This window comes from Bos javanicus, chromosome 7 (genome assembly GCF_032452875.1).
Source record: "Bos javanicus breed banteng chromosome 7, ARS-OSU_banteng_1.0, whole genome shotgun sequence".
Classification (NCBI taxonomy): Eukaryota; Metazoa; Chordata; class Mammalia; order Artiodactyla; family Bovidae; genus Bos; species Bos javanicus.
This window is the reverse complement of record NC_083874.1, coordinates 307214-379302: the sequence shown is the minus strand read 5'-3', so window position 1 is coordinate 379302 and position 72089 is coordinate 307214. Positions and strand designations below refer to the sequence as shown.

The 72089-nt window shown below is 38.9% G+C and overlaps 1 protein-coding gene and 2 pseudogenes across 1 annotated transcript; all 3 read left to right on the top strand.

The window, feature by feature from the left end:
• Positions 1-15152: 15152 nt before the first annotated feature.
• LOC133251769 (olfactory receptor 5I1-like) lies at positions 15153-24621 on the top strand (annotated as a pseudogene).
• A 16632-nt stretch (positions 24622-41253) lies between these two features.
• Positions 41254-42229, top strand: LOC133251927 (olfactory receptor 5W2-like; the record flags this gene model as incomplete). The annotated part of the gene is made up of 1 exon (XM_061424704.1): positions 41254-42229. A coding segment is annotated over exon 1 (909 nt), but the record flags the coding sequence as incomplete, so codon positions are not given.
• A 12758-nt stretch (positions 42230-54987) lies between these two features.
• Positions 54988-56701, top strand: LOC133251768 (olfactory receptor 5W2-like; annotated as a pseudogene).
• The last annotated feature ends 15388 nt before the right edge of the window (positions 56702-72089 follow it).

The following is a 72089-nucleotide window of genomic DNA, read 5'->3' as shown; positions in this document are numbered from 1 at the left end:
ACTACAGTCATCAAGACAGTAGGGTACTGGCACAAAAGCAGAAATATAGACCAATGGAACAAGATAGAAAGCCCAGAAATAAACCCATGTACCTACAGGTACTTTATTTTTGACAAAGGAGGCAAGAATATGGGGCAAAGATAGCCTCTTCAATAAATGGTGCTGGCAAAACTGGACAGCTCCATTTAAAAGAATGAAATCAGAATGCTTTATAACACCATACACAAAGATAAACTCAAAATGGATTAAAGACCTAAATGTAAGACCAGAAGCTATAAAACTCTTAGAGGAAAACATAGGCAGAAGACTCGAAGACATAAATCAAAGCAAGATCCTTTATGACTCACCACCCAGAGTAACGGAAATAAAAACAAAAGCAAACAAGTGGGACCTGGATAAACTTTAAAACTTTTGCACAGCAAAGTAAACTATAAACAAGGTGAAAAGACAACCCTCAGAATGGGAGAAAATAATAGAAAATGAAACAACTGACAAGGATTAATTTCTAAAATATACAAGCAGTTCATAGAACTCAATACCAGAAAAACAAACCAAACAAAAAGTGGGAAAAAGATCTAAACAGACATTTCTCCAAAGAAGACATATAGATGGGTAACAAACACATGAAAAGATGCTCAACATTGGTCATTATTAGAGAAATGCAAATCAAAACTACAATGAGATACCACCTCACACCAGTCAGAATAGTCATCATCAAAAATCTATAAACAATAAATGCTGGAGAGGGTATGGAGGAAAGGGAACACTCTTGCACTCTTTATGGCAGAAAGTGAAGAAGAACTAAAGAGCCTCTTAATGAAAGTGAAAGAGGAGAGTGAAAAAGCTGGCTTAAAGCTAAGACCATGGCATCTGGCCCCACTACTTCATGGCAAATAGATGGGGAAACAGTGTCAGACTTTATTTTTGGGGCTCCAAAATCACTGCAGAAGGTGACTGCAGCCATGAAATTAAAAGACACTTACTCCTCGGAAGGAAAGTTATGACCAACTTAGCATATTAAAAAGGGGAGACACTACTCTGCCAACAAAGGTCCATCTAGTCAAGGCTATGGTTTTTCTAGTAGTCATATATGGATGTGAGAGTTGGACTATAAAGAAAGCTGAGCGCTGAAGAACTGATGCTTTTGAACTGTGGTGTTGGAGAAGACTCTTGAGAGTCCTTTGGACTGCAAGGAGATCCAACCAGTCCATTCTAAAGGAAATCAGTCCTGGATATTCATTGGAAGGACTGATGTTGAGGCTGAAACTCCAAGACTTTGGTCACCTGATGTGAAGAACTGACTCATTGGAAAAGGCCCTAATGCTGGGAAAGATTGAAGGCAGGAGGAGAAGGGGATGACAGAGGATGAGATGGTTGGATGGCACCACCGACTCAATGGACATGAGCTTGAGTAAACTCCAGGAGTTGGTGATGGACAGGGCAGCCTGGTGTGCTGCAGTCCATGGGGTTGCAAAGAGTCAGGCATAACTGGGCAACTGAACTGAACTGAACTGAACTTGCACTCTTGCTGGGAATGTAAATTGATACAGTTACTATGGAAGTTGGTATGGAGATCCCTTAAAAATCTAGGAATAAAACCAGCATATGACCCAGCAATTCCACTCTTAGACATATACCCTGAGGAATCCAAAATTGAAAGAGACACATGTATCCCATTGTTCATTGCAGCACTATTTACAATAGCTTGAACATGGAAGCAACCTAGATGTCCATTGACTGATGAATGCATAAATAAGTAGTGGTACATACACACAACGGAATATTGCTCAGCCATGAAAAGGAGAGCATTTGAGTCCGTTCTAATGAGGTGGATGAACCTCGAACCTATTATACAGTTAATGAAGTCAGAGAGATAAAGATAAATATCATATTCTAACGCATATATACAGAATTTAGAAAAATGTTACTAAAAATTTATTTACAGTCTAATAATGGAGAAACAGACATAGATAATAGACTTATGGACATGGGGAGATGGGAGGAGAGGGTGAGATGCATGAAAAGAGTAGCATTGAAACTTACATTATCATATGTAAAATAGACAGCCAATGAGAGTTTGCTGTATGGCTCAGAAAACTCAAACAAGGGCTCTGTATCAACCTAGAGGGATGGAATGGGGACGGAGATGGGAGGGAGGTTCAAAAGGAAGCAGATATATGTATATCAATTTCTGATTGATGTTGAAATTTGACAGAAAACATACAATTCTTCAAGAAATTATCCTTCAATAAAAAATAAATTAATTTTAAAAAAAAGTAAAAGAAAAAAAAGATATTTGAAATAACCCAAATATTTTCAAGTCTGGTGTGACATTTACCGAGAAAAATCTTTGACTTATTCATTGAAAGCCTGAATAAAGTTAAAGACTGAAAAAACACAGAGAGTGATTGCAGAGAAGAAAGTATTTAAATGAGAAATTAATATCAAAATGAGAATTTAGTATCAAAGATTCTTTAAAAGGCACATGTATTTGGAAAATTAATGTCTATTTTAAAATGATGGGTATATCTAAGAAGCCATACCAAGGGAAATTCAAATATGTTTGTAACAGAATAAAAATGAAAAGAGAATTTACCAGAATTTGTTGCATGCAGCTGAAGCTGCTCAAAGAAACTAAATACAACAAAGAATCTTGACTAAGGTATGAAAATGAACATGGACTCTAGCATAAAATTTTGTGAAATTTGAACCAAATCTGTACTTTAGTTAATAATATTGTACTGCATGTTAATTTTCCTATTTTTTCTACAATAGTATTTCTTTATATTCTCAGACTTTGATTATGGAATTTAGAAAGATGGCAATGATAACCCTGTATGTGAGACTGCAAAAGAGACACAGATGTATAGAACAGTCTTTTGGACTCTGTGGGAGAGGGAGGGGGAGATGATTTGGGAGAATGGCATTAAAACATGTATAATATCATATAAGAAACGAATCGCCAGTCCAGGTTCAATGCAGGATACAGGAAGCTTGGGGCTGGTGCACTGGGATGACCCAGAGGGATGGTATGGGGAGGGAGGTGGGAGGGGGGTTCAGGATGGGGAACACGTGTACACCCGCGGCAGATGCATGTTGATGTATGGCAAAACCAATACAATATTGTAAAGTAAAAATAATAATAATAATAATAATAAAAAAGAAGTTTCAATTCTCACTCATTTTTTTAACATCACTAAAATAATAATTTTTCTAGTCTTTTAGCCGTATTTAGATGCCAAAATACATAGAACTATATCAAAGTTTTCAGTGAATATAAATTAAAAGCTAGCATTCTATCCATACTAAGTCGAACAAGTGGAATCAACATGTCATAATTTTTTAGCTAGGCAAAAATTCATAGGTTTCCTAAAATTTATGTATTATATTATACTTACTATATGTGTGTGTATGTACAAAAGTTTTTTTTTTAAACTATGCTTGATAGTAGCTGAAGTTGAACGGTTCTATGAAGACCTACAAGACCTTTTAGAACTAACATCCAAAAAAGATGTCCTTTTCATTATAGGGGACTGGAATGCAAAAGTAGGAAGTCAAGAAACACCTGGAGTAACAGGCAAATTAGGCCTTGGAATACGGAATGAAGCAGGGCAAAGACTAATAGAGTTTTGTCAAGAAAATGCACTGGTCATAACAAACACCCTCTTCCAACAACACAAGAGAAGACTCTATACATGGACATCACCAGATGGTCAACACCGAAATCAGATTGATTATATTCTTTGCAGCCAAAGATGGAGAAGCTCTATACAGTCAGCAAAAACAAGACCAGGAGCTGACAGGGGCTCAGACCATGAACTCCTCATTGCCAAAATCAGACTGAAATTGAAGAAAGTAGGGAAAACCACTAGACCATTCAGTTATGACCTAAATCAAATCCCTTATGATTATACAGTGGAACTGAGAAATAGATTTAAGGGCCTAGATCTGATAGACAGAGTGCCTGATGAACTATGGAATGAGGTTCATGACATTGTACAGGAGACAGGGATCAAGACCATTCCCATGGAAAAGAAATCCAAAAAAAGCAAAATGGCTGTCGGGAGAGGCCTTACAAATAGCTGTGAAAAGAAGAGAAGAGAAAAGCAAAGGAGAAAAGGAAAGATATAAGCATCTGAATGCAGAGTTCCAAAGAATAGCAAGAAGAGATAAGAAAGCCTTCTTCAGCGATCAATGCAAAGAAATAGAGGAAAACAACAGAATGGGAAAGACTAGGGATCTCTTCAAGAAAATCAGAGATACCAAGGGAACATTTCATGCAAAGATGAGTTCTATAAAAGACAGAAATGGTATGGACCTAACAGAAGCAGAAGATATTAAGAAGAGATGGCAAGAATACACAGAAGAACTGTACAAAACAGATCTTCACGACCCAGATAGTCACGATGGTGTGATCCCTGACCTAGAGCCAGACATCCTGGAATGTGAAGTCAAGTGGGCCTTAGGAAGCATCACTATGAACAAAGCTAGTGGAGGTGATGGAATTTCAGTTGAGCTATTCCAAATCCTGAAAAATGATGCTGTGAAAGTGCTGCACTCAATATGCCAGCAAATTTGGAGAACTCAGCAGTGGCCACAGGACTGGAAAAGGTCGGTTTTCATTCCAATCCCAAAGAAAGGCAATGCCAAAGAATGCTCCAACTACCGCACAGTTGCACTGATCTCACACGCTAGTAAAGTAATGCTCAAAATTCTCCAAGCCAGGCTTCAGCAATATGTGAACTGTGAACTTCCTGATGTTCAAACTGGTTTTAGAAAAGGCAGAGGAAGCAGAGATCAAATTGCCAACATATGCTGGATCATGGAAAAAGCAAGAGAGTTCCAGAAAAACATCTATTTCTGCTTTATTGACTATGCCAAAGCCTTTGACTGTGTGGATCACAATAAACTGTGGAAAATTCTGAAAGAGATGGGAATACCAGACCACCTGATCTACCTCTTGAGAAATTTGTATGCAGGTCAGGAAGCAACAGTTAGAACTGGACATGGAACTACAGACTGTTCCAAACAGGAAAAGAAGTTCGTCAAGGCTGTATATTGTCACCCTGCTTATTTAACTTATATGCAGAGTACATCATGAGAAACGCTGGACTGGAAGAAACACAAGCTGGAATCAAGATTGCCGGGAGAAATATCACCAACCTCAGATATGCAGATGATACCACCCTTATGGCAGAAAGTGAAGAGGAACTCAAAAGCCTCTTGATGAAAATGAAAGTGGAGAGTGAAAAAGTTGGCTTAAAGCTCAACATTCAGAACACGAAGATCATGGCATCCGGTCCCATCACTTCATGGGAAATAGATGGGGAAACAGTGGAAACAGTGTCCGACTTTATTTTTCTGGGCTCCAAAATCACTGTAGATGGTGACTGCAGCCATGAAATTAAAAGACGTTTACTCCTTGGAAGGAAAGTTATGACTAACCTAGATAGCATATACAAAAGCAGAGACATTACTTTGCCAACAAAGGTCCATCTAGACAAGGCTATGGTTTTGCCAGTGGTCATGTATGGATGTGAGAGTTGGACTGTGAAGAAGGCTGAGCACCGAAGAATTGATGCTTTTGAACTGTGGTGTTGGAGAAGACTCTTGAGAGTCCCTTGGACTGCAAGGAGATCCAACCAGTCCATTCTGAAGGAGATCAGCCCTGGGATTTCTTTGGAAAGAATGATGCTATAGCTGAAACTCCAGTACTTTGGCCACCTCATGCGAAGAGTTGACTCATTGGAAAAGACTCTGATGCTGGGGGGGATTGGGGGCAGGAGGAGAAGGGGACGACAGAGGATGAGATGGCTGGATGGCATCAGTGACTCGATGGACGTGAGTCTGAGTGAACTCCAGGAGTTGGTGATGGACAGGGAGGCTTGGCGTGCTGGGATTCATGGGGTTGCAAAGAGTCGGACACAACTGAGTGACTGATCTGATCTGATGTTTGATAAAGAATAAGGAACAAAAAAGATATGGATAAATTCATAAACATAAACTAAATGAAATGGGAGCCCTGTATGTGAAATAGAAATCGTGAAACAATCTAGATAAAGGTGAAAAATCATCATATAGTCCAGTCATTTTTAAACATATATGCCCATTAGAAAAACAGATGGAGCTTTGGAGAAGAAAAAGCCATACCTGGATATTTGCATTTTTCAAAAAATTCCAAGATAATTCAGATGTGCATCTCGATTTTTAAAAAGTGATTACAAGGTTTTCTCTTAAAAAGGTAAATTTTGTGATATAGGGGCTTCTCTGATCGCTGAGTTGGTAAAGAATCCACCTGCAATGCAGGAGACACTGATTCGATTCCTGGGTCGGAAAGACCTACTGGAGAACGATAGGCTACCCACTCCAGTTTCCTTGAGCTTCCCCTATGGCTCAGATGGTAAAGAATCCGCCTGCAATGCGGGAGACCTAGGTTTGATCACTGGGTTGGGAAGAACCCTTGGAGATGTGAAAGGCTACCCACTCCAATATTCTGGCCTGGAGAATTCCTTGGACTATATAGTTCATGGGGTCACAAAGAGTTGTACACGACTGAGTGACTTTGACTTTGTGATATAGAATCCTATTATTTTCTGTTGAACAATCATGATACAATAGTATTGAATTCAATGGTATTTAGTGAATAGTAGTTATATAATCACAATAGTAAAAGATGTTTATGTTTTCACAATCAATAACCAGACAAAAAATAAAAGATAATTACAATAATAAGCCATAATGAAACATGATTAATCTAACAATATAGAATAACTGCATGCTACTTCAGGGGTTAAGTAGAGTGATGTGGCAAGTGGAAGTCCATACATGCACACATTTCCATCCATCCGTCCAGTCTATGTCTTTTGTTTGGCACATTTAATCCATATATATTTAAAGTAATTATCCCTATGTATGATCCTATTACTATTTTCTTAATTATTTTTGATTCACTTTGTGTAGGTCTTTTCCTTCTCCAGTGTTTCCTGCCTAGATAAATTCCTTTAGTATTTGTTGTAAAGCTGGTTTGGTGGTGCTGAATTCTCTTAACTTTTGTTTGTCTGGAAAGCTTTTGATTTTTCCATCAAATCTGAATGAGATTCTTGTAGGGTAAGGTATTCTTGCTTGAAAGTTCTTCACTTTCATTCCTTTAAATATATTGTGCCTTTCGCTTCTGGCTTGTAGAGTTTCTGCTGAGAAATCAGCTGAGTTCCTTTGTATGTTATTTGTCATTTTTCCCTTGTTGCTTTTAATATTTTACCTTTGTATTTATTTTTCATCAGTTTGATTACTGTATCTTCTTGTCTTGACTATTTCCTTTCCCATGTTAGGAAAATTTTCAGCTATTATCTCCTCAAATATTTTTTTGGGGGTCCTTTCTCTCTCTCTTCTTCTGGGACTCCTATAATGTGAATATTGGTGTGTTTAGTGTCCCAGAGGTCTCTTTGGGCTTCCCTTGTGGCTCAGATGGTAAAGAATCTGCCTACAATGCAGGAGACTGGGTTCAATCCCTGGGTCTGGAAGATCCCCTAGAGAAGGGAATGGCTACCCAGTTCAGTATTCTTGCCTGGAGAATACTATGGACAGAGGAGCCTGGAAGGCTACAGTCCACAGGATTGCAAAGAGTCAAATATGACTGAGCAACTAACACTTTCACAGAAATCTCTTAGGTTGTCTTTGTTTTTTTTTTCCATTAATTTTTCTATATTCTGTTCTGTGGCAATTATTTCTACCATTCTATCTTCCAGGTCACTTATCCCTTCTTCTGTCTCAGTCATTCTGTTATTGATTCCTTCTAGTGCATTGTTAATCTCTTTGTGTTTCTTCTTTATTTCTTCTAGGTCTTAGGTAAACATCTCCTGCATCTTCTCCATTGTTTTTCTGAGATCCTGGATCATCTTTATTATCACTATTCTGATTTCTTTTTCTGGAAAACCTACCACTTCATTTAGTAATTTTTCTGGGGTTTTATCTTGTGCCTTCATCTGAAACATAATCCCCTGCTTTGTCATTCTGATTAACTTTCTGTGTTGTGATTTTTGTTCTAGTTGCTGTGAGATTGTGGTTCTTCTTGCTTCTTCTGTCTGCCCTCTGGTGGATGAAGCTAAGAGGCTTGTTGTAAGCTTCCTGATGGGAGGGACTGGCAGTGGGAAAACTGGGTCTTGCTCTAGTGGGTAGGGCCATACTCAATAAAACTTTAATCCAATTATTTGCTGATGGGTGAGGTTGTACTCCCTCCCTATTAGTTGCTTTTCCTAAGGGGACCCATTCCCCTAGGTTCTATGGTGGGGTTAATGACAACATCCAAAAAGGCTTTTGCAAAAAGCCTCTTCCATGAGTCCTGCTGCCAGTGCCCCTCTCCCTGTGGTGAGCCACTGCTCACCAATACCTCCACAGGAGACCCTGGAACACTAGCTAGTAGGTCCAGTTCAGTCTCCTGTAGGGTCACTGCTCCTTTCTTCTGCGTCTTGGTGTGCACACGATTTTGTCTGTGCCACGAGTGGAGTCTCTATTTCCCTCAGTCCTGTGGAAGTCCTGTAATCAAATCCTGTTGGCATTCAAAGTCATATTCCCTGGGAATTTCCAGTTCCTTCACAGATTCTCCAGGCTGGGAAGCCTGACATCCAGTCTCAGAACCTTCGCAACAGTAGAAAAACTCCTTTGGTATTATTGTTATCCAGTTTGTGGGTTGCCCACCCAGCAGGTATGGGATTTGATTTTATCGTGATTGTGTCCCTCCTACCTTCTCATTGCAACTTCTTTGTCTTTGGATGTAGGGTGTCTTTTGTTGTTGTTGAGTTCTAGCATCCTCTTGTTGACATTTGTTCAACAGCTAGTTGTGATTTTGGTGTTCTCACAGGAGGAGATGAGGATACGTCCTACTCTGCCGTTTTGAATCAATTCCAATAAAAAACATTGCTTAATTTTTTAATAAAGTGGTTGTTGTTGTTTAGTCACTTCGTTATGTCCTCCTTTTTTGTGACTCCATGGACTATAGCCGACTAGGCTACTCTGTCCATGGCATTTCCCAAGCAAGAATACTGGAGTGGGTTGCCATTTCCTTCTCCAAGGAATCTTCCCAACCCAGGGACCAAACCTGTGTCTCCTGCACTGGCAGTGGGTTCTTGCCACTGAGTCACCAGGGAACCCTTTTTATAAAGTGGCAGGTAGTAAACGTCCTCAGTATCACAGGGCACGTGGTCTCTGTGGCATCGACTCACGTCTGCTGTTAGAAAACAATCATCAGTCATAAACACATAAATTAATGATCATGGCTGTGTTTCAGTTACATTTCATTTATAAAAATAGATAGTTTGCTTACTCCTCTTGGACATGTCCTATTATTTTTTATAGCTAACTCTCATGTACTAGTACAAAATCCTAATACAATCAGAGTAATTCTTATTCACATTTATTTCCCCAGGTACCCATTCCCTCTTTATGGAGAAGAAAACTGCCCCTGGCCTCTCTCTCTACCCTTCCAGAAACATCCTTGGCAACCCCAAGATGTGTGTTTTATTGTGGGTTTCTAGTTCCTGTGTTCCTCTATTTCTCTCTTGTTATAATCATTTATTTGATGCTACAAATCCTTCGGTAAGTTCATGAGCAAGGGAAATCTCTTTATAATTGGCTTCAGTTCAGTTCAGTTCAGTTGCTCAGTCGTGTCCGACTCTTTGCGACCCCATGAATCCCAGCACGCCAGGCCTCCCTGTCCATCAGCAACTCCCGGAGTTCACTCAGACTCACATCCATCGAGTCAGTGATGCCATCCAGCCATCTCATCCTCTGTCGTCCCCTTCTCCTCTTGCCCCCAATCCCTCCCAGCATCAGAGTCTTTTCCAATGAGTCAACTCTTCGCATGAGGTGGCCAAAGTACTGGAGTTTCAGCTTCAGCATCATTCCCTCCAAGGAAATTCCAGGGCTGATCTCCTTCAGAATGGACTGGTTGGATCTCCTTGCAGTCCAAGGGACTCTCAAGAGTCTTCTCCAACACCACAGTTCAAAAGCATCAATTCTTTGGCGCTCAGCCTTCTTCACAGTCCAACTCTCACATCCATACATGACCACTGGAAAAGCCATAGCCTTGACTAGACAGACCTTTGTTGGCAAAGTAATGTCTCTGCTTTTCAGTATGCTATCTAGGTTGGTCATAACTTTCCTTCCAAGGAGTAAGCATCTTTTAATTTCATGGCTGCAGTCACCATCTACAGTGATTTTGGAGCCCAAACAAAATAAAGTCGGACACTGTTTCCACTGTTTCTCCATCTATTTCCCATGAAGTGATGGGACCGGATGCCATGATCTTCGTGTTCTGAATGTTGAGCTTTAAGCCAACTTTTCCACTCTCCACTTTCACTTTCATCAAGAGGCTTTTGAGTTCCTCTTCACTTTCTGCCATAAGGGTGGTATCATCTGCATATCTGAAGTTATTGATATTTCTCCCAGCAATCTTAATTCCAACTTGTGCTTCTTCCAGCCCAGCGTTTCTCATGATGTACTCTACATATAAGTTAAATAAGCAGGGTGACAATATACAGCCTTGACGTACTCCTTTTCCTATTTGGAACCAGTCTGTTGTTCCATGTCCAGTTCTAACTGTTGCTTCCTGACCTGCATATAGGTTTCTCATGGGTGACTTTAATTTTAATAAGGGATTATTTTCACTACATTAAATTCTCAAAGCCTTTAAGGTGAGAACTGTTTTTATATTATGTGATGAGAAATTCTCTGTACCAGTTAATTGTGTCAAATATCTCTAAATTAATTCTAATTACTCCTACTTAAGGGCTTCCCCCGTGGCTCGGTGGTAAACAATCTGCCTGTAATGCAAGAGACTCAAGTCTGTTCCCTTGGTCGGGAAGGTCCCCTGGAGGAGGGCCTGGCAGCCCACTCCAGTGTTCTTGCCTGGAGAACCCCATGGACTGAGGAGCCTGGTTGGTTACAGTCCATAGCGCTGCAGAGAGTGGGACATGACTGAGTGACTGAGCATGCATGCACTCCTGTTTAAAATAGGTTTCAACACACAACAACCTCCTTAAAGTTTCTATCTGAATGATTTGAAAAATTTAGACTTAGTTTCTGCCAACTATATTTTATTGGATAAATATCTGTATTGGATTCCTACTGCTGCTATAAGAAATTAACACAATAGTGGCTTAAAACACACACACACACACACACACACACACACAACAACAACAACAACTTTCTGTCTTAAACATATAGAAATCAGAAGCCTGAAATCTGGAGGGCTTAGATCTTTCAGGATGTTCCAGGTGAGAACTGAATTCCCTTTTCTATTGCAGTTTCCAGGGGCAACTTGCATTCTTTGGAGCATGGTGTTTCCTCCTTCTACAGTGCCAGTAGCACAGTCTTTAAATGACTCTCTGACTCCAAGTCTTCTTCCTCTCTCTTCCACACCCAGAGAATCATTGTGATCATATTAGTCCAAGGTGGATAATTCAGGCAAAATTGTTATCTGAAATAGATGTATAGTAACTTTATTCCAACTACTATCTTTATCCTGCTATGGAAACAATATATTCCAAAGTTCTTCCATTTAGCATAAGCCATCTTTTAGACTCCCTTAATCTGCCTACCACAAAGTTTTTTATTTTATTTTATCTTTATATTTTATTTGATGTGACAGAAGAGCTATTATATTTAAAATATCTGGACACATAATTTACCACCATCTATAAAGAGAGGCAGGTCAGGTGGTCTGCTATTCCCATCTCTTTCAAAATTTTCCACAGTTTATTGTGATTCACACAGTGAAAGGCTTTGGCATAGTCAATAAAGCAGAAATAGATGTTTTTCTGGAACTCTCTTGCTTTTTCCATGATCCAGCAGATGTTGGCAATTTGATTTCTGATTCCTCTGTCTTTTCTAAAACCAGCTTGAACATCTGGAAGTTCAAGGTTCATGTATTGCTGAAGCCTGGCTTGGAGAATTTTGAGCATTACTTTACTAGCGTGTGAGATGAGTGCAACTGTGTGGTAGTTTGAGCATTCTTTGGCATTGCCTTTCTTTGGGATTGGAATGAAAACTGACCTTTTCCAGTCCTGTGGCCACTGCTGAGTTTTCCAAATTTGCTGGCATATTGAGTGCAGCACTTTCACAGCATTATCTTTCAGGATTTGAAATAGCTCAACTGGAATTCCATCACCTCCACTAGCTTTGCTTGTAGTGATGCTTTCTAAGGCCCACTTGACTTCACATTCCAGGATGTCTGGCTCTAGGTCAGGGATCACACCATCGTGATTATCTGGGTCATAAAGATCTTTTTTGTACAGTTCTTCTGTGTATTCTTGCCATCTCTTCTTAATATCTTCTGCTTCTGTTAGGTCCATACCATTTCTGTCCTTTATCTAGCCCATTTTTGCATGAAATGTTCCTTTGGTGTCTCTGATTTTCTTGAAGAGATCCCTAGTCTTTCCCATTCTGTTGTTTTCCTCTATTTCTTTGCATTGATCGCTGAAGAAGGCTTTCTTATCTCTTCTTGCTATTCTTTGGAACTCTGCATTCAGATGTTTATATCTTTCTTTTTCTCCTTTGCTTTTCACTTCTCTTCTTTTCAAAGCTATTTGTAAGGCCTCTCCAGACAGCCATTTTGCTTTTTTGCATTTCTTTTTTTCCTTTTTTTGCTTTTTTGCATTTCTTTTTCATGGGAATGGTCTTGATCCCTGTCTCCTGTACAATGTCACGAACCTCATTCCATAGTTCATCAGGCACTCTATCTATCAGATCTATGCATGTATTATTCAAACAACTATGACATAACAAACATGTTTTATTTTAACATTAAATTTTACTGTCATCATCTTTGTGTCCCTATCTACAAACTGTATCAATTGGGTGTATGAGAGCGTCTGACAAACAAGTGACTCAGGAACGACAAAGACCTCCTGCCAGCATCTAACTGAGATTATTTCTAAAACCCACAGGCTGACCATGGCAGTCTAGTTGTCAAAGGTAATTGATTGTTAAATAAGGATAAAAGGTCCTCTTTAGACTGGTTCAAGGAAATAGCCATGTATAATACCGTAGAGATGTTTTCATTAATTGATAGCATTTAAAAATATATTCTATAATATTTTAAATTTGCATGCAAATTAAAATGCACTTTTTTTGTTGTAAACTTTTTGAGAAGTCTGACAAATTCACAGAGTTATGTTACCAAAAACATGATCAAAATACAGAACAGCTTGATAACTCTCCAAAATTCTCAGTTTTTTGTCTATCTAGTTAATACCCTACCAATTTACTACCAGCTGACCAGTCCTCTGTCCATATGCCTTTTTCAAAGTGTCATATAAATGGAATCATAAAGCCTTTTAAGTCTGAATTTTAACTTTGCATAAATAATTTAGCATATTGCTGCCTGCATCAATATAGTTTGCATATTTATATTTCTTAGTAGTGTCTCGCACTATGTAATATACCAGAGTTTGTTTACTCATTCCTTGGGTGAAGAACATGTTGCTGTTTTCAGAATTTCACTGTTATAGCTGCCCTGAATGTTTGGTAATGGATTTTTGTGTAAATACAAGTTTTCATTTCTCTATAAATTGGGATTTCTGGATAAATGTGTTTTGTAAGTGTGCAATTACCTTTATAATGAACCACCAACCTTCAGAGAAGCTGTCTCAATTTTATTCTTTTTTAAAAAATTTATTTATTTTAATTGGAGGTTAATTACTTTACAATATTGTATTGGTTTTGCCATACATCAGCATGAATCTGCCGCAGGTATACTCATGTTCCCCATCCCGAAACCCCCTCCCCCCTCCCTCCCCATACCATCCCTCTGGGTCGTCCCAGTGCATCAGCCCCAAGCATCCAGTATCATGCATCGAACTTGGACTGACTATTCATTTCATATATGATATTATACATGTTTCAATGCCATTCTCCCAAATCATCCCACCCTCTCCCTCTCCCACAGAGTCCAAAAGACTGTTCTATACATCTGTCTCTTTTGCTGTCTTGCACACAGGGTTATCATTACCATCTTTCTAAATTCCATATATATGCGTTAGTACACTGTATTGGTATTTTTCTTTCTGGCTTACTTCACTCTGTGTAATAGGCTCCAGTTTCATCCACCTCATTAGAACTGATTCAAATGAATTCTTTTTAATGGCTGAGTAATACTCCATTGTGTATATGTACCACAGCTTTCTTATCCATTCATCTGCTGATGGACATCTAGGTTGCTTCCATGTCTTGGCTATTATAAACAGTGCTGCGATGAATATTGGGGCACACATGTCTCTTTCCCTTCTGGTTTCCTCAGTGTGTATGCCCAGCAGTGGGATTGCTGGGTCATAAAGCAGTTCTATTTCCAGTTTTTAAAGGAATCTCCACACTGTTCTCCATAGTGGCTGTACTAGTTTGCATTCCCACCAACAGTGTAAGAGAGTTCCCTTTTCTCCACACCCTCTCCAGCATTTATTGCTTGTAGACTTTTGGATAGCAGCCATTCTGACTGGCGTGAAATGGTACCTCATTGTGGTTTTGATTTGCATTTCTCTGATAATGAGTGATGTTGAGCATCTTTTCATGTGTTTGTTAGCCATCTGTATGTCTTCTTTGGAGAAATGTCTGTTTAGTTCTTTGGCCCACTTTTTGATTGGGTCGTTTATTTTTCTGGAATTCAGCTGGGAGTTGGTGATGGGCAGGGAGGCCTGGCGTGTTGCAATTCATGGGGTCACAAAGAGTTGGACACGACTGAGTGACTGAACTGAACTGATCTGAACTGAGGGCCAGAAAGCACCTTCCTTTTCTCGTCTTCCCCGTCCTTCTGTGCCTGCCCAGACTGCTGCAGCCCGTTCTTGGGGAGCAGACTCTTCGGGCTGACACTGGCAGCTTGCGGCTGGTTGGGCTGTGTAAAGAGTGAGGCCTGGTGAGCCTGTGCAAACCTGTCTGTCCGCAGGCTCCCTGAATGCCCCTTCCTGGGGGCTGGCCTTGCACAGCCCTAGGTTCAGGCTGGGGTTCACCTGGGAGAGAATGGCCGTAAGCTGGACCTTCCTGTAGTTGGAGATGATTGGGGCCCCAGCAGCCCTGGCCTCCCCAGGAAGGCAGGAGGACTTTTGCTTTGCCTCTGGTCAGGCCGTCTGGGCTCAGAGAGTACAGGCTGGCCCAGAGGCAGCATGTTCCCAGTCCCGGGGTACAAGCTGCAGGGAACAGAGACGAAGGACTCCATCCCCCCACCCGGCACCGAGGAGCCGCACAATGCCCTGGGGCCCTTGGTTTGTGTTCTTGCCTTGTCTTCCACCTTCATCCATCCCCTTTCTCCAGATCAAGTTGATTCAGGAAGGGGGTGGGGTGCGTGGGGAGGTGCATGGAGGAGGTGGGGAGGGGGCGTTGGGATTAGCTCCCAACACTTCTCCATTTTACAACCCAGTTAGGCTGGTCCATAAAATGGAAATAATGAATGACACCATATGATCACAACCTTAACGCTGTAGCCCCAGCAATGAAGGCTCCATAGGCAATAACAATGAAATTACTGACTTCATTCATTAGCAAGTATCAAGTATTTTGCAGCTATAGATTTAGCTAATATATTCTGTTCAGTGCCTATTTCGAATGCCTCTCAGAGGAAGTTTGCTTTCACCTCTAAAGGGACACAAGATACTTTACTTGACTACTCATAGGGTATCTCAGTAGCTTGGCCATCTCATACAATTTTTTCAAGATATTAACTGCATTCAACTCCTTCTGGAAATATGGATATGACATTGTGTATAAACGGATTCAGGCTTCCCCAATGGCTCAGTGGTAAAGAGTCTGCCTGTTGAGCTGCAGGTTCAGTCCCTGGGTCAGGAAGATACCCTGGGGGAGAGTATGGCAATCCACTCCACAGAGGAGTCTGGTGAGCTGCAGTCCAGAGGGTCACAAAGAGTCGGACACGACTGAAGCAACTTAGGACTTATGCACACAAAGAGATTCGTTTGACAGATTCATTTAGGACCATGGGAGGAGGTCATCTGGAGAAGGTGACATCTGGTTGACTGGCAAACTGGACCTGTGTACTCCTCACCCTCTCCTTTGTCTTTAGAATGTACATTCTGTCCATCATTCCTTCAGTGAGAAATATTTTCAAAGACCACACAAACAGTCTTGAGAGAGCAACTTGTTCAGACCATCTGAACGGTATACATGCTTGAAGCTGGTTAAGACCTCTATATAAATATTTGAAATTATGACTGGTGGGTATTGAGATATACTTGTCTCACAGCCTCCCATGAAGAGCCCTATATGTGAGATTATAAACAATAATTTGATGCTTATTCTAGAACATGAATTCAACTTTAATTCAATTGTATTTTACTGACCTGCCATAAAATTAATTCAACTTATTGGGATATCAGGGCTTCCCCAGTGGTTCAGTGATAAAGAATCCACCTACAGTGCAGGAGACCCAGGTTTGATCACTCGGTCAGCAAGATCCCCTGGAGGAGGAAATGGCAACCCACTCCGGTATTCTTGCCTATGAAATTCTATGGAAAGAAGAGCCTGGTGGGTTACAGTCCATGGGGTTGCAAAGAGTCAGACATGACTTAGAGACTAAACAACAAGAATATCTGGATATTGATACCAAGGATGAGAAGAATCAGGAATTTTTGTTTGATGATGGTTTACTGGAATCTGAAAGTCACAGTTTCCTGCACAGAGAGGAGTGTTACAAATTTACTGAGTAATGGGAGAATTTTTAAAAGAAAATTTAAATTTCTTAAAAAAACCCATATATACATGGTGAGAAACAGAGTACTAACATAATTGGAAATCTTAATTGCACAAAAATCTTTAAGAATACTGAAAGTTTACTTTTTCAGACTGACTTAGAGGCATACTAACTAGATTGCACTCATCTCACACGCTAGTAAAGTAATGCTCAAAATTCTCCAAGCCAGGCTTCAGCAATACATGAACTGTGAACTTCCAGATGTTCAAGCTGGTTTTAGAAAAGGCAGAGGAACCAGAGATCAAATTGCCAACATCTGCTGGCTCATTGAAAAAGCAAGAGCGTTCCAGAAAAACATCTATTTCTGCTTTATTGAGTATGCCAAAACCTTCGACTGTGTGAATCACAATAAACTGTGGAAGATTCTTCAAGAGATGGGAATGCCAGACCACCTGACCTGCCTCTTGAGAAACCTATATGCAAGCCAGGAAGCAACAGTTAGAACTGGACATGAAACAGCAGACTGGTTCCAAATAGGAAAAGGAGTACGTCAAGGCTGTATATTGTCACCTTGCTTATTTAACTTATATGCAGAGTACATCATGAGAAACGCTGGAGTGGAAGAAGCACAAGCTGGAATCAAGATTGCTGGGAGAAATATCAATAACCTCAGATATGCAGATGACACCACCCTTATGGCAGAAAGTGAAGAGGATCTAAAAAGCCTCTTGATGAAAGTGAAAGTGGAGAGTGAAAAAGTTGGCTTAAAGCTCAACATTCAGAAAATGAAGATCATGGCATCCGGTCCCATCACTTCATGGGAAATAGATGGGTAAACAGTGGAAACAGTGTCAGACTTTTTTTGGGGGGGCTCCAGAATTACTGCAGATGGTGATGGCAGCCATGGAATTAAAAGATGCTTACTCCTTGGAAGGAAAGTTATGACCAACCTAGATAGCATATTCAAAAGCAGAGACATTACTTTGCCAACAAAGGTCTGTCTAGTCAAGGCTATGGTTTTTCCAGTGATCATGTATGCATGTGAGAGTTGGACTGTGAAGAAAGCTGAGTGCTGAAAAATCGATGCTTTTGAACTGTGGTGTTGGAGAAGACTCTTGAGAGTCCCTTGGACTGCAAGGAGATCCAACCAGTCCATTCTGAAGGAGATCAGCCCTGGGATTTCTTTGGAAGGAATGATGCTAAAGCTGAAACTCCAATGCTTTGGCCACCTCATGTGAAGAGTTGACTCACTGGAAAATACTCTGATGCTAGGAGGGATTGTGGGCAGGAGGAGAAAGGGACGACAGAGGATGACATGGCTCGATGGCATCACTGACTCGATAGATGTGAGTTTGAGTGAACTCTGGGAGTTGGTGATGGACAGGGAGGCCTGGAATGCTGCAATTCATGGGATCGCAAAGAATTGGAAACGACTGAGCAACTGAACTGAACTGAACTGAGCTAGATTATATAGCTGTCTCTGGTGCCATCTATTGTCTGAAAGATGCAAGAATTCTAGCTTCTTGGGTATATGGAAAACACTTTTTAAGTTCATTCCTCTCAAGCAATGCCAATGTGCATTTGCTAGGAAAGTCTGTTTTCTTAAGGCTTATTTATGGTAAGCATTTAAGTATTTGAGTGGAAGTAGCATATATTTTCTTGATGACCCCCTTTACCACATTATTTGCAAGTTTCAAACCAAAGATACTTCATACAAACCCTTTTGACCTTGTCACTTTTCATCCAATTCTTTGCTTTTCAAAATTCAATGTATCAATAAATCCACTCAATAAGTTGTTAATTTAGATGTATTTTTCAGTTCTATTTTATTTTCTAAGGTTTCCAATCATTTGTGGAATGTCTCCCAACTTTTGTCATTTTCAATTTTTTTTTGGACAATTTTCTTTAGGATGTTTTTAGAATTATTTTTAAACTCTTGCTTGCCAACTCCAATTTTGGTTCAATGTGTATTTGCTTTTGGCATTTTCCCTCTTGTATGGGCATAAAATCTTTCCTGTTATCATGCTTAGTAATTTGTTTATTACATGCCATACAGACTACAAAGATGTTCTACAGAATTTCTCAAATCAATGAAGCTTCAACTATTTTTCTGATGCAATTAAGAGTGACAAGCTCCATTCAATAGAAAACTGATTCTTTTGGTTTTGGCAACATGCACTGTGTCTCCAGTTCACCCCTCTTACTAGGACATAATGACCTAAGACTTTCACATAAGTACTTAAGCTTTCTTGGAGTCTCTTCAGCACGAAAGTAATATAGAATTGTCTACTCTTGTATTTCAGAGGTTTTTGACATATCTTTAACCCCCCACTCCAAGCAATTTAAAATTTGGCAAATGCTGTGAAGGGAAGACAGCTCTGTGTTTGTAGCCATGCAAATTTCCAGTTTGGGTACTCTAGTACTGTGCAATTACCAAAAGTTCTGCAATTGTTTCTGAGAGCAGCTGAAATATCATTGTTTAGTGAAACTGTCCAGAGAAGGAAATGGCAACCACTCCAGTACTCTTGCCTGGAAACTCCCATGGATGGAGGAGCCTGGGTGGGCTGCAGTCCATGGGGTCGCTGAGGGTTGGACACGACTGAGCGACTTCATTTTCACTTTTCACTCTCATGCATTGGAGAAGGAAATGGCAACCCACTCCAGTGTTCTTGCCTGGAGAATCCCAGGTACGGGGGAGCCTGGTGGGCTACCATCTATGGGGTTGCACAGAGTCAGACATGACTGAAGCGATTTAGCAGTAGCAGCAGCAGTGAAACTGTCATACAAAATGCACATAAGAACAATCAAGTTGAAAATGGAAAACTGTATTTGCTAACTGGGATGGTTTTATCTTCTTTTGATGCTCTCAGGCATAAGACTCTTATTTTAAAGTCCTTCTGGGACTTTCCTGGTGGTCCAGTGGTTAAGAGTCTACCTGCCCCTGCAGAGGACATGGGATCAATCCCTGGTCCAGGGAGATAACCACAAGCCAAAGGGCATCTAAGCCATGCACCCCAACTGTTGAGCCTGTGATAAAAAACTTAAACTTGTTTGCTCAGTCGTGTCTGACTCTTTGCAACCCCATGGACTGTACCTGCCGGGCTCCACTGTACATGGGATTCTCCAGGCAAGAATACTGGAGTGGGTTGCCATTTCCTTCTCCAGGGGATCTTCCCAACCCAGGGATCGAACCTGGGTCTCCTGCATTGCAGGCAGATGCTTTATCCTCTGAGCCAATATTAGAGCCCAAATTCTAGAGCCCATGGTCTGCAACAGAAAGTACCCCCACTCTCTGCAACTAGAGAAAGCCCATGCACAGCAAGGAAGACCCTGCACAGCCAAAAGTAAACAGACAGGTAGATAGATAATTTTAAAAAATAAAGTCCTTTCATCTTCTCAGAAAGCACCTATGATAACAGGTTCTATAGTAGCCTCCGCTGGTCTCACCCTTCAGTGCAACAAAATATATTACATTTCAGTGCTGAGGGTATCAAGTAACATTTTTAGGAACTTCCATGTGGTTTTGAAATAATTTAAATGAGAGCTACATTTTAAAATATATGAACTATTTAAAAGAACCTTTACAGTATCAGAGTATAGGACTCTAGTGGGATTTCAAGTGTCAGGAAAAAAACAACCACAATATTACTGAGAGTAAAAATTGCCTCTTCAAACTAATGCTAACAGAATTGCTATTATAATTACGAAGTTGTTTCAAAATAATAATTCACAATAACCTACTAATTATTCCCTAGGAATCTCTTGGAAATGAACATGTTTGGAACCTTCGGTTATTAGGTCCCTAACTACCTGCGAATGTATATAAAAGTCCTTGGTTCTATTGGTGAAATTATTTATCTAGGTAATAGGAAAATGTCTCCTCCTTTGTAAGTAGCTTATGTGTTTACCAGATTGGCTTTATTGATGCAAAAATAGACTTTTATGGATCTGAGATCACTGACATGTGTCAAAATAGTTACAAAATCATATGTATTAGCATATTACCCACAAATAAATCTACCTGTGCCATTCTTCTGTAGCTTCTACAGGTATCTGAGACACTTACCTTTTTAAAATATTTTCTTTTTTGTTAACAGAAATAAACTGAAACATGATAGTTTCAATTAATTTATTTTCTATTCTAACATTGTTTTGCTATATATTTATGAAAAAATTAGCAAATCACTTCAGTTTGATTGAATCTTTTTGGTCATTCCCATTGAAAAGCAAGAATCCAAGATTCACTCTCATCTCTGACTTTTCCCTTCGTGCTTCTCTCCTCACTCACGTTTCTCTACGTGGATGGTGGTGGTGGTGGTAGAGTTGATTTAGTTACTAAGTCGTGTTCCACTCTTTGCAACTGAGGCCCTGCCAAGCTCCTCTGTCCATTGGATTTCCCACGTAGGAATACTAGAATGGACTGCCATTTCTTTCACCAGGGAATGTTCCTGACCAGGGATCAAACCCAGGTCTCCTGAATCATAGGCATTCTCCTGCATTGTAGGCAGATTCTTTAAGGGTTGAGCCACCAGGGAAACCCTTCTTAGTCTATTGGACGGGATGCTCGCTGTGAGTCCCCGAGAGTAATGGACTGTGTTTTCAGGAAATAACTTGAGTCATTCTGCGCTGCCTTCAGCAAGTCTGCACCACAGCCTGTCTCATGGAGGCCACACTGTTAATTCTCTAACCACCTTCATGGTTGTCGTTGTGAGCTTTGACTTCACACATATCTGAATTTGAATTATACCTGTCAACTACTTGCGGACTGACTTGGAACATTAAGCTTCAATGTCCCCATGTAACATACGGAATCAATAATGAGAATCTAGCTTACACAGCCCATCTGTCTTGAAGTTTTGGAGGCAGGAGCCTGGGCTTCAATCCTATTTTCATCACATCTCCAGCTCTCTGTGCTTTAGCTCCCTCAACTGTAAGAGAAATACTACAGTGACAGCAACTGCTGTGAAACTTTGTTAGTATACTTTTGTATGACAAGTAAATAAATTATATGTAAAGTGTTTAGAATATTGCATTTCACATCACAATCATTATATAAATGATAACTATTATTTTAAAAAATCTAGTGACATAGTTCTAATTATTAGCTAGGGATAAGTGAGAGCAGTGGGGTTGTTTCTGTTGTTGTTTAGTCGTTAAGCTGTGTCCGACTCTTTGTGACCCCATGGAACTGTAGCCCATCAGGCCTCTCTGTCCATGAAATTCTCCAGGCAAGGATACTGGAGTGGGTTCCCATTTTCTTCTCTAGAAGATCTTCCCAGATCAGGGATTGAACCCACATCTCCTGCTTTGGCAAATGGATTCTTTACTGCTGAGCAGAGAGCAGTGGAGTAATTGAAACTAATCTTCACTCTTTACCTATTATTTGCCAATCTATCTAAAGTAAAACAGCAAGAAAGTATAGATAGATAGTTTTCCTCATTTAACCTGGCAGAGAAACCACGTGAAATACTGTTGTCATTATTATAGTAAAATTTTAAATATATATGTTATATATAATAATATACATATAGTATATGTATTAAGTATAACAGATTCTCTCTCTCTCTCTCTCTATATATATATATATACACACATATACACACACACACACACATAATTGTGCAAGGTCATACAGTCCACATGGCTAATATGAGATTCTAACCAAATGCTTATTAACTCTAAATTTGGGTCATATCATTTCTGAACACTCTGATTACGTTGAAAACAGGCAAAATAAGAATAAATTAACTACTATCCTAACAAGTTACTGCATCTCATTCACACTCTTTGAGGTAATAACATAAGACAGTATCCTAACCCTTCTAATTCTCTTAGACTTTTCTGTGCCTATGTTATAGCATACTTTTAGTGATTAGATGATATTACAACAATGAAGTTCTTAGCTCTGTACTGTCTCAATAATTTTATATAAGTGAGAGAATGACCCCAACCATTTGTTCTAGCCAACTGTGGCAGTAGTAACAAAGCTCATTGGAGGTTTCACTTGCTTGTTTTATAGATTTCCAAGTCATCCTTCAAGGCTACAATAAAAAGTCTTATATTTCAAAGTCATGTTCAAATTATCCTTGCTTCCAGAAAATTTCTGAGATTACAGAAACAGAAGTTGACAAAATTCTTAGACTCAACATCCTGAATTATACTAGGATAAAAATTAAATGCAGCTATTTGTGTTTGCTCACATATATAATTAGTGAGGAGGCTATATAGAGTAATTTTTAAAAATGAGAAGTTAATACTAATTTTTTTGCCCACTTTACTCAGTCATCTTATATTTATGCTGTGCTTACTAGAAGCCAAGAAGATAAAGAATGCCAAAGAGAAAAGCAGTTAATTACTTTAATCTCCTTAACTTAGTATCTTGACAGGATTTAAGGATTTGCCTTAAACTTGTCACTTTCTAAAACATGCTCTCAGCTGATGTTTACTGACATTTGCTTTAATTTCACTAATCACTTTTGCTTTTATTTTTTTTAAATAGCTGAAGTATATTTCATTGCATCATTCTAATCACAATCAAGAGTACAACACACTGCTATTTATTAAATACTGGACAGAAGGAGTACATTGTTCTAGAGTTATCATTGCAAGATGTACTCAAGTTAACATACTTTTAATAACAGATATATTTTCTCTCTTATCATCATCTCATTTATTACTTCATTATTCATTTACTTCTCTGTAGTAGCTATAGGTCTATACTTGAGAATTAAAAAGTAAGAAATATGAGATGTTATCTGCACATGTCTGTCCAGTGGAAGAACTAGCTATTAATCAAACAAAATAAAACTATCAACCATGAGATAAAGCTACTAAATTCTGAAATATGTTTCTCAGGATTTATATTTGGAAGGATATTTGGTCTGGGACTCTTGATTGCTTGTTTGTTTGTTGAAACAACAAAATAACCTTATAATTATATCTAATTTTTTTCTCTATCAACATAGCATCTTAGGATGTTAGAATTCTCATAAGAAGAAAACAGCACAGAATATGACTTTTAAGATGGAAACTATACCTTGGTGACTGAATTTATTCTGTTAGGGTTTCCAACTTGCCCTGAACTGCACATTGTCCAGTATCTCCTGTTTCCGACTTTGTACTCTATGATTTTAATGGGGAACGTTGGATTGATGATGTTAATCAGGGTTGATCTGCATCTTCAAATGCCCATGCATTTTTTTCCTTAGTAATCTATCCTTTGTAGACCTTTGCTATTCTTCAGTCATCATTCCCAAAATACTTGTCAACTTCCTCTCTCAGAACAAGTCAATTTCCTATCACAGCTGTGCCCTGTAGTTTTATTTCTTTTGTACTTTCGCAGATACGGAATCCTTTATCTTGGCTGCCATGGCGTGTGACCGCTATGTTGCCATATCCCTTTACTGTACACGGTTGTGATGTCTTGGGGCATCTGCATATGGTTGATCGTCTTGTCATACTTTGGAGGCAATATGAGTTCCCTGGTGCACACATCCTTTGCGTTTACTCTGAAATACTCTGATAAAAATGTCATTAATCATTTTTTCTGTGGCCTTAAGTTATTGTGCACAGACACGTCACTTAATGAGTGGCTTCTCTCCCCATAGGGCAGCTCAGTGGAAATTATCTTCTTCATCGTTTTCATCATCTCCTACTTTAACAGTCTGCTCTCAGTCTTAAAGATCCATTCTTCCAGCAGGAGGAAGAAGACCTTCTCTACCTGTGCTTCTCACCTGACATCCGTGGCCACCTACCAGGGAACTCTGCTCTTCATTTACTCACGACCCAGCTACCTGTATTCTCCAAACACTAATAAAATCATCTCAGTGTTCTACACCATCATCATCCCAATGCTGAATCCTTTGATTTATAGTTTGAGAAACAAAGACGCTGCTAAAAATGTCTTAAAACCAAAGATAAATCCCTCCTGAGATATAAGGTTCCAGGATTCATCTAAATCCCTGATTACAAACTCCAGCTTGTATGTGTGTATGCTCGGTCATGTCCAACTCTTTGCAACCCTATGGACTATAACCTGTCAGGCTCTTTTGTCCTTGAAATTATCCAGACAAGAATACTGGAGTGGATTGCTATTTCCTCCTCCAGGGAATCTTCCCCACCCAGGGATGGAACCTGTATCTCTTGCTTATCCTGCATTTACAGGTGGATGCTTTATCCCTGCAGTGCCTGGGACAAACTGTAGCTAAGAACCTGCCACAACCTTGCCAGCACATACACAACTTCTCACACAAACATTTTATCAAACACTTGTTTTTTTATTTTTAAATTTTATTTTATTTTTAAACTTTACAATATTGTATTAGTTTTGCCAAATATCGAAATGAATCCGCCACAGGTATACCTGTGTTCCCCATCCTGAACCCTCCTCCCTCCTCCCTCCCCATACCCTCCCTCTGGGTCGTCCCAGTGCACCAGCCCCAAGCATCCAGTATCGTGCATCAATCCTGGACTGGCGACTCATTTCATACATGATATTATACATGTTTCAATGCCATTCTCCTAAATCTCCCCACCCTCTCCCTCTCCCACAGAGTCCATAAGACTGATCTATACATCAGTGTCTCTTTTGCTGTCTCGTACACAGGGTTTTTGTTACCATCTTTCTTTTTTTTTTTTAAATTAATTTTATTTTATTTTTAAACTTTACATAATTGTATTAGTTTTGCCAAATATCAAAATGAATCCACCACAGGTATACATGTGTTCCCCATCCTGAACCCTCCTCCCTCCTCCCTCCCCATACCCTCCCTCTGGGTCGTCCCAGTGCACCAGCCCCAAGCATCCAGTATCATGCATTGAACCTGGACTGGCATCTCGTTTCATACATGATATTTTACATGTTTCAATGCCATTCTCCCAAATCTTCCCACCCTCTCCCACAGAGTCCATAAGACTGTTCTATACATCAGTGTCTCTTTTGCTGTCTCGTATACAGGTTTATCGTTACCATCTTTCTAAATTCCATATATATGCGTTAGTATACTGTATTGGTGTTTTTCTTTCTGGCTTACTTCACTCTGTATAATAGGTTCCAGTTTCATCCACCTCATTAGAACTGATTCAAGTGTATTCTTTTTAATGGCTGAGTAATACTCCATTGTGTATATGTACCACAGCTTTCTTATCCATTCATCTGCTGATGGGCATCTAGGTTGCTTCCATGTCTTGGCTATTATAAACAGGGCTGTGATGAACATTGGGGTACACGTGTCTCTTTCCCTTCTGGTTTCCTCAGTGTGTATGCCCAGCAGTGGGATTGCTGGGTCATAAGGCAGTTCTATTTCCAGTTTTTAAAGGAATCTCCACACTGTTCTCCATAGTGGCTCTACTAGTTTGCATTCCCACCAACAGTGTAAGAGGGTTCCCTTTTCTCCACACCCTCTCCAGCATTTATTGCTTGTAGACTTTTGGATTGCAGCCATTCTGACTCGCATGAAATGGTACCTCATTGTGGTTTTGATTTGCATTTCTCTGATAATGAGTGATGTTGAGCATCTTTTCATGTGTTTGTTAGCCATCTGTATGTCTTCTTTGGAGAAATGTCTATTTAGTTCTTTGGCCCATTTTTTGATTGGGTCATTTATTTTTCTGGAGTTGAGCTGTAGGAGATGCTTGTATATTTTTGAGATTAGTTATTTGTCAGTTGCTTCATTTGCCATTATTTTCTCCCATTCTGAAGGCTGCCTTTTCACCTTGCTAATAGTTTCCTTTGTTGTGCAGAAGCTTTTAAGTTTAATTAGGTCACATTTGTTTATTTTTGCTTTTATTTCCAATATTCTGGGAGATGGGTCATAGAGGATCCTGCTGTGATGTAAGTCGGAGAGTGTTTTGCCTATGTTCTCCTCTGGGAGTTTTATAGTTTCTGGTCTTACATTGAGATCTTTAATCCATTTTGAGTTTATTTTTGTGTATGGTGTTAGAAACTGCTCTAGTTTCATTCTTTTACAAGTGGTTGACCAGTTTTCTCAGCACCACTTGTTAAAGAGATTGTCTTTTCTCCATTGTATATTCTTGCCTCCTTTGTCAAAGATAAGGTGTCCATAGGTGTGTGGATTTATCTCTGGGCTTTCTATTTTGTTCCATTGATCAATCTTTCTGTCTTTGTGCCAGTACCATACTGTCTTGATAACTGTGGCTTTGTAATAGAGCCTGAAGTCAGGTAGCTTGATTCCTCCAGTTCCATTCTTCTTTCTCAAGATAGCTTTAGCTATTCGAGGTTTTTTGTATTTCTATACAAATTGTGAAATGATTTTTTCTGGCTCTATGAAGAATACCGTTGGTAGCTTGATAGGGATTGCATTGAATCTATAAATTGCTTTGGGTAGTATACTCATTTTCACTATATTGATTCTTCGAATCCATGAACATGGTATATTTCTCCATCTATTAGTGTCCTCTTTGATTTCTTTCACCAGTGTTTTATAGTTTTCTATATATAGGTCTTTAGTTTCTTTAGGTAGATATATTCCTAAGTATTTTATTCTTTCCATTGCAATGGTGAATGGAATTGTTTCCTTAATTTCTCTTTCTGTTTTCTCATTATTAGTGTATAGGAATGCAAGGGATTTCTGTGTGTTGATTTTATATCCTGCAACTTTACTATAGTCATTGATTATTTCTAGTAATTTTCTGGTGGAATCTTTAGGGTTTTCTATGTAGAGGATCATGTCATCTGCAAATAGTGAGAGTTTTACTTCTTCTTTTCCAATTTGGATTCCTTTTATTTCTTTTTCTGCTCTGATTGCTGTGGCCAAAACTTCCAAAACTATGTTGAATAGTAATGGTGAAAGTGGGCACCCTTGTCTTGTTCCTGACTTTAGAGGAAATGCTTTCAATTTTTCACCATTGAGGATAATCTTTGCTGTGGGTTTGTCATATATAGCTTTTATTATGTTGAGGTATGTTCCTTCTATTCCTGCTTTCTGGAGAGTTCTTATCATAAATGGATGTTGAATTTTATCAAAGGCTTTCTCTGCATCTATTGAGATAATCATATGGTTTTTATTTTTCAATTGTTAATGTGGTGTATTACATTGATTGATTTGCGGATATTGAAGAATCCTTGCATCCCTGGGATAAAGCCCACTTGGTCATGGTGGTATGATCTTTTTAATGTGTTGTTGGATTCTGATTGCTAGAATTTTGTTAAGGATTTTTGCATCTATGTTCATCAGGGATATTGGCCTGTAGTTTTCTTTTTTTGTGGGGTCTTTGTCAGGTTTTGGTATTAGGGTGATGGTGGCCTCATAGAATGAGTTTGGAAGTTTACCTTCCTCTGCAATTTTCTGGAAGAGTTTGAGCAGGATAGGTGTTAGCTCTTCTCTAAATTTTTGGTAGAATTCAGCTTTGAAGCCGTCTGGACCTGGACTTTTGTTTGCTGGAAGATTTTTGATTACAGTTTCAATTTCCGTGCTTGTGATGGGTCTGTTAAGATTTTCTATTTCTTCCTGGTCGAGTTTTGGAAAGTTGTACTTTTCTAAGAATTTGTCCATTTCTTCCACGTTGTCCATTTTATTGGCATATAATTGTTGATAGTAGTCTCTTATGATCCTTTGTATTTCTGTGTTGTCTGTTGTGATCTCTCCATTTTCATTTCTAATTTTATTGATTTGATTTTTCTCCCTTTGTTTCTTGATAAGTCTGGTTAATGGTTTGTCAATTTTATTTATCCTTTCAAAGAACCAGCTTTTGGCTTTGTTGATTTTTGCTATGATCTCTTTTATTTCTTTTGCATGTATTTCTGCCCTAATTTTTAAGATTTCTTTCCTTCTACTAACCCTGGGGTTCTTCATTTCTTCCTTTTCTAGTTGCTTTAGGTGTAGGGTTGGGTTATTTATTTGACTTTTTTCTTGTTTCTTGAGGTATGCCTGTATTGCTATGAAGTTTCCCCTTAGGACTACTTTTACAGTGTCCCATAGGTTTTGGGTTGTTGTGTTTTCATTTTCATTAGTTTCTATGCAAATTTTTATTTCTTTTTTGATTTCTTCTGTGATTTGTTGGTTATTCAGCAGCGTGTTGTTCAGCCTCCATATGTTGGAATTTTTAATAGTTTTTCTCCTGTAATTGAGATCTAATCTTACTGCATTGTGGTCAGAAAAGATGCTTGGAATGATTTCTATTTTTTTGAATTTACCAAGGCTAGATTTATGGCCCAGGATGTGATCTATCCTGGAGAAGGTTCCGTGTGCACTTGAGAAAAAGGTGAAATTCATTGTTTTGGGATGAAATGTCCTATAGACATCAATTAGGTCTAACTGGTCTATTGTATCATTTAAAGTTTGTGTTTCCTTGTTAATTTTCTGTTTAGTTGATCTATCCATAGGTGTGAGTGGGGTATTAAAGTCTCCCACTATTATTGTGTTATTGTTAATTTCTCCTTTCATACTTGTTAGCATTTGCCTTACATATTGTGGTGCTCCCGTGTTGGGTGCACATATATTTATAATTGTTATGTCTTCTTCTTGGATTGATCCTTTGATCATTATGTAGTGACCATCTTTATCTCTTTTCACAGCCTTTGTTTTAAAGTCTATTTTATCTGATATAAGTATTGCTACTCCTGCTTTCTTTTGGTCCCTATTTGCATGGAAAATCTTTTTCCAGCCCTTCACTTTCAGTCTGTATGTGTCCCCTGTTTTGAGGTGGGTCTCTTGTAGACAACATATGTAGGGGTCTTGTTTTTGTATCCATTCAGCCAGTCTTTGTCTTTTGGTTGGGGCATTCAACCCATTTACGTTTAAGGTAATTACTGATAAGTATGATCCCATTGCCATTTACTTTATTGTTTTGGGTTTGAGTTTATACACCGTTTTTGTGTTTCCTGTCTAGAGAATATCCTTTAGTATTTGTTGGAGAGCTGGTTTGGTGGTGCTGAATTCTCTCAGCTTTTGGTTGTCTGTGAAGCTTTTGATTTCTCCTTCATATTTGAATGAGATCCTTGCTGGGTACAATAATCTGGGCTGTAGGTTATTTTCTTTCATCACTGTAAGTATGTCTTGCCATTCCCTCCTGGCTTGAAGAGTTTGTGTTGAAAGATCAGCTGTTATCCTTATGGGAATTCCCTTGTGTGTTATTTGTTGTTTTTCCCTTGCTGCTTTTAATATTTGTTCTTTGTGTTTGATCTTTGTTAATTTGATTAATATGTGTCTTGGGGTGTTTCGCCTTGGGTTTATCCTGTTTGGGACTCTCTGGCTTTCTTGGACTTGGGTGATTATTTCCTTCCCCATTTTAGGGAAGTTTTCAACTATTATCTCTTCAAGTATTTTCTCATGGTCTTTCTTTTTGTCTTCTTCTTCTGGGACCCCTATGATTCGAATGTTGTAGCATTTAATATTGTCCTGGAGGTCTCTGAGATTATCCTCATTTCTTTTAATTCGTTTTTCTTTTATCCTCTCTGATTCATTTATTTCTACCATTCTACCTTCTAATTCACTAATCCTATCTTCTGCCTCTGTTATTCTACTATTTGTTGCCTCCAGAGTGTTTTTAATTTCATTTATTGCATTATTCATTATATATTGACTCTTTTTTATTTCTTCTAGGTCCTTGTTAAACCTTTCTTGCATCTTCTCAATCTTTGTCTCCAGGCTATTTATCTGTGATTCCATTTTGATTTCAAGATTTTGGATTAATTTCACTATCATTATTCGGAATTCTTTATCAGGTAGATTCCCTATCTCTTCCTCTTTTGTTTGGTTTGGTGGGCATTTATCCTGTTCCTTCATCTGCTGGGTATTCCTCTGTCTCTTCATCTTGTTTAAATTGCTGAGTTTAGGGTGTCCTTTCTGTATTCTGGCAGTTTGTGTAGTTCTCTTTATTGTGGCATTTCTTCACTCTGTGTGGGTTTGTACAGGTGGCTTGTCAAGGTTTCTTGGTTAGGGAAGCTTGTGTCGGTGTTCTGGTGAGTGGAGCTGTATTTCTTCTCTCTTCTTCTGAAGACTTGGGTTGCTTTTCTGGGTGCCTGATGTCCTCTGCCAGCATTCAGAAGTTGTTTTGTGGAATTTACTCAGCGTTTAAATGTTCTTTTGATGAATTTGTGGGGGAGAAAGTGTTTTCCCCGTCCTACTCCTCTGCCATCTTAGTTCCTCCTCCCAAACACTTGTTTTCACAGAGCCAAACACATTTCATAGCCCCCATATAAAGGAAACATTTAAAAGTTTCAAAATTGCTTCAAACTAATAGTTGGATAACTTTCCAAATATTCAGTTCAGTTCAGTCACTCAGTTGTGTCTGACTCTTTGCAACCCCATGGACTGCAGCATGCCAGGCCTTCCTGTCCATCACCAACTCCCAGAGCTTGTTCAAACTCATGTCCATAGAGTTGATGATGCCATCCAAGCATCTCATCCTCTGTCATCTCCTTCTCCTGCCTTCAATCTTTACCAGCTATGGGGTCTTTTCCAATGAGTCATTTCTTCATATAAGGTGACCAAAGTATTGGAGCTTCAGCTTCAAAATCAGCCCTGCCAATGAATATTCCTTTATTATTGACTGGTTTGATCTTCTTACAGGCCAAAGGGTTCTCAAGAGTCTTCTCCAACATGACAGTTCAAAAGCATCAATTCTTTGGCACTCAGCTTTCTTTATGGTCCATCTTTCACATCCATACATGACTACTTGAAAAACTATAGCTTTGACTCAATGGACCTTTGTTGCTAAAGTAATGTCTCTGCTTTTTAATATGCTGTCTATGTTTGTCATACCTTTTCTTCCATGGAGCAAGTGTCTTTTAATTTCATGGCTGTAGTCACCATCTGCAGTGATTTTGGAGCCCAAGAAAATAAAGTCTGTCACTTCCAACCATTAGGAGCTGGGACTTAATGCTAGAACAGATTGTAATAGGTTGTCTTAAAAGATATAGTAAGAACCTCAGAGATTGTGTCTGTGTGTGTTTTCATGTGTAGAATATCTCATTAACAAGATTGCATTTACGAAATTACTGGATTAGAGAGGAAGCCAGATTCCTTTCGTTCCTTTGCTATCTCTTGTACCCAACTAGTCAATTGCACTTTGATCAAGTTACTTATTTTTTCTGTCTCAATTGTCTGACCTGTAAAATTAGGAGAGTATAGTACCTACATCAATGACTGTTGCATGTTTGACTAAATGCTGAGAATCATGCCTGAATCATTTTAAACACTTGATAGATCTTAAATACATATATTTCTTTAATCAATTAAAATACATAAAGTGCAACAAGATGTTGTGAGGCAGGGGTGCTAAGAAAGCGATAATACAAAATCAAATACCTTTCTTAAGTGATGTCCAATAACAAGTCAAGAACCTTCTATACCCAATCTAATCCAAATTAATTTGAAAACTTTTTCTAAGTAAGTGGCATCTTACAGACTAAAGGTTAATTGCAAGCAAAGTATTTGTTTTCCCCCCTATCTTTTATTTTTATGTGTGAAAATATTACTGAAAGTATGGAACATCCTTCTCTGGTATCTCAGAAACACAATGAGCTACTGAGCATATAACTTGTGTCTTCAATGGCTGGTCAACTGACGTGACATTGAGAAGCACCACAGAGAACACTCACTTGAAGCCTGGACATAAAAAGACAGGTATAACTGCAAAATATATTTCTATAACTTATGTTTTTGCTGTTTACTATTATTTTCATAATTATTATTTATTATATCATTAATTACCATTTATGTATCTGTTGGTGAGGTATCTGTTCAATCATGTCTCTATTTTTAATTGGGTTGTGTTTTTATTATTTATAAATATTTTTGTATAGTCTAGCTACAAATTGTTGCAAAAATGTTTTGCAAATATTTTCTTCATTTCATCTATAAATCTAACATCTATCTATATTACATAATAATACATAGCATTACATAATAACACAAAACATTAAAAAGATTTAATAAAATTATGTAACAGGAATAATTAATAATCAACAAAACATTTTCCCCCCTCTGCTTATATTCTATTCATACTGCTTCAGCTTTCATTTGCTATATAAACACTATTTCAAAATGGCACAGTTTAAATAACTGGGCTGTATTCTGTTATTCTTCATGTTGACCATGATCAGATGGTATCAATCAGATGGTATTGAACTGTACAGCATTCCATGGACAGAGGAGCCTGGTGGGCTACAGTCCAGGGGGTCACTAAAGTTCCAAACATGACTTAGTGACTAAATAACAACAACAGCCAAGTATAAACATCAGTTTGAAGATTCTTGTTGCTTTATTTCAAAAGTATTTGAGGTTCCATCTTACAAATAACAACATGTGAAAAACTGAACTTCATGTGAACAATATGTCATATTCTTTAGGTCTAAAAAATATACATATCACTCACACTCCAATTTTCACATATTATCCAAGACACACACACATGCAAACACGTGATGGACATATAAATGCATGCAAACACAATGGAGATAAGTCTATATATTTCAGAAACAATTGAAAGTGAAAGTCACTCAGTCGTGTCTGACTTTGTGACGCCATGAACTATACAGTTCATGGAATTCTCCAGGCTAGAATACTGGAGTGGGTAGCTATTTCCTTCTTCAAGAGCTTATTCCCAACCCAGGGATCAAACCCAGGTCTCCCTCATTGCAGGCAGATTCTTTACTAGCTGAGCTATAAAGGAAGCCCACAGCATTTATTATCACTCATCTCATTTCCATTTTACAAAGAAAAAGTCTTTTTTATATTTCACTGGAGTGGGTAGCTGTTCTTTTCTCTAGGGGATCTTCCCAACCCAGGGATCGAACCCAGATCTCCCACATTGCAGGTAGATTCTTTACCATCTGAGCCACCAGGGAAGCACAAGAATATTGGAGTGGGTAGCCTACCCATTCTCCGGGGATCTTCCTGCCGCAGGAATTGAACCAGGGTCTCCTGTATTGCAGGCTGATTTTTACCAGCTGAGCTACAGGATAGCTCAATAGATTAAAAATATATGAGTTAAATAAGTTTGTAGACATGTTTTCTTTCAATGAGTAAAGAGATTCTTTCTTTGGCACCAGACAATTCCCACAGAAAGGTAATTAATATTATGACAAAACAAAAATACACAACTAGAGAACAGCTCATTAATACTTGCTTAATGTCTCACCAGATAGTGAACATAACATAAACCAAAACCAGAAGCATAATTATTTTATTATGATCAATCCATGATATGCTCATTATTTCTGGAACTGATACAGATACTCTTAAAACAGCCATGGTTTTGAGAAATATTAAAATTGTTACCTTGTTTTGCATCCACATGAATATTCACAGAAAATGCTTAGTCCTGACTCTTACAGCCAGGTATCTCTAACATTAGAGTCTCACCCACATTATTTTGTAGAGGAGAAGACAGGCAAGTTCATCAAATGTATTCTTTGAGGTAAAGAAAGGAAGGCTCAGAGACAAGCTTGTAGAAAGTAACATGTCTCACAAATTACATTTAGATTTGGTTCAGTTTCCCAATGCTCTATACCAGGTATTTGTTTTTATTGAGTAATAACAGTTATGCCTTTTTAAAGAGTGCATGCATAAATGTATAATTTTCTGAATATAAAGACAATTGCATATAGAATTGTATTCTATCTTATGATATATTGCAGATGTGCAGAAGTGTTACACATCCATGTGTTCTTTTCTTGATCATTTTCTAAAATCTTAGACAAGAACAAAGGAAAATGGATGGAGGGAACTGCTCCTCTATTACTGGATTCATTTTCTTGGGAATTATTGATAATGCCGAGGACAAAGTGACCATATTTAACATAGTTCTAATTATTTATCTCACTGGCCACTTGGCAAATCTTGGGATGATGTTCCTGATTAAGATGGATCTGCAGCTTCACACACCTGTGTACTTTTTCCTTGGTCACCTCTTCTTCTGTGTCCTCTGCTATGCACTGCAATTCACCCCAAGATGCTCTTGGACCTATTTGCCAAGAACAAATCAATACCCTCCTATGGCTATGCTCTGCAATTCTTGGTCTTCTGTATCTTCGCAGATTAGGAGTGTTTCCTGCTGGCCGTGATGGCCTATGACTGGTACAAGGCCGTCAGCAGCCCCTTGCTCTATGCAGTCAGCATGTCCAGTGGGGTGTGCTCCCCGCTTGTGGCTGGGGTTTTCCTAGTGGGAATGGCAGATTCTCTGATACACAAGACATTAGCATTCCATTTATGCTTCTGTGGGTCAAATGAGATTAATGATTTCTTCTGTGACTTACCTCCACTTTTACTCCTTTCCTGCTCTGATATACAGGACAATGAATTGGTGTTATTCACTATTTTGGGTTTTATTGAACTGAGTACTATTTCAGGAGTCCTTTTCTCTTATTTTATCATCCTTTCAGTCTTGAAGACCCACTCTACTGATGGGAAGTTCAAAGCTTTCTACACCTGCACCTCTCATTTAAATGTTGTGACAATTTTCTAGGGAACTGTACTTTTCTTGTATTTCAGACCAAATACTTTCTACTCTCAGATCAAGGCAAAATGACCTAATTGTTCTATACCCTTGTGATTCCCATGTTAAATCCTCTGTTATATAGCCTATAGAACAAAGATGTGAAACAGGCCCTGAAAAACTGGAAAATGAAAGGTGGTTTTAAAGGGTGTACTATAAATATATAGACACACATATATATGTTTGTTGTTTTTGTAAAATTATATTCATGATCCAAGGGAAATGAAATTGTTTCAAATACTATAAAGGAGCAAATAAATATTTATAATAAAATGTAATCTTTAAAACACAGCATGCTTCATTGTGTATATACAATTAATATATAGCACTTCCTCTTTGCTGAGTACTTCCAGAATTTTGCAATTTTGTCAAATATTATGGTTAATTCTTTCATTCAAATATTATTTCAATTACACTAAAATTTATTGTATATTTACTGAGAGACCTTTGAACATTTAGGCCCTTTATATTCTATGACATACACTATATTTTCTACATTAATGACTATAGATCAGATCAGATCAGTCGCTCAGTCGTGTCTGACTCTGCAACCTCATGAATCGCAGGACGCCAGGCCTCCCTGTCCATCACCACTTCCGGAGTTCACTCAGACTCACGTCCATCGAGTCAGTGACGCCATCCAGCCATCTCATCCTCGGTCGTCCCCTTCTCCTCCTGCCTCCAATCCATCCCAGCATCAGAGTTTTTTCCAATGAGTCAACTCTTCTCATTAGCTGGCCAAAATACTGGAGTTTCAGCTTTAGCATCATTCCTTCCAAAGATATCCCAGGGATGATCTCCTTCAGAATGGACTGGTTGGATCTCCTTGCAGTCCAAGGGACTCTCAAGAGTCTTCTCCAACACCACAGTTCAAAAGCATCAATTCTTTGGCGCTCAGCCTTCTTCACAGTCCAACTCTCACATCCATACATGACCACTGGAAAAACCATAGCCTTGACTAGATGAACCTTTGTTGGCAAAGCAATGTCTCTGCTTTTGAATATGCTATCTAGGTTGGTCATAACTTTCCTTCCAAGGAGCAAGCGTCTTTTAATTTCATGGCTGCAGTCACCATCTGTAGTGATTTTGGAGCCCAGAAAAATAAATCTGACACTGTTTCCACTGTTCACCCATCTATTTCCCATGAAGTGATGGGACTGGATGCCATGATCTTCATGTTCTGAATGTTGAGCTTTAAGCCAACTTTTTCACTCTCCACTTTCACTTTCATCAAGAGGCTTTTTAGATCCTCTTCACTTTCTGCCATAAGGGTGGTATCATCTGCATATCTGAGGTTATTGATATTTCTCCTGGCAATCTTGATTCCAGCTTGTGTTTCTTCCAGTCCAGCATTTCTCATGATGTACTCTGCATGTAAGTTAAATAAGCAGGGTAACAATATACAGCCTTGACGTACTCCTTTCCCTATTTGGAACCAGTCTGTTGTTCCGTGTCCAGTTCTAACTGTTGCTTCCTGACCTGCACATGAATTTCTTAAGAGGCAGGTCAGGTGGTCTGGTGTTCCCATCTCTTGAAGAATTTTCCACAGTTTATTGTGACCCACACAGTCAAAGGCTTTGGCATAGTCAATAAAGCAGAAATAGATATTTTTCTGGAACTCTCTTGCTTTTTCCATGATCCAGTAGATGCTGGCAATTTGATCTCTGGTTCCTCTGCCTTTCCTAAAACCAGCTTGAACATCAGGAAGTTCATGGTTCAGATATTGCTGAAGCCTGGCTTGGAGAATTTTGAGCATTACTTTACTAGCATGTGAGATGAGTGCAATTGTGCGGTAGTTGGAGCATTCTTTGGCATTGCCTTTCTTTGGGCTTGGAATGAAAACTGACCTTTTCCAGTCCTGTGGCCACTGCTGAGTTTTCCAAATTTGCTGGCATATTGAGTGCAACACTTTCACAGCGTCATCTTTCAGGATTTGAAATAGCTCAACTGGAATTCCATCACCTCCACTAGCTTTGCTCATAGTGATGCTTCCTAAGGCCCACTTGACTTCACATTCCAGGATGTCTGGCTCTAGGTCAGTGATCACACCATCATGATTATCTGGGTCATGAAGATCTTTTTTGTACAGTTCTTCTGTGTATTCTTGCCATCTCTTCTTAGTATCTTCTGCTTCTGTTAGTTCCATATGATTTCTGTCCTTTATTGAGCCCATCTTTGCATGAAATGTTCCTTTGGTATCTCTGATTTTCTTGAATAGATCCCTAGTCTTTCCCATTCTGTTGTTTTCCTCTATTTCTTTGCATTGATCACTGAAGAAGGCTTTCTTATCTCTTCTTGCTATTCTTTGGAACTCTGCATTCAGATGCTTACATCTTTCCTTTTCTCCTTTGCTTTTCGCTTCTCTTCTTTTCACAGCTATTTGTAAGGCCTCCCCAGACAGCCATTTTGCATTTTTGCATTTCTTTTCTATGGGGATGGTCTTGATCCCTGTCTCCTGTACAATGTCACGAACCTCATTCCATAGTTCATCAGGCACTCTATCTATCAGATCTAGGCCCTTAAATCTATTTCTCACTTCCACTGTATAATCATAAGGGATTTGATTTAGGTCATACCTGAATGGTCTAGTGGTTTTCCCTACTTTCTTCAATTTCAGTCTGAATTTGGCAATAAGGAGTTCATGGTCTGAGCCCCAGTCAGCTCCTGGTCTTGTTTTTGCTGACTGTATAGAGCTTCTCCATCTTTGGCTGCAAAGAATATAATCAATCTGATTTCGGTGTTGACCATCTGGTGATGTCCATGTATAGAGTCTTCTCTTGTGTTGTTGGAAGAGGGTGTTTGTTATGACCAGTGCATTTTCTTGGCAAAACTCTATTAGTCTTTGCCCTGCTTCATTCTGTATTCCAAGGCCAAATTTGCCTGTTACTCCAGGTGTTTCTTGGCTTCCTACTTTTGCATTCCAGTCCCCTATAATGAAAAGGACATCTTTTTTGAGTGTTAGTTCTAAAAGGTCTTGTAGGTCTTCATAGAACTGTAATAGCAAGCATTAATTAACTATACAGTCAAGTAATTCCTACGAAGCCTCAAAATCACTCTGAAGTAAAAACTGAGAACTATAAATGCAGCGGAGGCAGGACTATCAAAAGAGAAAAGGCAGTCTCTTCAATAAGTGTGCTGGGAAAATTGTACCACTCATGTAAATGCATGAAATTAGAATATTTTCTAACACTGTCAGATCAGATCAGATCAGATCAGTCGCTCAGTCGTGTCTGACTCTTTGCGACCCCATGAATCACAGCATACTAGGCATCCCTGTCCATCACCAACTCCCAGAGTTCACTCAGACTCACATCCATCGAGTCAGTGATGCCATCCAGCCATCTCATCCTCTGTCGTCCCCTTCTCCTCTTGCCCCCAATCCCTCCCAGCATCAGAGTCTTTTCCAATGAGTCAACTCTTCGCATGAGGTGGCCAAAGTACTGGAGTTTCAGCTTTAGCATCATTCCTTCCAAAGAAATCCCAGGGCTGATCTCCTTCAGAATGGACTGGTTGGATCTCCTTGCAGTCCAAGGGACTCTCAAGAGTCTTCTCCAACACCACAGTTCAAAAGCATCAATTCTTCGGCGCTCAGCCTTCTTCACAGTCCAACTCTCATATCCATACATGACCACAGGAAAAACCATAGCCTTGACTAGACGAACCTTTGTTGGCAAAGCAATGTCTCTGCTTTTAAATATGCTATCTAGGTTGGTCATAACCTTCTTCTAACACTGTACACAAAAATAAATGCAAAATGGATTAAAGACATAAATATAAGATGAGGTATTACAAAACTCTTAGAGGAAAACATAGGTGTAACAGTCTTTGACATTCATTGCAGCAATATATATATGTGTGTGTGTGTGTGTGTGTGTGTGTGTGTGTGTGTGTGTGTGTGTATAGTATCTGCCTCCTAAGGCAACAGAAATAAAAACAAAAATAAACCAATGGACCTAATTAAACTAAAACAACAACAAAAAAAGTTCTGCACAGCAAAGGATACCATAAAAACAATGAAAGGACAACCCATAGAATGGGAGACAATATTTGTAAATGATGTTAGCAACTAGGGATTAATTCCAAAATTTACAAACAGCTAATGCAGCTCAGTATACAAAGCAAACAACCCAAACAAAAACATGCACAGAAGATCTGAATAGACATTTCTCCAAACAAAATATACAGGCAACCAAGAGGTACATGAAAAGATTCTCAACACATGAATCATTAAAGAAAAGCAAATTAAAACCGTAAAGAGATATTATCTCACACTGGTTAAAATGACCATCATCAAAAAGCCTACAAACAATAAATGCTGGAGAGGGTGCCAGCTCATTTCAGTTCATTTGCTCAGTGGTGTCCAACTCTTTGTGACCCCATGGACTGCAGCACACCAGGTCTCCCTGTCCATCACCAACTCCTGGAGTCCACCCAAATCCATGTCCATTGATTCAGTGATGCCATCCAACCATCTCATCCTCTGTTGTCCCCTTCTCCTTCTGCTTTCAATCTTTCCCAGCATCAGGGTCATTTCAAATGAGTCAGCTCTTAGCATCATGTGGCCAAAGGATTGGAATTTCAGCTTCAACATCAGTCCTTCCAATGAATATTCAGGACTGATTTCCTTTAGGATGGACTGATTGGATCTCCTGGCAGTCCAAGGGACTCTCAAGAGTCTTCTCCAACACCACAGTTCAAAAGCATCAATTCTTCGGTGCCCAGCGAAGAATTTTCTTTCTAGTCCAACACTCACATCCATACATGACCACTGGAAAAACCATAGCCTTGACTAGACGGACCTTATTTGGCAAAGTAATGTCTCTGCTTTTCAACATGCTATCTAGGTTGGTCATAATTTTCCTTCCAAGGAGTAAGCGTCTTTTAATTTCATGGCTGCAGTCACCACCTGCAGAGATTTTGGAGCCCCCCAAAATAAAGTCTGACACTGTTTCCACTGTTTCCCCATCTATTTGCCATGAAGTGATGGGACTGGATGCCATGATCTTTGTTTCCTGAATGTTGAGCTTTAAGCCAACTTTTTCACTCTCCTCTTTCACTTTCAAGAGGCTCTTTAGTTCTTTTTCACTTTCTGCCATAAGGGTGGTGTCATCTGCATATCTGAGGTTATTGTCATTTTCCCCGGCAATCTTGATTCCAGCTTGTGCTTCATCCAGCCCAGCGTTTCTCATGATGTACTCTGCATATAACTTAAATAAGCAGGGTGACAATATACAGCCTTGACGTACTCCTTTTCCTATTTGGAACCAGTCTGTTGTTCCATGTCCAGTTCTAATTGTTGCTTTTTGTCCTGCATACAGATTTCTCAAGAGGCAGGTCATGAGAGTGTGTGGAGAATAGAAAAACCTCCTACGCTGTTGTGGGAATGTAAATTTGTACGGCCACAACGGAGAACAGTATGAAGGTCCCTTAAAAACTTAAAAATTGAGCTAGTGCATGATCCAACCATCCCAATGCAGGGCATATATTCTGAGAAAACTGTAGTTTGAAAGGATATGTGTACCCCAGTGTTCACTGCAGTGCTGTTTACAATAGCCAAGATATAGAGGTAACCTAAATGTCTGTTAACAGATGAATGGATAAAGAAGATTCAGTACATATTTATAATGGAGGATTTGTTGTTGTTCAGTCACTTAGTCATGTCCAACCCTTGCAACCCCATGGACTGCAGCATGCCTGGTCTCTCCTTTCTTTATCTCCCAGAGCTTGCTCAAACTCATGTTCATTGGGATGCCATCCAACCATCTCATCCTCAGTCATCCCCTTCTTATCCTGCATTCAACCTTTCCCAGAAGCAGGGTGTTTTCTAAAGAGTCAGTTCTTTGCATCAGGTGGCCAAATTATTGGCGTTTCCACTTCAGCATCAGTCCTTCCAATGAATATTCAGGACTGATTTTCTTTAGGATGGACTGCTTTGCTCTTATTGCAGTCCAAGGGACTTCATACTCGAAGTTTACCCCAATAGATAGCTTTGCCTCTTTAAAGAGTGGGCACATGACTGGATGCTTTTCTGAATACAAAAATACAGTTATAGAAAGAAATGTGTTCTGCTTTATGATATTTTGAAGATGTGCAGAAGTGTTACCTACCCATGTATCTTTGTTATTTATTTTAAAAATATTTTTCTAAGAGTATAGACAAGAGCAAAGACGGATGGACAGAGACAATTGCTCCTCCTTGACTGAATTCATTTTCTTGGGAATTAGTGAGAACACTGAGAACAAAGTGACCCTATTTACCATGGTTCTCCTTGTTTATCTCATCAATCTTCTGGCAAACCTTGGAATGATAACCCTGATTAGGATGGATCTCCAGCTGCACACACCCATGTACTTTTTCCTCAGCCACCTCTCCTTCTGTGACCTCTGCTATTCCACAGCCACCAGCCCTAAGATGCTGGTGGACCTGTTTGCCAAGAACAAGTCAATCTCTTTTCATGGTTGTGCTCTGCAATTCTTGGTCTTCTGTATCTTTGCCAATTCTGAGTATCTCCTGCTGGCAGTGATGCCCTGTGACCAGTACAAGGCCATCAGCAGCCCCTTGCTCTTTGCAGTCAGCATGTCCAACAGGGTGTGCTCCCTGCTCGTGGCTGGGGTTTACCTGGTGGCAATGGCAGATGCTCTGATACACACAACATTAGCATTCCGCTTATGTTTCTGTGGGTCAAATGAGATTAACCATTTCTTCTATGATTTGCCTCCACTTTTCCTCCTTTCTTGCTCTGATATACAGGTCAATGAGTTGGCATTATTCCTTGTTTATGGCTTCATTGAACTGAGTACCATTTCAGGAGTTCTTGTCTTTTATTTTCATATCATCCTTTCAGTCTTGAAGATCCACTCTGTAGAGGGGAGGTTCAAAGCTTTCTCTACCTGCACCTCTCACCTAACTGCAGTGACAATTTTCCAGGGAACCATTTTCTTTATGTATTTCAGACTGAGTTCATCCTACTCTCTAGATCAAGACAAAATGACTTTGTTGTTTTTTACTCTAGTGATTCCAATGTTAAACCCTCTGATTTACAGTCTAAGAAACAAGGATGTGAAACAAGCCCTAGAAAAAATAAAACTTAAAAGATGATGCTAAATATTTATATTTCACACACAGAAAAACACACTCGTTGTGGTTTTTGTGTTTGTAAAATTATGTGGCATTATACAAGACAAAAGAAGTTCTCTTACTAAATACATAAATTAATAATAAGCATTGGTTATAAAGCCAAAATTTTAGAAACGTTACAACTTCCAAATACAGCATACTCATATGTATCAAGAATTTATATATGGCATGTTCTCTTTGTTGAAAACTTTCCTGAGTGTTTTAATTTTGTCACATTGTATTGATTCATTCTTTCATTTATGAAATTCTTTCATTTCCTGTTTCAATTGCTAGATAATTATCATGTGTTTATTGACAGATATTTGAACTTTTTATAAAATATTCTATGATACGTACTGTATTTTCTGTACTAATGAATATAAGCTAGTGTTAACCATAAGCATTTGCTAACAAGCTAAACATTCATAAGATTCCCCAAATCCTCATGTAATTTAAAAAATAAGGGTTATAGACCAAAATCTAAAAACAAAACTAGTATATCTTTGGATAGATACACTCAGCCTCAGATCTAAAAATCATTCAAGTTAAGAAATGAAAGGATATTAGTAAGAGGATGGAACAATTAGATGGATTTTAAGGTGGACAAGCACATGTCCTTTAGAAGTACGGTATCCTTGTTTGCCACAACATGGAAAAAACTTGAAGGCAGCATGCTAAGTGAGATCAGTCAAACAATAAAAGACAAATACTTGATCAGATCAGATCAGATCAGTCGCTCAGTCGTGTCCGACTCTTTGTGACCCCATGCATTGCAGCACGCCAGGCCTCCCGTCCATCACCAACTCCCGGAGCTCACTCAGACTCACATCCATCGAGTCAGTGATGCCATCCAGCCATCTCATGCTCTGTTGTCCCCTTCTCCTCCTGCTCCCAATCCTTCCTAGCATCAGGGTCTTTTCCAATGAGTCAGCTCTTCGCATGAGGTGGCCAAAGTACTGGAGTTTCAGCTTTAGCATCATTCCTTCCAAAGAAATCCCAGGGCTGATCTCCTTCAGAATGGACTGGTTGGATCTCCTTGCAGTCCAAGGGACTCCCAAGAGTCTTCTCCAACACCACAGTTCAAAAGCATCAATTCTTCGGCACTCAGCCTTCTTCACAGTCCAACTCTCACATCCATACATGACCACTGGAAAAGCCATAGCCTTGACTAGACGAACCTTTTTTGGCAAAGTAATGTCTCTGCTTTTGAATATGCTATCTAGGTTGGTCATAACTTTCCTTCCAAGGAGTAAGCGTCTTTTAATTTCATGGCTGCAGTCACCATCTGTAGTGATTTTGGAGCCCAGAAAAATAAAGTCTGACACTGTTTCCACTGTTTCCCCATCTATTTCCCATGAAGTGATGGGATCGGATGCCATGATCTTCATGTTCTGAATGTTGAGCTTTAAGCCAACTTTTTCACTCTCCTCTTTCCCTTTCATCAAGAGGCTTTTGAGTTCCTCTTCACTTTCTGCCATAAGGCTGGTGTTATCTGCATTTCTGAGGTTATTGATATTTCTCCTGGCAATCTTGATTCCAGCTTGTGCTTCTTCCAGTCCAGCGTTTCTCATGATGTACTCTGCATGTAAGTTAAATAAGCAGGGTAACAATATACAGCCTTGACGTACTCCTTTTCCTATTTGGAACCAGTCTGTTGTTCCATGTCCAGTTCTAACTGTTGCTTCCTGACTTGCATATAGGTTTCTCAAGAGGCAAGTCAGGTGGTCTGGCATTCCCATCTCTTTCAGAATTTTCCACAGTTTATTGTGATCCACACAGTCAAAGGCTTTGGCATAGTCAATAAAACAGAAATAGATGTTTTTCTGGAACTCTCTTGCTTTTTCCATGATCCAGCAGATGTTAGCAATTTGATCTCTGGTTCCTCTGTCTTTTCTAAAACCAGCTTGAACATCTGGAAGTTCACGGTTCACATATTGCTGAAGCCTGGCTTGGACAATTTTGAGCATTACTTTACTAGTGTGTGAGATGAGTGCATTTGTGCGGTAGTTTTAACAATCTTTGGCATTGCCTTTCTTTGGGATTGGAATGAAAACTGACCTTTTCCAGTCCTGTGGCCACTACTGAGTTTTCCAAATTTGCTGGCATATTGAGTGCAGCACTTTCACAGCATCATCCTTCAGGATTTGGAATAGCTCAACTGGAATTCCATCACCTCCACTAGATTTTTTCATAGTGATGCTTCCTAAGGCCCACTTAACTTCACATTCCAGGATGTCTGGCTCTAGGTGAGTGATCACACCATTGTGATTATCTGGGTCATGAAGATATTTTTTTGTATAGTTCTTCTGTGTATTCTTACCACCTCTTCTTAATATCTTCTGCTTCTTTTAGTTCCATACCATTTCTGTTCTTTATTGAGCCCATCTTTTCATGAAATGTTCCCTTTGTATCTCTAATTTTCATGAAGAGATCTCTAGTCTTTCCCATTCTGTTGTTTTCCTCTATTTCTTTGCATTGATTGCTGCTGTGTAAAATAATCCCAGTACTGGAAAAGATTTGGAAAAAAAAAAAAGAAGTTACTTTAGGTTGAAATCAGAAATTGTACTGTACTTGTAGACTGTTTCAACCTTTAATAGTGGTTACATTAAGCCATCTAGATATTATGAAATTCAGGAGAACAAATACTTTCAAACATAGTCCTTTTATGTAAGTTGTAATTCATATTCAGAATACATAGACTCCTCATCAAAGTGAATATCCAAATGTAGTAGCCCTCTAGTAAGTAAAACTTAAATAAAAGGTTAATAGCAAATAAAAGCATTATGAGTCACCTAAAGAATAGTAAGGTGTAAATGATTGAATTAGCAACTGTTAATGAGGATGTGGAATAAGTATGGCTTTATAATTTACAATTGGATGAGAATTGCCTGTATATTTTATAAAACTCTAAACTGTGTCCAATACTGTAGAACATATACTAATACATTTCCTATGGCTCAAAAATGGCATTTTTTGAATTATACCTAAGAGAAATGGATGAATATGACCACCCAAAGACTTATACAAAAACGTTCTTCATTGAATTATTTGTAATAATATAAAACTGAAAACAACCCCCACATTTTACACACTTTAGATCAGTACTTGACAAATATCCTTAAAATGTTAAATAGTGTATATATTAGAATTTATAGTTCATAAACTTTGTCACAATCCTCAGATTTTTGCTGTATCACAAAAGCAACCATAAAAATATACAGATAAATGGTATGTTCATCTCCAATAAAACTTTAGAGGTCAAGTATACTGACCCCAGCTCTAAATTAGATAAATTACTGTATGGACATCACCCGATGGTCAACACCAAAATCAGATTGATTATATTCTTTGCAGCCAAAGATGGAGAAGCTCTATACAGTCAGCAAAAACAATACCAGGAGCTGACTGGGGCTCAGACCATGAACTCCTTATTGCCAAATTCAGATTGAAATTGAAGAAAGTAGACCATTCAGGTATGACCTAAATCAAATCCATTATGATTATACAGTGGAAGTGAGAAATAGATTTAAGGGCCTAGATCTGATAGATAGAGTGCCTGATGAACTATGGAATGAGGTTCATGACATTGTACAGGAGACAGAGATCAAGACCATCCCCATAGAAAAGAAATGCAAAAATGCAAAATGGCTGTCTGGGGAGGCCTTACAAATAGCTGTAAAAGAAGACAAGTGAAAAGCAAAGGAGAAAAGGAAAGATATAAACATCTGAATGCAGAGTTCCAAAGAATAGCAAGAAGAGATAAGAAAGCCTTCTTCGGCGATCAATGCAAAGACATACAGGAAAACAACAGAATGGGAAAGACTAGAGATCTCTTCAAGAAAATCAGAGATACCAAAGGAACATTTCATGAAAAGATGGGCTCAATAAAGGACAGAAATCATATGGAACTAACAGAAGCAGAAGATACTAAGAAGAGATGGCAAGAATACACAGAAGAACTGTACAAAAAAGATCTTCATGACCCAGATAATCACAGTGGTGTGATCACTGACCTAGAGCCAGATATCCTGGAATGTGAAGTCAAGTGGGCTTTAGAAAGCATCACTACGAACAAAGCTAGTGGAGGTGATAGAATTCCAGTTGAGCTATTTCAAATCCTGAAAGATGACGCTGTGAAAGTGTTGCACTCAATATCCCAGCAAATTTGGAAAACTCTGTAGTGGCCACAGGACTGGAAAAGGTCAGTTTTCATTCCAATCCCAAAGAAAGGCAATGCCAAAGAATGCTCCAACTACCACACAATTGCACTCATCTCACACACTAGTAAAGTAATGCTCAAAATTGTCCAAGCCAGGCTTCAGCAATATGTGAACCGTGAACTTCCAGATGTTCAAGCTGGTTTTAGAAAAGGCAGAGGAACCAGAGATCAAATTGCCAGCATCTACTGGATCATAGGAAAAGCAAGAGAGTTCCAGAAAAACATCTATTTCTGCTTTATTGACTATGCCAAAGCCTTTGACTGTGTGGATCACAATATACTGTGGAAAATTCTTCAAGAGATGAGAATACCAGACCACCTGATCTGCCTCTTGAGAAATTTGTATGCAGGTCAGGAAGCAACAGTTAGTACTGGACACGGAACAACAGACTAGTTCCAAATAGGAAAAGGAGTTCGTCAAGGCTGTATATTGTCACCCTGTTTATTTAACTTACATGTAGAGTACATCATGAGAAACGCTGGAGTGGAAGAAGCACAAGCTGGAATCAAGTTTGCTAGGAGAAATATCAATAACCTCAGATATGCAGATGATACCACCCTTATGGCAGAAAGTGAAGTGGAACTCAAAAGCTTCTTGATGAAAGTGAAAGAGGAGAGTGAAAAGGTTGGCTTAAAGCTCAACATTCAGAAAATGAAGATCATGGCATCTGGTCCCATCACTTCATGGGAAATAGATGGGGAAACAGTGGAAACAGTGTCAGACTTTATTTTTCTGGGCTTCAAAATCACTACAGATGGTGACTGCAGCCATGAAATTAAAAGATGCTTACTCCTTGGAAGGAAAGTTATGACCAACCTAGATAGCATATTCAAAAGCAGAAACATTACTCTGCCAACAAAGGTTCGTCTAGTCAAGGCTATGGCTTTTCCAGTGGTCATGTATGGATGTGAGAGTTGGACTGTGAAGAAGGCTGAGTGCCGAAGAATTGATGCTTTTGAACTGTGGTGTTGGAGAAGACTCTTGGGAGTCCCTTGGACTGCAAGGAGATCCAACCAGTCCATTCTGAAGGAGATCAGCCCTGGGATTTCTTTGGAAGGAATGATGCTAAAGCTGAAACTCCAGTACTTTGGCCACCTCATGCGAAGAGTTGACTCATTGGAAAAGACTCTGATGCTGGGAGGGATTGGGGGCAAGAGGAGAAGGGGACGACAGAGGATGAGATGGCTGGATGGCATCACTGACACGATGGACGTGAGTCTGAGTGAACCCCGGGAGTTGGTGATGTACAGGGATGCCTGGTGTGCTGCGATTCATGGGGTTGCAAAGAGTCAGACACGACTGAGCGACTGATCTGATCTGATCTGATCTGAAGTTTATATCTGGGAGTACTACACAGCAATGAGGGTGAATTGTGTGAAAGCGGTAAAAATAAAGCTGTGAAAGCTGTAAGATTTTGTTACTGTATCCTTTAAAAGTATCCAAGCTGAGTATCATGTGTGCCTGTTAAGTCGCCTCAGTCCTGTGTAACTCTGTGCAACCCTATAGACTGGAGCCTGCCGGGCTCTTCTCTCCATCGGGTTCTCCAGTCAATAATACTGGAGTGGGTTGCCATACCCTCCCCCAGGGGATCTTTCTGATTCAAGGATCAAACACATATCTCTTTTATCTCCTGCATTGGTAGCTGCATTCTTATCCAGCTGAGTCATCTGGGAAGACCCTGAAGTATCATATTTGATATCAATTTGTGATGGATGTGTGGGGACACTTTCTGAGATGTTAGTAATGTTTTCTCTTTGTTTTCATTCTGGGAGCAGAATTTCTTCATTACTTAAGCTTACATGTATAGAAGAAATTTTCTAAATATGTATTGTACTCTAAAAAAGAGTTTTCCTTAAACAAAGCATGTTCACTATCAGAGTACTATTTTTTTTTTCTTTTAATATGATAGTTTCTTATACAAAATAAGTATTGACTATACATTTGTGAAACTGATGTAGTACACACATTCATATCTCAGAACACAATTAATCTTTATATTACTAGAAGTATTCCTTTCTTGTCGAACAACACCCACTGGCTCTCCTAGTCATTCCCCCAGCAGCCATGAGACATAATGAAATTTGGTAACTCGATCATGCAGTGAACTCTGTATCACAGTACTCCAGGTTTGATGGCATACAAGTATGTTCTGAGAAAGTCATCTTCTGAGTAGATAGTTGCCTACACAGGATTTTACTGTCACCATGGGCACAAGGAAATCCTAAAATCTAATTTTTTCTCACTTGCTCTTATCCGACGCATGCATTTTCTCCTTGACACACACTTTTCAGTTATCTCAGATCTCCATTTTTAATGAAACACAAATCCCATTGGGAGATCTTTTGGTTACCCAGCTTGTATTAATAATGTAGCTACCCAAAGTCAGGTTGAAATTGTTGGGAGGGAGTAGATTGAAAGGAGTTTATCCTGTGTGGTCTTGAGGAGCAGCAATGATAAAAAGCTAATGCCAGGTCTGGTTGATTAAAATGTAACCCAAGGGATTTTTGCATCCCAGAAGATAGGGATATACCTGAGGGAAAAATTAATCTGGTCAGGGATAGAATTAGGTGATCAAGGACTATTCCACACACATCCACAGTGTGCCAGAGAGGAAACAAATAATGGTCACGAATTCTTTTGTAACACAGAGACATCAATTCCTTTATTTTAACTGGTGGAAAATTATTGGCAATTAGTTATGTGGCTTAACCTTTGCCTCAACTGTATTTCTACAGGAGGACAGCTGGTATTTGAGGATTGAGTTGGTCAAGAATGGCAATGACATATAAAATGACATAAAAAATGTATCTCTATTACTTTCCCAAAACTAAAAACATAGTAATTACATGAAATTTGGTTTTATGAGTTTCCTAGCTTTAGAAAAAATAAGGTAGGTAAAAAGCAAGAAACAATTAAAAGGAATAATCAGAGAAGTAACTCCAAAAATAAAAAGATAATCTGTGTCCTTGTTAAATCCCAAATGAGAATTCAGATGAAACAGGAAAAATTAGGTATGCTCAGTATTTCTAATTTTAACCCATTTAACAGATATTGTCATTTTCCTAAAAACTAATGATACTGAGCAAACACATATACAATGTTTCTGTTTGCACATCTTGGTGAGCATATCTATTCAATCCTTTGCCTAAATTTTATTATTATAATTTTTTTTCTTATTATTGATGAAAGCATTTCATAAAGTTTGGATACAAGTTCTTTTTCAGATGTGTAGATATACTTTTCAAATATTTTCTTCACTTTTCAGATTTGTATTAATATATATAATAAATATATAATGCAAATATATAAAATAGATATATATAATGTAAATATATATGGAAAATAATTACCCCTAAACTATTCTCTTATTTATATATCCACACTGCTGCTGTTATCTCTTGCTACCTAAACAGTATTTCAAAACCACATGACTTAAATAGTTTCCTGTGTAGCTTAGTTTGTAAATATCTCCCTGCAATGCGGGAGACCTGGATTCAATTCCTTGGTTGGGAAGTTCCCCTGGAGAAGGAAATGTCACCCCACTCCAGTATTCTTGCCTGGAGAATTCCATGGACAGAGGAGCTTGGCAGGCTACAGCTCATGGGCTCACAAGAGTTGGACATGACTTAGCAGTATCTTTCTTTTAAAACAATGATCTCTGATTCATTATTTTGTTCATCCTCATGTTGACTAAGGTCACATAAAATATTCAGTGGGAGGATAGGCTAGGTTATAAGGTAACTCACATCTGTCACTGGATGAGAATGGCTGGACAGATGAACTCATATTCTCCTCTTCCCCCTTTAAGCAATCTCAGAATCTGTCTGTCACAAGGTATTCTCAGATGGTTAGATGGACTTCTTATCTGGTATCATGTGGCTTTCAGATACTGTCTTCCTAAAGGCTTAATGCAGGATTGACTCACAGGTGTTCCCCTGGAGGCCTGATGGGTGACTCCATGTTTCTACCACAGGCACATTTCCGTCCCTGGTTGGGAAATAAGATCCCAGTATTGTGTGGTGCAGAGTGGTGGTGGGGGGAAGAAATGTAAAACAGACTTACATTATTTCTGCCAATTTTTGTTGGGCAAAGCAGCTAAAGTATAGCAAATATTCAAAGGGAGGATAAATAAGTAATGTATCTCTAAAAAAATGTGTGAAAAAATGACAGTTATCTTTAATCTACACAAACTGTCACTTTCCCATTGTAGAACTCTGTAGTTTCTAATTCCAGATAGATTTATTAATAGCTTTAATATTTTAATTAGATCTGTCAGCTAGTGTACAATCTCTTTTCAATTTTGTTGTGCATATACTTACACAAAGTCCCTGACTGAAGCAGTACATCAACAGCACACAAAGCAATTGAGAGTGATTGGCATTTAAATCATTCAGGTCATTGTGAAAGGAACATTTCTTCAGAGACCTCAGGAAGTACCCTTATCACAACCAGATACTGAGATGTTAGACTGAGTTTTAGGAGTTCAGAGAATTTCATTGCTCTCTGTTGAGAAGGATTTGGGGAAGACCCTAAAGTGAAAATTTTGATATATATTTTCCCAAGAACTAATACGGATAATTGCAAGTAAGAGGGTAACAGGTAGGAAGGCCAGGGGTCTCCAAATGGAGGAAATAGGCTGCAAGTGTCAGACATTTTTATCTCTCTTAAGTGGCAGGAGGAAACAAACTAATGATAATTTTTTTCCCTTCTCTATACAAATTTAAAAGGTTTCTCCTAAAATACTGTGTTGCCATAATGACACATGGTTTCACTTGAAGTTAACTGTTCTCAAACCTTGAGTTAACCAATGCATTTTTCTTATGTAAATGTTTGTCTTAAGCTATGTTAATGTACTATGCATTTACCCCAGACTCTGTCTTCAAGTTGTTTCCGCCTAATGGCTCAGAACCTACTTGACAAGCCAGTATGTTATACTCAGACATTGTTCCCCTAATCTATGTAAACGAAACTATTTGTATGGTAATCTGCCCTTCTGCAAGATTCAAGTCAATCGTTTTATGGCCCAGGATGAATCGTCTGGTGCCAAGATTACCCCAAAAATACCTCTTATGGATAAGGGGCCTGGTGCCATTCTGAGTTTTAAGACATTCCTTTCTTTCATTAACAGACTGAGTGAGTGAGTGAGTGAAGTTGCTCAGTCGTGTCCGACTCTTTGAGACCCCATGGACTGTAGCATATCAGGCTCTTCTGTCCATGGGATTTTCCAGGCAAGTGTACTAGAATGGGTTGCCATTTCCTTCTCCAGACTACTATGTTAACAGACTACTAGTGACTATATAACATACAGCTGAAGACTAGCAGGGGGTACTCTTTCTGCCCCCTTCTGATGACTATGTCAGAAGCTTTCTCTATCTCCTTTATACTTTAATAAAACTTTATTACACAGAAGCTCTGGGCGATCAAGCCTCGTCTCTGGCCCCGGATTGAATTCTTCTCCTCTGGAGGCCAACAATCCTGGCATCTTTTCTTTCAGCAACAACCTTTCACAAGCAAATTATTTTAAGAAAAAAAATGGAACTCTGCTGATGTAGAAAACTCATCTCCATGCTTAAATATTTTAAAGTAGTCATTTTTGCACATATGAGCTATTGTGGTTTAGTTGCTAAGTCATGTCCAACTCTTGTGACCACGTGGACTGTAGCCTGCCAGGCTCCTCTGTCCATGGGATTCTCTAGGCAAGAATACTGGAGTGAGTTGCCATTTCCTTCTCCAGGAGATCTTCCTGACCCAGGAATCTAATCCAGGTCTCCTGCACTGCAGGCAGATTCTTTACCAACTGAGCTTCAAGGGAAGCCCATGTATATCCAAAGAAAAATCCACAAAGCAGGTATATTTCTATTCTTTGTATATTATTCTCCACTTTAATAGACAGAAGTACTGAGTGATCAATATTTTAAAAGCACTACCTACCCAAATTCTTTTATCAAGGGGTTTACAAAATAGAAAATAAACATTGCTCTTATTCTTGAGGCCTTAAATGTAGTAAAGAGATTCTTACATGATTAAAATAAGCATAATTCAAAGAAGGGTGCACTACTTAGAGAATATGAGGAAGTTGCAAAGTTAATGAAATATTCTTGGACATGTGGTTGGAGGATGGGAATAAAAGGTTCTCTGGTGATGAAGTCTGCTTGAAAGGTAGCACTGACAGAATGAAATGGCATCATTATTCTTAATAGCTAAAGAGTAAAAATAACCACATGCTCATCCACCTGAAGACTGGATCAATAAACTGTTTTATATCCATAAAAAGAAACATTATTATGCTAACTAATGAAACAGGTTTCTGACACAAGCACAACGTGGCTGACACTATATTTACCTAAATATTTTACTGAAGCAAATATAGTATTTTACTAAAGAAAAGAAGCCTGACAGGAAAATAAATAATATATTGCATGCTTCTGCTTGTATTCAAGACCAAGAATAGGAAACCACACAGACTCAGAATGTAGATTAGAGGTTTCAGGGGTGGGGGAGGTTTCAGAGAGGGAGCAAGTGCTAATAGATATAGTTTTCTTATGAGACTAATGAACATTTTCTGAATGCAGATGCTGGTGATAACTGAACAACCTTGAAAATATAATAAAAACAAAACAAACAAACAAAAAAAAACTGTATACATTAGAAGGGTGAATTTTATGGTATATGTATTACATTTCAATATTAAAGAAATTCAGTTGAAATACAGTTTAATTCTTAAATGAGGTATGAAGGATAAAGTTTCAAAAACACAATGAACAATCCAAAGGCACTGGAAATGATTGAGGGAGATCTTTTTGAGTTTCATTAGGTTTCCTCTCAAATTAGAGAAGGAGGAGATTCGGGGTAACTATAAAACAATCCTACAAACAATACACAGTATCCTTCTTACCATAGAGCAATTTGGTGACAGTAGTGAAGCACAAAAACTCAGCTTTTGTCAAACTGTTTCTGAGTTCACAACAGAATATATAGAAGCAGGAAAATACTTAATAAAACCATATGAGCATTAACTTCAGGGATTTAAGTCCCAGTGTACCTGGTAAAATAAAAGGCTATCTGCCTATTGTTCAGCTACCCAAGATCTCATCTCAGGTAGATTTCCAGATCCTAACTTAAAGAATGTAGGAGAAAATACTTAACTTTTAGAGAAAAAAAAAAAAATATATATATATATATATATGAATCATTTTATGCTAGCTTACCTATTAAAACCTGCATTTAATGACTAGAAATAATATTTTCTTTTCAGAATCAGGAGGATCTATCTAAACTTGCTGATATCCATGACATAACAATTTATTATTTACTTTATTTACTCTTGGTTCATAGGAAAGCCTTTAATCTTTTCATCATTGGGCAAGTGTATACAGAAATTTAAGGTATGTTTTGTTTTATTGAAAAGTTCGTGTAGGTACCACAATAAAAATGGACAAATTCATCTCCATGTGAACCATGAGCATGTATACTTAGGTAGGTCTAAGGAAAAAGTTCATTACTTACATACTATTCTCATATATATTAAAATATATACACATGATCACACATAAATATACACATATAATAGCAAGGTATATGTTTTTAAGAAGTATTTATTGTTCCTCTACTCATTTCCATTTTATAATCTAGAAAAGTCATTAAAAAGATTAATGGATGCAAGTGTATGTGACAAATTCTGTTATTTTCACTTATTTTTGTCTTTTTTTTTTTTCCTGTTCATCAAGATATTCATCCTTTAACAACCATTCTACAAATAAGTAACGAGCATTGTGGGAAAGCAATTAAAAATCTCTAGAAAACTAGATCAATAATACTTACTTCACATCTCAGAAAATACTAAATACAACATAGACTAAAAGCTGCTGCTGCTGCTAAGTTGCTTCAGTCATGTCTGACTCTGTGCGACCCCATAGACGGCAGCTCACCAGGCTCCCCTGTCCCTGGGATTCTCCAGGCAAGAACACTGGAGTGGGTTGCCATTTCCTTCTCCAATGCATGAAAGTGAAAAAATAAAGTGAAGTTGCTCAGTCGTGTCCGACTCTTAGTGACCCCATGAACTGCAGCCCACAAGGCCCTTCCATCCATGGGATTTTCCAGGCAAGAGTACTGGAGTGGGGTGCCAGGCTAAAAGCAGTAGCAATTATTTTTTTATTATGCTAGTCCTTGATATACTATTTCTGGAACTAAGGCAAAGACTCTTAAACCAATCATGCTTTCTTGAGAAATATAAAAATTGTAATCATTTTTAAAATCATATTTTAATAAATATGATTTAATAAATATGATCAGATAAATATTTTCCAGCATGGGAAATGCTTAGTCCTTAGATCTTGCAGCCTGGTCTAACACTGGTGTTTCTTCCATATTATTTTGAAGAGGTAAAGTTAGTTAAATTTATCAAAAGCTCCTCCCTGAGACAAGAAAAGCAATGCTCAGAGATGAGCTTGTATAAAATAACCTACTCATGAATGACATCTACATTTAGTGGAAACAGTGAAAACAGTGGCTGACTTTATTTTTTGGGGCTCCAAAATCACTGCAGATGGTGACTGCAGCCATGAAATTAAAAGACGCTTACTCCTTGGAAGGAAAGTTATGACCAACCTAGATAGCATATTCAAAAGCAGAGACATTACTTTGCCAACAAAGGTCTGTCTAGTCAAGGCTATGGTTTTTCCAGTAGTCATGTACAGATGTGAGAGTTGGACTATAAAGAAAGCTGAGCGCTGAAGAACTGATGCTTTTGAACTGTGGTGATGGAGAAGACTCTTGAGAGTCCTTTGGACTACAAAGAGATCTAACCAGTCCATCCTAAAGGAAATCAGTCCTGGGTGTTCATTGAAAGGACTGATGTTGAAGCTGAAACTCCAATCCTTTGGCCACCTGATGCTAACAGATGACTCACTTGAAAAGACCTTGATGCTGGGAAAGATTGAAGGCAGGAGGAGAAGGGGACAACAGAGGATGAGATGGTTGGATGGAATGACTGATTCAATAGACATGAGTTGGGTAAACTCCGGCAGTTGGTGATGGACAGGGAGGCCTGGTATGCTGCAAAAGAGTCAGACATGACTGAGTGACTGAACTGGACTGAACAGATAGCTATCTACCTTTAAATAGTGGATACCCATGATCTAGATTATTTTGTAATTATAAAAACACAAATACAAACAAAAATCACCTTCCTCCTTATGATATTTTGCAGTTGTGCAGAAGTGTTCCACATCTGTGTGTCATTTTCTTGATCATTTTCTAAAAGTTTACATCAGAACAAAAAAGGATGGATAGAAGGAATTTCTCCTTTCTGACTGAGCTCATTTTCTTGGGAATTACTGATAACACTGAGAACAAGATGGCTCTTTTTACCATGGTTCTACTTGTTTATCTTATTAACCTTCTGGCAAACCTTGGAATGATAACCCTGATTAGGATGGATCCCCAGCTACACACACCCATGTATTTTGCCTCAGCCACCTCTCCTTCTGTGACCTCTGCATTTCCACAGCAATTGTGCTCAAGATGCTGGTGGATCAATTTGCCAAGAACAAGTCAATCTCCTACAGTGGCTGCGCTCTGCAGTTCTTTGTCTTCTGTATCTCTACAGAAGCTGAATCTCTTCTCCTGGCAGTGATGGCCTATGACCCGTACAAGGCCATCAGCAGCCGCTTGCTCTATGCAGTCAGCATGTCCAGCGGGGTGTGCTCCCTGCTAGTGGCTGGGGTTTACCTGGTGGGAATGGCCAATGCTCTGACACACACAATATTAGCATTCTGCTTATGTTTCTGTGGGTCAAAGGAGATTAGCCATTTCTTCTATGATTTACCTCCACTTTTCCTCCTTTCCTGATGTTATATACAGATCAATGAGTTGGTGTTATTCATTATTCTTACCTTCATTGAACTGAGTACCATTTCAGGAGTCCTCATCTCTTATTGTTATACTACCCTTTCAGTCTTGAAGATCCACTCTGTTGAGGGGAGGTTCAGAGCTTTTTCCACCTGCACCTCCCACCTAACTGCAGTGGAAATTTTCGAGGGAACTATGCTCTTTATGTATTTCAGGCTGAGTTCATCCTAATTTTCTAGATCAAGACAAGATGACCTCATTGTTTGACACTCTTGTGACTCCAATGTTAAACCCTATGATTTACAGTCTAAGGAACAAAGATGTGAAACAGGCTCTGGAAAAAGTGAAACTTAAAAGATGGGGCTAAATGTTTATATTTCACACACATAAACACATTTTGGGTTTTGTATTTCTAGAATTATATTTCATCATACAAGAGAACTAAAAATTCCCCAGTGCTTGTAATGTTATAAATGAACATTTGTTGTATAGCCCAAATTTTAGAAATGCTACAGTCTCCAAATACAGCATGCTTATATGTATCAAGAATTTATATATGGCACCTCTACTTTGTTGAAAACTTCCCTGAATTTTCTAACTTGATCAAATATCATTGGTTTATTCTTTCATTCAAACAACATTTCAATTTTCCTGAAGATTTGTTATGTACTTCTTGAGAGATTTTTGAGCATTCTTTATATTTAATGGGACATACTGTAGTTTCTGTACTAATGAATATAAGCTAGTGTCACAAACATTAATTAACTAAGCAGGTAAGTAACTCAATAGAAGCCTAACAATCATGAAATAAAATATCGAGTGTTATGAATCCAAAGCAAAATCTAAAACTAATATGTCTTTGGATAGATACATTCAGTCACAAATCTAAAAATTATTCAAGTGGTAAATGAAACAATATTAGTCAGGGAATCTGATAATTAAATGAGCTATGAGGTAGACAAGCTCACGTATTTTAGAAGTAAAGAAGCCTGGTTAGCCACAACATGGAAGAACCATGAAGTCATTACTCTAAGTGAAGTAAGTCAGACAGTGAACAATAACTACTGTATTATCTCACATGCATGTTTAATACAAAAAGGATTAATTTATAGAAATACAGAGTAGATTTATTGTTTCCAAGGTCTGGTAGGTGAAAGAAGTTTGAAATATTTGTCAAAGTGTACAACTTTTCTGTTATGTGATGAATAAGTTCTGGGACTCTAATGTATACTAAGACTTCAGTTAACAATTCTGTATTTTAAACTTTAAATTTTCTAGAAAAGTAGATCTTAACTGTCCTTATTAGACACACACTCCAAATGATAACTATGTGAGTTAATGAATGTGTTGATTAATCTTATGTGGTGATCATGTCACAATGCATTCTCAGTCACTTCAGTCATGCCCAACTCTTTGAGACCCCATGGACTGTGGTCTGTCAGGCTCCTCTGTCCATGGGGATTCTCCGTGCAAAATACTGGAGTGGGTTGCAATGCCCTCCTCAGGGGGATCTTTCAGACCCAGGAATTGAAACCATGTCTCTTATGTCTCCTGTATTGGCAGGCGAGATCTTTGCCACTTGCGCCACCTGGGAAGCCCAGTCATAATGCACACATGTGTCTAATCTTCACCTTGTACACCTTATACATGCTAATCGTCAATTTTGTCTGAACAAAGCTTAAATAAAGAAAAAGAAAATTTAGGGGACAGTGGAAAGGACCTTGATAAAGTACATCAATGGGCTATCATTATCAATATTTTTATCACTATCTCCATGACAATTTCATCCTCTTCTTTCCTCTTCTTGACCCTTGTTGAATGTCCTCTTTATCTCCTTGTCATTCACAAACAACTATCTACTTAAAGCATTATTTTATTTCACCTTGTTTGTGAGAAATCAACTCCATTATCCAAAAAAACCCCATGTTGTCCAGATCACAATGGAGGAATAAATAAATACATAATAAACTGAAAACACTAGGTAACATTTTTGAGTATTAATTTTATCTCAGTGGCAAGATCAACAGAGGGATAACATCTACTATGTATATATATATATATATATATATATACATTATAACATAAATTATATGCATATTTTTGGAAGATACATAAAGTGGCATGGATGCTAATATAATGGACTGATAAAGACATTCGTGTTAATTACACTAGGAGTAAAGAGCTATAAGTTCTTGATATTTGACTATTTTATTTGCTTTTTCCCCCTTCTTTATTGAAGGCTAGAGCATTAACTTTGTCCCTTATGCAAGTGTGATCTTGACCATATATTTGAAAAATCTCTTAAGACAGAAAAGCATTCTTAATTATTCATTAAAATTGTAAAAGATAAAAGCCACTGAAGTTCTTAGGCTTTCTCACTGCCATTGTAAAATACCCTTATGAGAAAATATCTTAGAATGACAGTAAAGCCTAAAAAATGCCTCTGTTACACAGGGTGGTATTTGTGAGACATTATGACATGTTAGGAAAAGGTCTCATGGTGGATAAAAAGCCACAGAGAATTCTCATTTTAGATAAATGTTTTAAAAGTCTAGAGGGATGGTATGAGAAGGGAGGTGGGAAGGGCGTTCAGGATTGGGAACACGTGTACACCCGTGGTGGATTCATGTTGATGTATGGCAAAACCAATACAATATTGTAAAGTAATTAGCCCCTAATTAAAATAAATAAATTTAAATTAAAAAAAAAGTCTAACTAGCATATTTCATTAATTCACCTAAATTCTCTTGGAATTGTTGCTTATAGGAAACAGTATGGCAGAAAACCTCTGAAATATAATAAAGTCCAATCAAAATAGGATGCCATCATGTTGCCATGGATAACACATTTCCATCTATATGACAGAAATTTATTATTGCATCTAAAGAAGTATTTTAAGTATTAACCCATTTTATTAGGTCTACTTGTGTCATAAAAAAAAAAATCATCCCATTAAATGGAAGACCAAAAATAGAATTGACTGATTCTACTTCTCCCAGAAATTGTATGGTTAAGTAACAAATTATGGAAATATATTTTAAATAATTTATAACTCAAAAGGTTGAGCAAGAATATATAATGCTCTTCTATCAGGATTCTGCAAAATAAGGAAACTGCACTAAATATTCTGGTGTATTCTAGTCTGTCTACATCAGCTCTCACCTCTATATTTCCCTTCTTAGTACCTCTACCTCACATTTTTTATCATACCCATAACAATGACTGGTAGCAAATATTGTATAAATGGAACATTATCAATGACAGTGCAGTAGGCTAATACTACAGGCAAGTTCCCATATCCTGACCCCTTCATCCTTGCCACTTGAATACTTAAGTAGAAATATGGCATAACAGTAGCAGATAACGGATTTCCCTGTAGCTCAGATGGTAAAGAATCTGCCCGCAATTCAGGAGACCCAAGTTTGGTCCCTGGGTCAGGAAGATACTCTGGAGAAGGAAATGGTAACCCATTCCAGTACTCTTGCCTGGAGAATCCCATGGGCAGAGGAGCCTCATGGGTTGCAGTCCATGAGATTGCCAAGAGTCGGACATGACTGAGTGACTTTCTCTCTCTTTCTCTAATTGTAGATATCACTGTATGTCTAAAGCAGAGAACATATGGGTCATAGGTTGTATAGCTACATTCGTAAAAAATAATGTTCAGTAATCCAATAAGTACAAAATTCTATGATAAATACAGAAGCAGCAACTTTCAACCTTCTTAGACATCTCTGGCTTTAGACACGTGCTATGAACCAGGTAGCAATGCCACTCTGAACTTAGCACATCACTATTCCTTTCTGACCCTCAGATTCTCTAATGTAAGACAGAGACTTCAACTAGAATACCTCCAAGTTCCTTTCCAGATGATACAATATGTCTCTATAAAATATGACCCTCCTCCTGGGTAAATCTATCCCAGTATTGAAAAAGATTTGAAAACCATTAAAAAAAATACAGGGAGTTACTTCATGTTCAAACTAGTAATTGAACTCTATGTGTAGGCTGTTTTAACCTTAAATAGTGGTGGCATGAAGCTATCCAGATAGTATGAGATTCAGAAGACCAAACACTTTCAAACATAACTTTTGTGTGGCCTGTTATTCCAATTCAGGAATCTAATAGACTACTCATAGTAGTGGATATTTACATTTTTTATCCCTCCAGTAAGCAAAACAGATATAAAATTTGCTGGTTTTGTTCTGTTGCTAAGTCGTGCTGACTCTTTGCCACCCCAGGGACTGCAGCAGGAACTTGTCTTCATCTCTGTCCCCATGAAGGGATACCAGGGCTCCCCATCCCTCACTCTCCAAGAATTTGTCCAAGTTCATGCCCGCTGAACCAGTGATGCTATCCAACTATTTCATCCTCTGCCACCCTCTTCTCCTTTTGGCTTTAATCTTTCCCAGCACCAAGGTCTTTTTCAACGAATCAACTATTCTCATCAGGTGGCCAAAGTATTGGAGCTTCAGCTTCAGTATCAGTCCTTCCAATGAATATTCAGGGTTGATTTCCTTTAGGATGGACTTGTTGGATCTCCTTGCCATCCAAGGGACTCTCAGGAGTCTTCTCCAGCACCACAATTTGAAAGCATCAATAACCTCACATATGCAGAGGATGTGACTCTAATGGCAGAAAGTGAAGAGGAACTAAAGCATTTCTTAATGGGTGAAAGAAGAGAGTGAAAAATCTGGCTTAAAACTCAACATTAAAAAAACTAAGGCCATGGTATCTGGTCCCATTACTGCACGGCAAATATGTTTGTCACTGCTCTCAAGCTTCCCCTGTATCATAAAAGCAATCATGAAAATATATAAATTAATGGTGTGTCCAGGTCCAATGAAACTTCATAGATCAAGTATACTGACTGGTCCTCTAGATTAGATAGATAACTGTATGTAAGCTTGTACCTAGGAAAACTAAACAACTATTAGGATGAATAAACTATCTTTACATACATAAGTATAGAGAAATTTCATATATAAAAATTTTGAATGAAAGAAGTTATACATAAAAATGTAAAAGCTCTATGATTTTACTACTGTAGAATTCAAAATATCCAAATTAAAGCATCATTAGTTCAGTCAGTTCAATTCAGTTCAGTCGCTCAGTCATGTCCAACTCTTTGCAAACCCAGGAACCGCAGCATGCCAGGCCTCCCTGTCCATCACAAACCCCAGAGTCCACCCAAACCCATGTCCATTGAGTCGGTGATGCCATCCAGCCATCTCATCCTCTGCCGTCCCCTTCTCCTCCTGCCCTCAATCCTTCCTAGCATCAGGGTCTTTTCCAGTGAGTCAGCTCTTTGCATCAGGTGGCCAAAGGATTGGAGTTTCAGCTTCAACATCAGTCCTTCCAATGAACACCCAGGACTGATCTCCTTTAGGATGGACTTGTTGGATCTCTCTGCAGTCTATACTGGACATCAATTTGTGATGGATACGGAGATGATTTCTGAGATCTTAATAATGTTTTTGTTTTTTGTATTTTTCTGTGAAAAGGGATCTTTTCATTCCTGACAATTTATTTTCAGTATACTTTTGTAGATGAAAGTTTTCTTGATAGAGCAAGAAACTCATTGTGGAAAATGAGTTTCCACAAAGTATGTTTGCTGTCAGATTGTTGCTTTTTACTTTTAAAAATCTAACAGTCTCTTGTGCAAAAGAAGCATGCATTATATATTTTTGATACTGATGTGGTGCATAAGTTTTTGGAGTATCTCTACATATAATGAATCTTTACATTACCTGAAGTGATGCCCTGCTTGTAGAACAACCCTGTCTTTATGCCCCTACTAACTCCTGTAGTCATTCTCCCTGCGGCAGGGAAACATAATTAACTTTGGTACCCTATAGTGCAGTGAACTCTGTATCACAATACTCCATGTTTGAGGAACAGACAACTATGTTCTGTAAAAGTAATGTCTGAGTAGACATTTGCCTACAGAATTTTTACTGTCACCAGGGGCACCAGAAAAACCCCAAACATAGATTTTTTTCTCTTAATTGTATCTAAGGAAGACATTTTCTTCTTCAGGCATGCTTTCAATTATTTTAAGATATCTATTTTTAATGAAACATAAATCTCACTGGGTGATATTTTATGTTATCCAACTTAAAATAATAAATGTAGGTACTCAAACATACTGCATGATTCTGTTTATGGGGAAGGCAAAGAAGAGGAAACCACATAGAATCAAAAATAGATTAATGGTTTCCAGGGTTCAGGGAGGGAGGAAGGGGGAGTGATAGCTAATAAGTATGAGCTTTTTATTGAACTGATGAAAAAGTCCTGGAAGTAGATAGTGGTGATGACTGAACAACCTGGAAAATATATTAGAAACCAAAGAACTCTACTTATTAAAATGATGAATTTTATGATTCAAGCATTATATATCAATATGAAAGAAAATACAACTGAAGTGTAGTAATATTCCTAAATGAGGTATAGAGGGAGAATGTTTCAAAAACACAGAGGAACTGGAAATGATGAAGGGGTTGATGTTTTTTGAGTGTCCTTAAGTTTCCTCTTTGACTAGAGAAGGAGGAGATAGTTTCAGGGTAATTGTGAAGCACACCATATAAACAACCTGCAGTGCACTTTCTAACACAGATCAATTTGGTGACAAGAGTGGAGTATAAAAGCTCAGCATTTGGCAAGTTGTGAATTCACAGGGGAATATACAGAAGTAGGAAAGTAATTAATGGAGTGTTTTAATAACACCAGCTGCTGCTGCTGCTACTGCTAAGTCACTTCAGTCATGTCCGACTCTGTGTGACCCCATGGATGGCAGCTCACCAGGCTCTGCTGGAGTCCAGCCCCGATGGAGCCAGGGAATTTGAAGGAGAGACGGCTTTGGGGATCAGGATACAATAGAATTAAAGATATAAAGAGTGGTTAAATAAGGATAGCTCAGTGAAGAAATTCAGTGAAGAAAAGAGGCTGAATAACTTGGTTTACGTGGAAAGCCAATAAAATTCCAAGACAAGGAATTTGCATCACCTACATAGGCCGGCAGGTGTCCTCCTGTTCTCCTGAAGGAGAGGAGACACTAAGGCCTCCCCGGTCAGATCTTAGAAGCCCAGGCAAAATTAGTAGGCTTGACGAGCCTCCACGCTTCAGATGAGAATTCAGGCAGAAGGTGAGAGAAATAACGACATGGGGAGACCAAGCTTCGGTGAGCAAGGCTCGTGCTTTATTTTCCAAAGTCATTTTTATACCTTAAGTTGTGCATAGAGGATAATGGGGGAAGGGGTAGAGTCAGCAGTAAGCCAGGCTTTCTTCCTGCAAACTTATCATATGCAAAAGTTTAGGTGATTTACATCATCTTCTGGCCAGGAGGCCTGTTAACATTTTATGATCCTTTCTTCAGAAAACTTATTTTTCTCTAAAGGTGATTATTCTAAAGTCAGGCACCACCCTCTGAAAACATTAGATAAAGTTGCATTTCTATAGGGCAAAAGTGTGGTGGGCTATAACAAGAAAAGAATTAACTCAAGGGCCCAAGTTTATGAACATTAAAGCTATTACTTACATTCTTATACACCAATTATATTAATCAATACACTCCCAGGGACACAGTAGGTAAGGGATATGGAAACTTAGCAGCAAACATTGGCCCAACAAGTGAAAAACCCTTCACCAATATAATTTCTAATCAATCTTTTAACTACTCAAAGGAATCTGTATTTAGAAAGTTTAGAACATCTCGTGCCTCTCACGGTTGGGAGGCTGTGAATAATCACATGTGGCCGGAAGAACCTTCAGAGGAGTTTGTAGGTTGAAACACTCTTGTCACACCAGGAATTTTTATAAACTGGAGCTCTAAGTTAACTCTTTTTAATAGAAAGGTGGTGGGGGACAGACCCCATAAAGTCAGAGGTGTAGGTGGGAGCACAAAGCAGTAAAGTAGGCAGATTCTGGTTTTGGGGGTAGATGCTAGAGAATTTCCAGGGGGACTCCTGAGGCTCGATCCCACCTTTGTGTATGCCGAGCCTCCTTCCTCATGATCTTTGCCACTGGCGGAGTTCCTCACGCTGGCTCCCTGCAAGGTTTCTCTGTCCCTGGGATTCTCCAGGCAAGAATACTGGAGTGGGTTTCCATTTCCTTCTCCAATGCATGCATGCATGCTAAGTCACTTCAGTCGTGTCCAACTCTATGTGACCCTATGGACAGCAGCCCACCAGGCTCCTCTGTACACAGGATTCTCTAGGCAAGAATTCTGGAGTGGGTTGACATTTCTGTCTCCAATGCATGGATGCATGCTAAGTCGCTTCAGTCGTGTCTGACTCTATGCAACCCTATGGATGGCAGCCCACTGGGCTCCTCTGTACACATGATTCTTTAGGCAAGAATACTGGCTGCTGCTGCTAAGTCACTTCAGTTGTGTCCGACTCTGTGCGACCCCATATATGGCAGCCCACCAGGCTCCCCCATCCCTGGGATTCTCCAAGCAAGAATACTGGAGTGGGTTGCCATTTCCTTCTCCAATGCATGAAAGTGAAAAGTGAAAGTGAAGTCGCTCAGTCGTGTCCGACTCTTAGCGAACCCATGGACTACAGCCCACCAGGCTCCTCCGTCCATGGGATTTTCCAGGCAAGAGTACTGGAGTGGGGTGCCATTACCTTCTCCAAATAACACCAGCACCTAAGGGCAATAGCTTCAGTGATTTAGGTCATATTGTTCCTAGTAAAATAAAAGGCCCTCTACCTATTGTTCATGTTCAAAGACTCTTGTCTTTGAGTCTCAGTGTCTTCATTTGTAAAAGAATGTCTGCTCTGCCTACCTCACAGAAACTTTGCTCTGAGCATCAGGTCCTGTGATACCTTGAACTCCATAAAGTAAGAGTGCTAACCAAGAATTAGGGGATGTTCATAAGTCACCTAATCTCTTTTTGTACCTGTTCCTCCATTTTCATATTAGGAGAATTCCCTATTCAATACTCCCTTTCTGGCCTGTAGCAAGGATTGTAGAATAACCTAACCTGTTTTGAGGTGATAAGGAGTATGATTTCTGATGCCCTCTCAAGCTTCACAAGCACCCTAGAAGTTGTTACAGAGAATGGAGAGTGTGGGTAGAGGAATAATGTGGTTTGAATGACACTATTTCCAAAAAGGAAAAAGCATTTGTAGTTGTTTAGAGTACGACCAGCAGCTCTGAAGAAAACATTCAGGGTAACCGCAGGCAATTATGCACCTAATTGCCGCTCCTAGAATCACAGTGCAGAAGAACCAGGCTCAGGATGAGCACAGTTATGTCCTCCTCCCCCTCCAGTGTGAAAAGCAATGCCAAGAAGGGAGGGAGGAAAGGAATGGTGTCACCAAGTGAAGTAGACAGAACAGACTGCATATATAAATGCTGAACATTCCCTAATGAATGAAACTCTCCCTGCCAACCCCAGCCACGCCATGCCACATGTGGGATCTTAGTTCCCAGACCAGGGATAGAACCCGTGCCCCTGCATCGGAAACGTGGTGTTTCAACCACTGGATCGGCATGGGAGTCCCATGAATTAAATTATTATTGGGTGTTTTGGGGGGTAATATGATTTATCTTAAAAGTTTAGTCTTGTAGTTTTAGAATTGTTTCAAAACATATATCCATAACTGAAAATAAGCCCATCAACATTTGGTTAAAGTATTTTTCATTATGTAGCAGTAATTTGTTTTTATTTACTTTTGTATTTATTAGGGGAAATGATGTTGAATTATATGTATCTAGTAATATTAATAAGGTATCACTAAGTGAATTTTCATGAAATCGTTTCTGCAACCAATTTTCTCTGGAAGAGACCTTGTTAAAGTATTTTCTAGGTTAAGGTATACATAATTCACACACACACACACACACATAGTCACATAACATTTTAAAAGCACTGGAAACTAGTAATATTATTTAACCATCTGCCAGATTTAGAATAAGTTTCCACTAAGCCAAACTTGGATGAATCTGATGAAGAATGGGAGACATTTGAAGACAAAAAGCAGTAGGAAATTTCACCCCCACACCATCCCGTCTCTACCCTATCTCCCTGCATGTCCTTGTTGTGGAAAATAAGACCACAGAATTAGAAAGAAAGGCTCTGTTGTTCATACTAACTGGAGGGACAACAACGCCAAGAGTGAACACTAATGTGCACCATGGACTTTGGGTAATTATGCTGTGTCAAGATCAAGCCACCCATTGTGACACTCACACCCTCTGGACACAGGCTATTAAAGGTCAGGAGGCTGTGCAAGTGTGGGGGCAGGAAGCACAGGGTAACTCTCTGTCCTTTCCGTTCAATTTTGTTGTGAACCTAAAACTGTTCTGAAACAATAAAATGATTAAAGAAAAAACCTAAAACTAGGTGGCAGGAAGAATTGAGGGGGGTGTTCAGCAGTCAGAGGCTGGGAATCCCCATTCCCCAGCCCCTTAAAACATCTGATTTATAGACTTTTGTACAAACTACCCAAGGCCCTCTCTGGGGCTTCCCTGGTGGTTCAGGTGGTAAAGAATCCAGCCGATGCAGGAGACACAAGAGATGCAGGTTCTATTCTTGAGTTGGGAAGATCCCCTGGAGGAGGAAACGGCAGCCTTCTCCAATATTCTTGCCTGGGAAATCCCATAGACAGAGGAGCCGGGTGGGCTATAGTCCATGGGGTTGTAAAGAATCAGACACGACTGAGTGACTGACACACACAGGCCCTCCCTGAGAGTCTCTGTGTGAGAGTAGCCTGGTAATGTGAGGGGAAGAGGAGACCTCTGAACATTCATCAAAGAAAGGGAAGATGAACCTGGTAATCCTAAATTAGCAAACTTCAAAAAAAGCTGTTTAAAAAGAGTGCTGATAATATACTTTTCGAAGGTCACAGTGTCCAATACAACAAGAAACTTCCACCTAGTCTCTCTCCACTCAGTGCTGTTTTACACGGACATGCAGATTTTCATCTTGTGTCACAGACTTAGGATTTTCACCAATGTCACCATCCCCTTCCCCTTCAACAGCACACACAGGTTGCCAGCCTCTCTCTAGGGCAGCCAGGTCTGTGTCCCCATCACCTCCAGTATCCCCAACAAGACTTCTTTACTTGAATCCATTAGAGAGTTACAGTGCTTAGCAAGGAAACATGGTCAGGAGATGCTGACAGTCAGCAAGACTTGGAAGCTGGGAGCCAGAAGAGGGGTGAAGATGCTAGTTTCTTCCACAGACAGACTAATGTATGTGACCTGGTATATGTTGCCTTCCCTGTCTGAGCCCTGTTTCTTCATCTACAATACAGACTTCAAAAGCCGTGTATCCAGAATATATAAAGAGCTTTTAAAACTCAACAATAAGAGGAAACATGAATAAAAGATCTAAACAGCTATTTCACTAAGGATTATGCACAGATGGTGTATTAGTTTGCTAAAGTTGCTGTTACAACATTTCACAAAGCAAGTGGTGTAACCATTTTACTTTCTCACTGTTCTGGAGGCTATAAAGCCCAAGGTCAAGGTGTTGGTAGAGCTGGCTCCTCCTGAGGGCTGCAAGGGAGAATCTGTTCTGTTTTCCCTGCTTCTGGAGCTTTGCTGGCAACCTTCAGTGTTTCTTGGCTTAGCAATCTCTTCCTTCATCTTCTCCCTCTGTGCAGGCACCTGGGTGCAAATTCCCTGTTTTTATAAGACTACAAGTCATGGGACTTCCCTGATGGTCCAGTGGTTAAGATTTTGTCTTCCAATGCAGGGATGTAGGTTCCATGCCTGGTCAGGGATCTAATATCTCACATGCCTCATGGCCGAAAAACCAGAACATAAAACGAGCAATATTGTTACAGATTCAATAAATATTTTAAATAATGGTCCACATCCAAAAAAAAAAAAAAAAAATTACCAGTCATATTGATGTTCACAGACTCAGGTATTTTACCCACTCTAATGTTACACATCCTATTGATCTCATTGTTCCCTGATCATTTGCAAAGATCCTAATTCCAAATAAGGTCACATTCTAGGAGTTAGACATTTTTTTGGGGGGAGGGGGCATGGACAAAGTTCAACCCATAAAAGATGGCAGAGAAGTCTATGTAAACATACTCAACATCATTAGCCAACAGGCAAATGCAAATTAAAACTACAACGACATACCACTATATTCCTATTAGAATAGCTACAATACACACAGACACACAAACCTGACAAATGGACGTCATTAGTCAATAGGGAGATTCAGATTAAAACTATGAGACATATATTACTCAGGTGTCCCACACTGCAGGTGGATTCTTTACTGTCTGAGCCACCAGGGAAGCCCAGTCTGACACCACTATGCATCTATTAGAATGGCTACAAAATACACATACACACATGCATGCATGCTCAGTCGCTCAGTCATGTCTGTTTCTTTGCGACCCCATGGACTGTGGCCTTCCAGGATCCTCTGCCCATGCGATTCTTCAGGAAAGAATACTGGAATGGGTTTTCATGCACTCCTCTGGGAATTTTCGTGACCAAGGGAATGAACCTGCATCTCTTATGTCTACATTGGCAGGTAGGTTCCTTACCACTGGTGCCATCTGGGAAAGCCCACACATATACACATACAGATACAAACATGATAATCTTCAGTATTGAGGAGGATTTGAGCAGCTGACACCTGTATTTCATTAGTGGGAACACAGTTTTTGAAAAACAGTTTAACAGTTTCTTCTAAACATGCACCTATCATATGAGCCAGAAATCCACTTCTAGGTATTTATCAAAGAAGAATGAAAACTTAAGTTTTACCCAAAAGCCTGTACATGAATTTTTATACAATTTTACCCATCCTCATTCCACACTGGGAACAATCCTGATGTCTTTTAACTGGAAAAATTACACATATCTGTAGTATATTCAAACAGACTCAATTCAAGGAACAAACTGTTGATTTGCCCAATATTATGCATGAATCTCAAACGTGTTTTGGTCAGTGAAAGAAGCTGGGTGTCAAAGGCCACATAATGAATGCTCACACTTGCATAAAATTCTGAAATGTAAAACTGTAGGGACAGGAAATAAATCAGTAATTTCCAGGGGGGTGAAGGATGGAGAAATTAGTGATTACCAGGAAGCAACATAAAGGAATTTGGGGCATAAAGGAGCTGTTATGTGAGAAAATATGGCAGTTGACAAACAACTGTCTGTATTTGTTAAAACTATGAGAACTGTAGGGGCTTCCCCGGTGGTGCCAGTGGTAAAGAATCCTCCTGACGATGCAGGAGATATGAGAAAATGTTTCAATCCCTGGGTTGGGAAGATCCTGGAGAAGGAAATGGCTACCCACTCCAGTATTCTTGCATGGAGAATTCCATGGACAGAGGGGCCTGAAGGCTACTGTGCATGGAGTCTGTGAAGAGTCAGATATGACAGAGTGCACATGCACACACACACACACACACGCACACACACGACACTGTAAATCACAGAGTCGACTTGACTGTATGTCAAATGATAAAAAGAACCTCCTGGTTCTCCATCACCCAGGAGGTGGGGAGAACCCAAGAAGGCACACAGACTGTAACAAAGGAGTATAACTGTACAACAGATGAACACTATAATCACACTGAAGAGGTCAGGAAAAAAAGGGGGTGACCTGAGTTACCCTGGAAGAGGGTTCTGCTTGGAAGCTCTAAGGCAACAGACAGGAAGAATGATGTAACCACTCTACATTCTCATTGGTCATATTTTTTCTTTTCACAGGGAATGCTGCTGCTGCTGCTAAGTCACTTCAGTCGTGTCCAACTCTGTGTGACCCCATAGACGGCAGCCCACCAGGCTCCTCTGTCCCTGGGATTCTCCAGGCAAGTATACTGGAGTGGGTTGCCATTTCCCTCTCCAATGCAGGAAAGTGAAAAGTAAAAGTGAAGTCGCTTAGTCGTGTCCAACTCTTAGTGACCCCATGGACTGCAGCCTACCAGGCTCCTCCGTCCATGGGATTTTCCAGGCAAGAGTACTGGAGTGGGGTGCCATTGCCTATGCATCATCAATTCTGAGACTACTTGATGTGTATACGAAAGTCAAACCAGAAAAATACATTGCTGATAATGCACACCAGGCTCGTCCCTCTCAGAGAAAAAAGTTGCCAAAAAAGAAGAAAAAGGTATAATCATATTAGAGCTTTACTATAATCTTTACCTTTATGGTGCTGGATTGGCATCAAGATTTCAGTGTAAATTCATACATATGGAAGGAAAATAGTTGTGTGTGCATGTATGCACTTGTGTGTATGTGTGTGCACATGCATGCATGTACATGTGTGTGTGTGCATGCATTCATGCACTAGTTTACATGCAGTCAACCTTTTAACTCTCCCAATGGCCAGATAGAATGATTTGAGCAACAAAATAATGTCATTGTTGGATTTCAAGCCCTTTATACATACACACACACACACACACACACACACATATATATATATATAGAAAGAAGGAGGAAGGAAGTAATGGAGGGAGGAGGGGAAAGAGGAAGGTCAAGTAGGTTGGCAGTAAAGAAGGAAAGACGGGTTAAAGAAAAAACACAAAGAGCCAAAAGACATACCAAACAGAAAAGTATAAATTACATTAAGATATAAATTTTCATCCATCAGATTGGTGAAATTTTTAAAACACTGGAAACCTATATAAAGTTGGTAAAAAGGAGAACTCTCATATACTGTTGGTAGAGACATTTTGATGGTAATTTAGCAGTATCCAGATAAGCATGTCTGTCAATTTTAGTCCATCTAAAATCTATCCTGTAAGAGTATTACCCTTTAGGCATAAAGATATATGTTCCAGGATGTTTATGGCAGCATTTGTTTGTGATAGCAAAAAAGCAGAAACAATTAAATGTCCATCAGCAATGAACAAAACTGAGGTAATAGTAAATACAATTCAAAAGAATGAAGTGACCCTTATGTACTCAGATGGGGGAAAAGTTAATAACATATTGATCAGTAGGAAAAAAAAACAAGTTTCATAAAAAATATGTTTGGTTTATTATAAAGAAAGTACAAACCACGTGTGTTTATAATATAAATACATCTTTAAGCATGCAAAGTAAAACATCTGGGATGATACATATCAGTCAGTGTGTGGTCTCTATCTTCTGAACAAAATTGGAAACTAGGTTTTCTGTTGAGAATTAGGGTGGCTGTTCTGAACATTTTCCATTCAAGGAGAATTGTTCTGGCTGGAATTATGTTGGGAATAGGAAATGCAGCTGACACTACATCGACAAAACTTACTGAAGGCTCAAAATGGAAACTGAGCCAATGGTCAGGGTCATCTCATTTTCCCCAGCAAGACACAATGTGGAGGAGAAAGGAAGAGACATAGAGTGAGCACCTGCTATGACTCAGGCTGCTAGGTGCTTCACAATAAACCAATTAATCAAAACCTCCTAGACACAAGACCATCTACAGAATGGGAGAAAATATTTGCAAGTGATGCAACCAGTAAGGGCTTAATTTTCAAAATGTACAAAGATCTTATACAACTCAACAACAACAATAAAAAACCTATCCAAAAATAGGCAGAAGACCTAAATAGATATTTCTCCAAAAAAAGAAATACAGATGGCCAATAAACACAGGAAAAAGTACTCAATATCTCTAATTACTAGAGAAATGCAAATCAAAATTACAGTGAGGAACTACCACACCAGTCAGAATGATCATCATTTAAGAGTCTACAAATAAATGCTAGAGAGGGTGTGGAGAAAAGGGAACCCTCCTACCGTGCTAGTGGGATTGTATGTTGGTGCAGCCACTGTGGAAA